Raw genomic sequence first — 72089 nt, 5'->3', positions numbered from 1 at the left:
GAATACTTCCCTTCCCAGAAAAGTATCTCAATACTTCTTGATGAGTATTCGAATACCAAGCAAGTATTCGAATACTCCATGAAAAGTATTCGAATACTTTTCAAACAGAACGCAGAAACTCGTGCAGTTTCTGCATAAACTCAATTTTAAGGGTCCCCAATGGTTCTGAGTCAAATGTCTCCACAAACATAAGTTTATTGCCACTTATCATGCATAGATTAACAACCCTTAACTTGAATAATCAAAGTTCCCTTTTTTAATGACTCAAACAAGCTATAATAATGAAATTTCAAGGGAAATGGTCAAAGGTTACCTTAAGGCTTGTGAAAACAGAAAAAATAGGTGTCTTGAATTTGTCCTCACCACCCTACAATTCTGACTCAACAAGGCCACAAATTTGGTCTACCAACAAGGTTCTTTCATCCACAAAATGGCCTCTTGAAGCATCAAAGTGAATGAAAATGGTCTTCACACTCTCCACTCAAGAAGTCAGCAGCTCCACACCTCCAAACAGACTTCACAACCTCACAAGAAGTGACTTTTCTCCCTCCCCAAGTTTGCTCTCAAGTGTTTACAAGGAATGATGATGGTTCAATGGCTTAAGAGTGAAGCAATGTGGGTAAACATGGATTCTTGGTCAAGTTCCATGCAAAAGCTCAAGTCTTGAGAAGAGGGGAAGGTGGCAGCAATGAGGGGAATCAGCCTTGGGAAAAGAAATGACCTAGGGTTGAGTGAAAAATTCTTATTTATAGTTCCACTTAATTAATCCACCGGTATTAGTTCTAATAGCTCCACTAATTATTTTAATCTCAAACTTGATATTCTGAACCTAGCCATTTTTCTAGGAATTATCATATTTTTCTTATAATTTTCGCAGCACTTTGCTGATACGCGTTTTATATGTAGCCGGTGTTAGTTCTGACATCAAAACTCATTATTCTTACTCCAAACTTGATATCCTTGAGCTAGATATTTTTCTAGGAATATTAATATTTTTATTATAATTTTTCGGGATACTTCACTGATATGCATTTATACCGTGAAGCAGAACCAGTATCTGCACTTTTTGTCAGAAAAGCGATTTAAGCATTATTTACCCTTTTCGATAATTATTCTAATCTCACTATATTTATCCAAGGTCAATTATTGAATTATTTCTTAAACTCATAATTAATTTATTTAAATTGCTAATTTATCGGTGTGGGTTCTTTTAACATGCACCAACTGAACTATCACCATTTGGTACTAGTATGAATAATATTATTTAATTTAATTTAAAATAAATAATATGATATTGGTTGGCCTATAGGCTTATAGGCCCGACATGTAAAAAAAGGCCTATCATCTACTTTTTAAATAGGCTTCTTTAAAAGCCCGAGCCTGTTCTATTTTACTATATGTAATAGGCCAAGTCCGGCCTGATATAGGCTAGGCCGTAAGCCAGCTCGGCCCACTTTCATCCCTACTTAGGAGTCTTCTTGAGAATATGATTTAAATTGTAAAAACAAATTTTTTTTAAAAAATATTTTTAGTTTTCAAGATTAACAACCAAGAACAAGAACACACATAAGAATAGAATAACAGCGAGTTGAAATCTAATATGCAAGAATGTAGCAAGAGATTCGATTTTCCCAATATTTCCCTAACAAGTCTATCTTTTCATGCAATCAATATTCAAGATTAAGTTATCGACGATTCTTTCCAAGATGATTAAATCCGTCAATCCCTTAGTGATTTAATCCTTCTAATTCCTTAGAAGTTTATCTTAGAGTAAGCATTAAAGCAAGAACCAATAAGTCGTAGAATTTGTAAGCCTATGTTTAGATCATACAAACTCTAGCAATTAATTAATCGGAATGAAGATACCAATATCCCCATTGATACACAAGACTCCATGTGTTTATATATGAGTGCACAAGTCATAAACAAAACTAATCATCAGTGAACAAATTAATTGCATAACTCAAATCATAAAATCAATTACAAGAAAGTATAAACAATGTTCAAGAATCCATTGGTTCTATCTCACCCTAACTACATAAAATAAATTAGCCTAGCATGTTCATGGAACAAAAACAATAGATGAAAAGTAAAGAGAGTTCATAATAAAGCTTGATTAAAGATGATTATAATATCCCTAACCTGATCAAATAGTAAATTACATTTAATTAAGTAATTTACCATGTGTAAGCGGGTTGAAATAAATAAAAGGCCTAATTAAATTAATTAAGATCACTTTCGAGGTAAAAAATGCAGTCAGTGAAAATTATGGGGTAAAAATTTGTGTAAGCAAAAGTACCTGAAATATAAAAGTAAAAGTAGAAATATTCCTAGAAAAATATTCCAGACCTTTGGGTAAAGTTTGAAAGAGAATGGAGTTAACTAGATAGCTAAATTTTTACCCGATTGAACTTAACTTAAGTAAGTTATGTCAAGAGATCACACAACTCCCTCATTTCTTTCTTCTTCTTCGACAGCCACCAAAGAGAGGGAGAGGAGAGAAGCTTTTCAAGCCCTAAGATCACAACTCTCTATTCTTAACCATTTTCATTGATTCCAAATCCTAAACCACTTCAAATCTTCCCCTCTTTCTTAACCCTAACTTAGCTTTGAGTGGGAACTGTAACACCCCGTATATATCCGGTTTGTTATCATGTCATCGTATTAAGCTGCGCTTAATTTAAAATGCGGAATGACTTTTTCTTTTCAATTATGACATCATTATCAATTACCAACTTGATTTACTTAATCATTTTCAAAACATTGCCTGTATGTAAATTGCAAAAGACAGCTAACTGAAATACCTCAATATATAGATAAGTGCGAGTATCTAAAATCACGGAACTACAACACTTAGCCCGTACATGATCCTGATACATTATTACAACTCAAATATAAACTAAGACATAGCCAATCAATGTGGCATGTACAATCCCCATGCTCACCAAATAAGGCAACAAAGCCATACATAGTCTCAACAACATCAACATAATAATAACAAGCTAATAGCATATCATCAGCAAATATAATCCAGCATCCAAACATATCATCATATAAACAGCAATATCAGCTAAGCTCCGGCCTCCCGCGCTAGAGGTCTCAACCCTCTGCATTACCTGAACCTGAAATATGTGCCCCAAACGTGGGGTGAGATCTCTAAACAGAAATATCAGTAAGACAAGGGGTCCTCAAGGATCTTCCACCCCAAACTCACTTACATGTGCAATATAAGTTCTAAAAGCAGTAATTCAATATCAGTTCCAAAATCAGTGCAATGCAGCAGATAATCATGTCATGCGTGTTGTAACAATTCTACTGATCAGAGAAATGCATGAATACGTCTATTACCCACATCAGTACATGCCCATGTTGTACCTGCCCACAGGATCACAACCTGTTTAGGCGAACACCACATACATATTATAAGGCATTTGCACTTAACAGCTCAATAGAATTTCAATAAAACAATACATGAAAACACATCATGCATATAACCATCCCCCCATGGGACATGGTGAAACCAACAATGGCTAAATCGAGGACACGAAGGCTTACCTTGCAAGCTAGCTATCCAAGCCAAGAGTCCACACAAGCTCAAAGCCTAAACACAGCAGGATCACAATCTGTTTGGACCAGCCATTATATCAATAATCATTCTCAACAAGTATACGATATAAAGACAACGTCTTTCCTTTACGTTTCATGTCTTTAGACTTCTCTCAAAGCCATAAACCCTTAATCACTTAGATTCTGACTTAGATTAATTATTACATAAATCTCACTTCATCAATCTAGGGTCCACAAACCCAAAACAACCTTCTGTATGAACAATGCAGCTACAGTTCTTCGAAAACCTAGAATATTCGGATATCACAGAGCCAATATCCGGATATCAATATCCGGATATTTCGCGACAGAATGTAGTTTCTGCATTTCCCGAGATATCACTTCCAAGGTTCCATTTTTAACACTTCTAAACGTTAAAACATGCTTTTTTACTCTCTTTTAAGTTCATATACTGATTGGTTACTTGTTTAACCCATTAACATGCCAAGACTCATCCTTTAAACCACTAAAATTCAAGATCAATGTAGGGAACATACCCAAAGCCTTAAAACAGAAGCTTGAAGTGCTCTTGGAGCTCTCCCTTCAGCCCCAAAGGTTCTGCCTTGCAAGTGTACGAAAATGGCACACCAATGAGGGTTCTTTCCCTTCAAAGATCACACCTTGAAGCACAAAATGCCATGACAATGGCTCCCTCAACCCACACAACAAATTCAGCACCAAGACTCTTGAAGAACAGAACCTCAACTCAGAAGAGAGGCCTCCCACTCATCCCCTATGATCTCTCTCACTCACACAAGGTATTTTGGTGAAGAGAATGGAAAAAATGTGGTTTCTTTGGTGAGAAATGGAGGAAGGAAGCCTTAGGACAAGTTGAAGAAGAAGGCAGCAACACACACACTCAGCACCCACGTATAGAGGCTGATTATGGCCTAGAGTTGTGTGTAAAATGAGTATATATAATGTTTTAAGTCTTAAACACACAGTATTAGCACTAATAGCTACGCTTAACATTTTAATCCCAAACTTAGGATTCTGAACCTACTCAATTTTCTAAGATTTGTCATACTTTTATTTTATTTTTCGTAGCACCTTTCCGGTACGCGCTTTTACATAGCCAGTATAAGTTCTGGCACCTGTTCTCATTATTTTGACCTGAAACTTGTTTTACAAGTCCTATATATTATTCTAGGAATATTCATGCACTTATTATAATTTTCTGGGATACTTCATCGATACACATTTATACCAAGTAGCAGAACCGATATCTGCACTTTTCGTCAGAAAAGCGACTTTCAGCGTTATTAATCACTTACCATAATTATTTAAGCCATCTCATAATTATTAGGGTTAATTATGGAATTATTTCCTAATTTCACACAATTAATTAATTAATTTCCTTAATTAACGGTACGGGTTCTTACAGGAACCATTGTGGAGTGAGATATTGCTTGTGGAAGGGGGGAAAATTTGACATTGGAGGAGCTTGAGGTGGAGTCTTCCATTCTTGTGGCTTGGAAGTCCTTCCTTGGACCATTGTAGTTGTGTTTGTGGTAAGAACTCTAAGTCATTTGGTTATTTTGAGTTTGAGCCATAGTTAGGGTTTAGTTTATGAAAATACATGAATAGTGGGGTATGTTGGAGAGAGATTGAGACTAAATCCCTTTGTAAAAGTTGTTAGGAATGATGATTAAACGGTGGAAATGAACTTTGATAGTCATTTGGTTATTGTTCAATATTTTGAAAAAAATCATGCTTGTAATGTTGAGTTTCTTGCATTGTTGGGTCATAGCTTGGATTGGTTGTTAATGGTGTCCATTGTGTTGGTAGGATTGAAGCAAGTGGACCATCCTTGATTGACCAACCATGGAGGAAACCATGGAGCTTGAGTAGCTCATTTGGATTGGTAAGTTCATGCCTTAATTGTGGTGTGAATTGGATTGTGTGGTTTTTGAGTGGGTTGTATGTATGTTAAATTGATGGATTTCATACTCTTGAATATGGTGTATTGGTGATGGGAAGGAATTACCAAGTTGAGATACCAAGAAAGGTTGGTTTAGAGAAGTGAGCTAGAAGAAAGCTTGCAAATGAGAGGAAACATCAAGAGGTAAATCTTCGGATCTTGGAGGTTGATCCCTCTTGTTGTTCCACCATTGCTTTTACGGAAGTAATGGTTAATGAATGGATGATTGAGTGGAAATGTTAGTATTATGGTATGTTTGCATTCATATAGTATTGTAGTGTCATTGGTGAAAAGGCCAATGGACAAGCACTAGGGGCAAGGTTGTATGCTTAGTGGAAAGAACTAAGATGCACTGAAGCTTGTGTGATAATTTGATTCTTTAATTCTTTGGCCATTTGAATGCATGAGTATGTTGTAGTTAAATAATTACTGTTATTGCCTCTAGATATATGATGTAGTTCATGCCATGTGTATACTAACCCTTCATGCAGGAAGTGAGCTCCGGGGTTGGAGGAATTCTCCAAGAACCCTGGGTTTATTGAGTTTTATCTCACCCCGTTTGGGGACTGCTATTTCAGGTGTTAGCAGAGATAATACTTGGCGAGGCAAAGGGCTAGAGTAGCTTGCATATGATAGATGATATTTGAGATATTTTGATGCATTAGTGATAAATGAATGCAAATAAGACTTAGAAGTTGATCATTGTTGTTGTATAGTCCTGGTGCACCTAATTTGGGACTTTGATCACTTGTTATTTCTAAGTATTTTGTATGTAATCATTTTGAAGCACCTTGATGTAATTTAGCCAATTTGGATATCATATAAGCCTTGAAATAGCAAAGATTTAGGTATTGGAGTTATGGTACAATGTCTATTAGGTGAAAGAAAACCTTTGGGATTGAGAATCAATGCAAATATAAGGATATTATGTCTTGTTGTCAATTTTTCATATCCTATATGATAGATTTGGACCCTTGGGCCTTAATGAAAGTTATAGATCTTTTTCTTAGCTTTCCAATGAGACCAAGATGGAGTCAATCAGATAAGTATAACTCAAGTTACGGATAAAATACCAATGTAGGGTGAAATCTTTAAACCGTGGTGCTACGAGCGCAAAAGTTGGCGCTGTCAGTGCGGGACGACGTGAGGAGGGCAATGTTCCCGCTCTACGAGCGCGGGTTTCATGCTACCAGCACGGGACCCATTGTGAAATTCAGCATATTTTCTTTAAAAATTCATAACTTGAGCTACGATGCTCCGATTTGAGCGCGGTTTGAACCTACGCGTAGCTAGTGAAGAAATCTATAACATAATAGAAAATGAAGACTATAAAAATAGTATAAAATTCCTTAAGTAAACTAAAAAGTGGAGGTGTTTAGTGTTGAATAACGATAAAAATGAGTTTTTATGCCTTGTTGGTCTAAGGGGACTACTTGGCACACTATAGTAGCAACGTATAGGCTAAATAAAATTACATTAGGTGTTACACATATAGTTTAAGTTATGATTACAGTTTTTGGAAATTGTTTTAATTACGGAATTGATTTTAAACAGAAACGTTTATAAATATAAAGGAAAAAGTTTATCCGTACTTTAATTCAATTGCTGTGATTGTAACTGCGCCTAATGTCATACGTAATGTCAACAAACCGGTTCTAGAACGGGGTGTTACAATGATCAATGGTGAAGCACTGAGTTGTTCTTCCTCCTTATCCTCTCAAAATCTCTTCCTCTTGCTTTCCCTATAAGTCTATGGCCTTAGATAATCATTGGAAAAACCCTAGGTCATCCTTTCAATAAAAAAGATCCATGGGCTTTTTTTCCGACGCTGCTCGCTCGTTCGAGCAAACTAGCGAGGTAAATTGACCATGGTGAAGCTTTAAGTAAGCAACTCCTTAACTGTTTGAAGTGTAGGGATGTCATTCCCTATTAGTAGTATGTCATCCACATAAAGCACCAAGAAAATAACATTGCTCCCACTAACCTTTTTTAAACACAAGACTCATCCTCGTTCTTGATGAAATCGTTACTCCTAACAACCTTATCAAAATGAATGTTCCAACTCCGTGATGCTTGTTTTAGCCCATATTTGAAGTTTGCATACCATATGCTCCTGGCCTTTGGATTCAAAACCTTTAGGCTGTGTCATATACACCTCATCCTTCAAGAACCCATTCAAGAAGACAGTTTTGACATCCATTTGCCAAATTTCATAATCATTATATGTTGCTATAGCTAGCATGATCCGAATAGATTGACCATGGCAACATGTGAGAAAGCCTCGTCATAGTCAACTCCTTGTCTTTGACGATATCCTTTTGCAACCAACCTAGCTTTATAGGTTTGAACATTGCTATATGCATTAGTCTTTTTCTTAAAGACCCATTTACATCCAATAGGAACCATTCCTTCTGGATGTGGAACCAAGGTCCATACCTGGTTTTGATGCATCGAGTCTATTTTAGACCTCATGGCTTCAAGTCATTTGGAGGAGTCAACATCCTTGACTGCCTCCTCATAGTTACAAGGTTCGTCATCCTTAACGGTTTGTTGATTCTCAATCACATAATCACACCTCTTAGGTGGTTGACTAACTCTAGTAGACCTACGAAGTTGTGTGTTTACTTCTCCATTGGAGAATGTCGCTTGCAGAGCAGACTTGGGTTCCTTAATCTGTTCTTGTGGGCTTTAAGCTCTTCAAGTTCACTTTTACTCCCACTAGTTCCTTGAGAAATAAGATCCTTCTCTAAGAACTCAATGTTCTTGAACACAAATACTTTGTGATCATCAAGTGAGTAAAAGTAGTATTCCTTAGTGCCTTTGGGATGCCCCACAAATAGACATTTAGTACTCTTAGCACTAAGCTTGTTTGATGTCAATGCTTTGACATATGCCGGAGATCCCCAAACCTTGAGGTAGCTCAAGTTTGGTCTCCTACCAGTCCATATATATTATGGAGTGGTCTAAACATATTTAGAAGGTATGCTGCAGTGCTTAAGGCATACCCCCAAAATGATTTTGGGAGTTCTGTCTCACTCATCATAGACCTAACCATATCCAATAAGGTTCGGTTCCTCTATTCGGATACACCATTATGGCGTGGCGTGTATGGCGCAGTAAGCTGTGAGAGAATTCCATTTCCTTTAGATAATCTTGAAACTCGTTGCTCAGATATTCTCCACCATGATCTGATCGTAATGTCTTAATCATCTTGCATCGTTATTTCTCTACTTCACTCCTATACTCCTTGAAATTTTCAAAGGCCTTAGATTTATGTCTCATCAGGTATACATACCCAAATCTTGACTTATCATCGGTAAAGATAATAAAGTAGGAAAATCCACCTCTAGCCTCGACAGACATTGGACCACATACAGTACATTGAATGAGTTCTAACAACTCACTAGCCCTATGACTCTCAAGCCTTTTGGGCTTGGTCCGAGTCATTTTCACAGCTAGACAAGACTCACAAGGTCCATAGGATTCTAAATCCATAGAATCTAGGTATCCATTTGCATGTAGCCTAGACAATCTTGTTTTGTTTATGTGTCATAGTCTACAATGCCAAAGATAAGATTGATTATCTATCCTAGGTCATTTCACATTCACATTGAGGACTTTATTTTTCATTTCTAGAACATATAAGCCATTTACCAAAGAAGCAGTAGCAAAAACAATATCATTCAAAATGATAGAAAATTCACCACTCTTAATAGTAAATATAAAACCTTCTCGTTCTAAACAAGAAATAGAAACAATGTTTCTAGAAATGTTAGGAAGATAAAGACAATTTTTCAAATGCAGCATAAGACCTGTACGCAAAATAAGGTCAACATCTCCAATAGTCAATGAGCAACTCTTGATCCATTCCCAAATTGAAGATCCACCTCGTTCTTGTCAAGCTTCCTCGAATTCCTTAGGACCTACATCATATTGCAAATGTTAGAACCACAACCGATATCCAATACCAATGAAGCCAGTTAGCACAAGAAAAATTAACCTCAATCATGTAAATACCTGAGGTAGAAGCATGACCATGCTTCTTTTCCATCACACCCTTGATGTAGTCAGGACAGTTCCTCTTCTAATGGCCTTTCTTGCCACAATGGAAGCACTCAACATCATATTTTTCTTTCCCTTACCTTTGGCCTTGCCCGTCTTCTTATTGGACTTTCCTTTGGGCTTGAGAGGATTGGGCTTCACAAGCTCTTTCTTTTTACCCTTATCCTTGGTCTTGGATGACCCACCAATAAGAAGAGCTCGTGTCTTATTCTTTTTGATAGACACCTCAATAGTAGTTAACATGCTTAACAACTGAGGCAGTGTAACATTCATCGAATGCATTTTATGGTTAATAATGAACCCACTGAAAGAAGGAGGAAGCGATGATATAATTAAGTCATTAATTAATTATGCGTCCATTATGAAGCCTAGACCCTCTAGCTTCTCAATGAGCATTATCATCTTTAGGACAGTTCCTCTTCCATAGGCGCAACAGGTAAAGCAAAAAATTTATGGCCCGCAGAACAATTATGATGTTCCGATACTAGTCCATGAAATTAGGACCAGTCAAATTGATCATTTTGAGAATAGTACGCAGAGACAGATGATCCGACATATTAAGCTGAAAAGGATGTAAAGATTAATACTGTTATAAATTAGACCATATTATTAAAGACTTCAAATAAATTGTCTTTCCCACTATTTTATCTAAGTCAATGACCCTTATCCTTATTGACGTAGGGCTATTCTTCTTAAGAATTCTTGTAGTGGATTAAGAGAACGACCGTTTCCTTTAATCCCCGTCTTAGACCACAAGATCAAATTAAGCGATGGATTTATCATTATCAACAGTATCTCATACCTTATCTTAACATCGGGTTAATAACTCCTTGTCACTTAGTCGTGCATCTCATGCAATCAACCTGGCACTATTGCCCCAAGTACATCAGCTTGGCTGAGCCTGCAACTTATGCACCCGGTCAAGCACAAACCACCATCCTAAGTGTCTCTACACTTCAAGCACTCATCTTACCCAACGAAACAGCGGGTCCCAACTGAGTTGTAGAGCACCACCATGTCGAAGGAATTTAATTTGTACCGACGATGGAAGGCAATCATGCACTTAATAATTTTTCCTTTTAAGGGTTCATTTTATTTTTATTAGGGATTTACCAAGTCTCATCAAACACGCATATTGTACTATCATGCTAGTTGTTGTCCTATGTCATACATCTACAACAAACTATACTAGCCGCTAAGGAAGCATGGACACTTGTAAAAACAGGAAGAGTCAGGTCCGACACGCTCCGACACGGCGACACGCTCCGACACGGTGTCGGACACGCGGTTGACTTTTTCCGACACGTTGACTATTCCGACACGCGAATTTGTCCGTGTCCGACACGGTCAAATGGCATTTTCGTAATTTTTTTTTATTTTATTTTTAAAATTTAGTTTTTTTAAAAGTTAAAATATATTAATAAAGCTTCCACCTGATCATATCAATTTTATCTTTTTGTCTTTTTTCCCCTTAAGTAGATAAGAGATCATCTCAGCATCATTGTTGTCAATTCTTATCACGCTCTTGTTGTATCTTCTTCTCTCTGATCTCTCTCTAATATGATTTGATCTCTCTATCTGATATTATATCTCTCTCTCTCATCCCAGTTCTTATTTTTTTTATTAAAGCTTCCATCTTTATAACGTGTTGATGGATATTATTAATTTAGTTTCATTTTTTTGTTAAATTATTAAATATTAAATGAAATATACACTATATAAAATAAAAATATTATTTAATATTAAAATGTGTCCCAACGTGTCGAAATCCATAATTTTTTAGGATTGACGTGTCGGAGTGTTGTGTCGTGTCACGTGTCGCGTGTCGTATCGGTGCTACATAGCTAGCCGCTTTTGGACATGCAAAATAGAAACATACATACGCTATTTTATGACATGCATACTAGTCGCTTTGACATATACACATACATTCATAGGCATAAAAAATCACATTTATTTTGGGTTAGTCACGATACTCATGCCATCTCCCATCATGCTCCTTAAGCCGCGGCTCCTCCGTGAACTCCTCCATGCCTAAAACGTCACTAGCCTAATTTCTAATTACATATTAATTCAAGAAACCCCAAGTTATATTTGGGGGGAGTAAGGTGAGAAAAGAATTTACATAAGAGTAAAAGAAAGACAAGACATACAAGCCTTATTTACCAAAATTAAATTGCAACGATTAAAATTTAATTTTGGGCACCATGACCATCCTCTTCCTTTATTTTCACCTAAAAAGTTAGTAACCAAACAAGCGCAAAAATATACAAAATATGTTCTATGCTTTTACATGGACATATTAACATTTAATATATCCAAAAATTCAAAATTTTATACAAAGATCATATTTTATACCGAATAAAAAATTAAAGATCAAATCTTTATTCGATCAAAATATCAAATATCATATCTTTAACCAACAAAATGCAAAGTTCACATTTTTAATTGATTAAAACGTCAAAGATCAAATCTTTAACCAATCAAAACATAAAGGTCACATTTTAACCGATTAAAACGTCAAAGATCAGATCTTTAACCAACCAAAACATAAATGTCACATTTTTAACCGATTAAAAAATCAAAGATCAAATCTTTAATGAACCAAAATGTAAAAATCGCTTTTTTAACCGAACAAAAGTACTCTAATTTGCCGATAATAAAGCAACAAGCTCTAATACCAATTGAAAATAGCCTTTTGTAGGCCATGAACATAAAAGAGGGAAAAATTAAAACTTTTATGCGGAAGAGGCAACCTTTGCCCACCCTCAATCATGTTCAACCCATGAATTATGCAATAGACATGTTAGAGGTTTAAAGTTGATACCTTTATTCGGATAACTATTTCTGATCAGATGTGTTCTTGATCAATTCTTCAGACTTGAAGAACATAAGTCCTCCGATGGAAATCCACACCACCTTGTTGTCTTGTAAGAGAAGAACGCTTCTTCGAATGCCCAATATCCTTCAATGAAGGTTGCTAGACTCAAGAGAAGAATATAGATTGGGTGGTGCTTTTGGTTATTCCAAGAGAGATAGCCGCCACACTGATGTGTGTGTTGGCTAAGGTTTCAATGGAGAAAATTAAAGATGAAGAGTTACATAAACTAAGGAAGAAGAAGGGCTATACATATGTGTGGCGCCTCATTAACCTAAAACTAGGTCAAATCAGCGCCCTCATCAAATTCTAATCTTATTAGGTAATTTTCTTAATTTTATCCAATCAATCCAATTGATTGGTTTCCTCAATTTCAGCTAATTAATTTAATTAATTGGTTTCCTTGACTTTATCCAATCAATCCAATTGATTGGTTTTCCAAATTTTAGCCAATTAATTTAATTAATTGATTTCCTTAATTTTGGTCAATCAATCTAATTGATTGGTTTCCAATTTGTCTAACTGATTGGTTTCCTTTATTTTCTCCATCTTCATTAAATCTAATTTAATGACTATATTTAAATTCAAATTTCAAATTTCAAATTCAAAATTAGAATTTAAATTAATTTTATTTAAATTTAAATTTCAAATTCGAAATTAGAATTCAAATTATTTTTATTTATTTAACATTTAAATTAATTAGGTTACATCATGAATCAAGTCCAACTTGACCCATCATGCCACATACTATCTCTTGGCCCAATATGTAGGCTTTTCCAACTTAGGCCCATTATGCCTTATTGGGCCCAAACCACACATGCTAGAATTCAAGACAACTTAAGGTGTTTGTGTGCGACCCATCAGACCCAACATAGTCACTGACATAAATGGATTTGGGCCCATTAGGCCCAATCCATCTAATGACAACACAGAGCACTAGCAATGCTTTTTTGTCCCAGAGCTAGTTGAGTTCATCGAATGATCAACCTATTATACCTATTTGGTTACCGTGTGAATTGTCCTTTCGCCTCGGTTATCCGTCCCATTGACCTAGGTCAAGGAAAACGTATCAACCCCTGCAGTCTAGGGTTAACTTTTATCGAAACAGGGAATCTTCATTTACGGACTCTAGAGAGCGGGTCGTCTCATGATTCCTTTACTATGCATAGATTCCGAGTCCCGTAAATGTCATTCCGGTTTCACCGGTCTACGAATAACTTAATCTCTCACAGAGATTAACGAATTCCTTCAGCTTGTCATTCTAGCCCTGAGTCCTTATGGCATGACCAGGAGTATACCTACGAGTCTCCATGTTTCAGGCAGACAAGGTATACAATCAAAGTAAGCCTTCCAGAGCACAGGTCTATATGACAACGTTAGGTCTAAGGAAAGACACACCCAAATAATAAGAGACATTACCTATTGATACTATATGTGGGGTTTCCTTGTAGTGTCTCTTTGTGGGTCAATTCAGTACGAGCTATTCTCCAATAGGTCCACCCACGAGTCAGCTAAGACATCTCCATGTCTGTAGCTCACGAGGACTCTACCTTGCATCTCTATGCAAGTAGTTGGGTCGTGCTAGTCTTACCCGAGATAACCTGTAACGTTTGGCAACTTGCAAGGATCAACGACTGTCCCCACACTCTAACACGAGACTTTTCAGCGTGCTTTGTCCTCACTCGCACACTTTCCGGGAAAACTTCCCAGGAGGTCACCCATCCAAGAATTGCTCTAAGTCAAGAACGCTTAACTATGGAGTTCTTCTGTTCTGGGCTACCGAAAAGTAGATGCATCTTGTTAGTATAGGTAGTACCAATTAATTCTTATAAGCTATTCCCAACTGTACCGTCCCATACCAGCACAATCTCTGGAATCCCTCTCTTTCGGGTGTTGATTCGATTCATTCATGTACCCCGTCCCTAGAAGCCTGCTAGGAGCCGCACCTTGTTTGTGCCCTTTCGCACCATGCCTTTTCACACCGGCACTCACTCCCCGCCCTCGTCAGCGCCCGAGATGTTACATACCCACCAGCTTCCGCCTGGTTCGTCTTCGAACCACATCGTAATGGAAGAGAAGCCCTGCTTTAATACCACTTGTAACGTCTGGCAACTTGCAAGGATCAACGACTATCCCCACACACTAACACAAGACTTTTCATCGTGCTTTGTCCTCACTCGCACACTTCCCGGGAAAACTTCCTAAGAGGTCACTCATCCCAGAATTGCTCCAAGTCAAGTAAGCTTAACTAAGGAGTTCTTCCGTTCTGGGCTACCGAAAAGTAGATGCATCTTGTTAGTATAGGTAGTACCAATTAATTCTTATAAGCTATTCCTAACTGTACCGTGCCATACCAGCACAATATCTGAAATCCCTCTCTTTTGGGTGTTGATTTGATTCATTTATGTACCCTCGTCCCTAAAATCCTGCCAGGAGCCGCTCCTTGTTTGTGCCCTTTCGCACCGGCGATCACTCCCTGCCCTCGTCAGCGCTCGGGATGTTACATAACCAATGCCCATTATCGATATCTCTAGACTAGGAACATATTTCTGGCAATGGACATGTGGTGTCATTGAGCCCTTATAATCGTGATCCATATCACAAATCCTCAATGTGACACTCGTCGTTCCATTCCAAGGGCTTATCCAGTTACTCATATTCAATATTTGAGACATGCAATATGAAACAAGATAAATAATTCTTTTATTCATAAAATTTATTGATAACAAATAAAGAAGTACATGGATCCATTTGACTCAGATTATCTCTAGGAAACCTATGTACTAACAACATAAGTATAAATGGAAGTGGTAGCAGAAGCCTGAGAACGTAACTGATCCTTATGTGTTGAAACTTGGAGAAAATAGAGTTTGCCATGTCTAACACTAGGGCTGGCAATATGGGCTGGCCCGCCCCGGCCCGCCATTGGCCTGCCGAAAATGGGTTGGCCCGCCCCGGCCCGTTTTGATAAAATGGACTGAATTGAGCAACCGACATGTTTTATGAGTGGGCTGACGGGCTACGGGCCAACCCGCCTAAAATAAAAAAATTCATAAAAATAAAATATAAAATATAAAATATAAAATTATGTATAAAAAATTCTTAAAAATATAAAAAAATTCATAAAATTTTTTTGCATAAAATCCTAACGTGCATATGAAAGTCCAAAAAAAAAAAATAGTATATATGAGAAAGTATATAATAAGCAAGACCCGTTACTTATAAGATTATGTCTCTTATAATTAAGTTCTCAAAAATATATTAAAAAATCTGGTCTTTAGCGAAGTACAATTTGCTTTTTATCATCAGTTGGAAACAATATAGAATTTGCTTTTTATTCATATATATTAACAAATAAATAAAAGAAATAAAAAATGTCGTAATTATATAGCATCTTCCAAGATTGAAATAAAGTAACGATTGTGGGCATAGAGACAAGACAAATACCCATCACATACATGAAAAAAACCCATAACATATTGTCAATTAACTCAATCATGATACCAAATTGAAAAAGGGGTGGCTAGAGAAAGAGAAGCTGAATAGATTATACCAAATTTAACTGGGTATCATCATGATATGTGAAGCAAGACTCCCACTGTTTTTTCTAAAAAATTATAAGAAGCAACCACTCAACTCAACCATTGAAAACGCGTCCTCACTTTGGATAATTTGATCTTATTTGATTTGGGTAATATAAAAAATAAAAAAAACGGGTTTGGCGGGCTAGCCAGTCCCGTGGCGGGCTGATGGGTTTGGCGGGGCGGGTTAGGCGGGCTGGTGGGTTGATAAACTCAACCCACTCCGCCCCGTTTGGCAGGCGGGGCGGGCCAGCCCGACGGGCTCAGCCCATTTTGCCAGCCCTATCTAACACCCTAACCGAGGATCACCTGTGTCTGGACGTTTTGAAAGAGACAAAATGTAGGCCAAAAAAAGATTGTGCAATTCAAATTGGAGGTAAGTTGACTAACAGAAAGTAAATTAAATTCAAGGGAAGGAACTACATGTATAGAAGAAGGTTTAGGGAAGGGGAAAGTTGAAGAGAACCTTGACCAGTGATTACGGCAGACCCATCATTTGGGGTAGTAATGGTTAATTTTGGGGAGGAAGTAAAGTTAGATAAAAGAGAGGAATTATGAATCATATGGTCAGAAACACCAGTATCAATTATCCATATATCATTCCCAAAATGAGTAGAGAGAGCAAAAGACTTACCAAGAATGCCTTCATAAATAACATTAGCCTGAGGGGAGGGAGGAAGAACATCATCAGCCGTGACATGAAGTGCTTTAAAGGCTAGGTTCCGGTAGGGCCTTTTGGTGAAGTCCCATCATTCTGGATAGCCAATGATCTCATAACACCAAGTTTTGGTATGACCCAAATCGCCATAATGGGTACAGATAAGCGTCTTGTTAGGAGGATCATTTTTTCGAGGCTTGGGAGGAAGAACTGCCGGAGAAGGACACGGTGCGTGAGTCAATAAGGCAGAGGAATCCGACGAAGATAGGGGACGATTCATGGAGATTCGTTGCTAGAATTCACGACGCACATATGCATACGTGCCCTCTAGGTCCACCTTTGGGTCTTTGCGAAGGATTTCCCCGAACCTGGTCAAAGTAAGGATCTAAGCCATTGAGGAAGATGTAAACCCGAAGACTAGTAAAGGCAAAGTGCGATTGGACGACCCCATCATCAGTGGTTGCTTGGGAGGACATGTGGTGATCGATTTCTTGAAAAATAGAGAGAAGTTCATTATAGTAGGTAGGGAGAGGCCGACCATTTTGCTTGGTGTTGAAGGACCTCTGATTCAATTCGAAGAGGCAAGATTCGTCCGAGCCATCGTAGAACGTGCGTCAAGCAGCCTCCCAGATGTCATGAGCAGATGAAGCGTTGCATCAACTTTGGAGTCATGGAGTCAATAAGCCAACTCTTGACTCGCTGATTTTCGGTGACCCACTCGGCATAGGTGGGATCAGTGGCCGATGGCTTTGCCGTCATGCCAGTGAGGTGACCAGAGTTATTTCGGGCACCGATACATATTTCCATCAATTGGGACCAAAGAGGGTAGTTGGATTCATCAAGAATGATGGTGATGGGAAAAGAGGAAGTGTCTTGGTGGATGACGATGTTGGAAGATGGGGCATTGGAAGAATTGGGAGGAGGGCCAGTGGAATTCAAGGGTGGGTCGGTAATGTCCATGGAAGGATTGGGAAATTAGGGATTTGAGAACAAATTAAGTGTGGGGTCCAGGAGGAAGGAAAAGTAAGAGGGAGGAAAAAAAGAAAAAAAGAAAGGGAAATTTTGATTTAGGATCGTAACGTAACTGATACCATATTAAAAGTAATAACTCTAATGATGAGAGTTACTTTCTTTTCATTCATATTGATTTCTTCTAATGAGGTACATTTATGCAGATGGAATAAACAAACAGTATAAGGAAAAATAGGTAACATCCTATCAGTCTGTTTGCAATTTTAAACTATCTAACAAACTTTGATCTTATATGCAGTAACATTTTAAATTCAAATTTCTTTTCAACAAGTAGATATATAGACATAAATTCAACAAAAAGGCATCGTTAATTAGTGAGTTTTAGGTACATATATGTTGAGAATCAAGGGGAATATGCAGGGTAAGTTGGCTCGGTGGCTATAATCTGACAAAGTAACAACAAGAAGAAATGATGAATAAGAGGTGTCCCTTCAACAAGCAATAGTAAATGAGAGGTATTTAAATAGTTGGAGAAAATTTCCAAAGAGTCATAATTAATGTTTCTGTCATCGTGAGCATTGCTAGGACATGCATACTTAGCTGGTGCATGAAGAGCCCGACACGCTTAAATGCACTTGTTTTACTTTAGGTAGTGTTTGTTTCAGGAGTTTTGTGGATATTCCCAGGGAAGTGATTCTGACTTTATCATTTCTCCACGTTTGGTTCACGATATCATGATTTTTGCCCATGAATATCAGGTGCATAGCAATCAATAATTGCACGTCAAAAAGGAAGAAAAGAACTGTTCAAGAATCCAACAAATCATGTGGAATTGCATCTAAAAATCGGATAAGTCAACACGGTACAAAATAGTGACAATACTACCCCTTAATGCAGTGGGACAATTGGTTGTATAAAGGGTTATTTTTAAAAGGATAATTTTGTAATTTCAATAAGTTTTTCCATCAATATTTTATATTCAACCAAATACACATTCAGGAATTTCACTTAATTTTCTTGGTAAAATTTTATCCAACCAAACAACTTTTTTAAAACTTTCCTATCTAACTCATTTTCCCTACAGATCCCTAGTAATTACATTTCAATAGTAAAAAATAATTTCACCTGAACCAAACACCCCCTTAGGGATGCATGTGTGTAACACTCAAATGGGTATAACAAGAAGATATTTCATATACAACTGTTGTGACTTAAAAGTTTTAAAAACAATTTTAAGTGCATGAATAATATAGTACCAAACCAATAAATTATATAAACACAATTTTTTTTATTAATTAAGAAAAAAATCAAAATTTATATATTTTTTAGATTAATATTTCTCTTGCAACAGGAGATAAATAAAGCGACATCATTTTGGGATTTTAAGGAAAAAATATAGAGTGTTTTAGTAAAATTTATGATACAAAGGAAAATAAAATTCTAAAAAAACCCTGCACTTTTTTTCCTAAACCCTAAAACAACGTTGTTTTGGAATTGTAGGAGGTAACTTTATTTCTTGTTGCAGGAAAAATAATTTCCCCCCTTTTTTATACTAGTTAATGGTAATTTGTCAATCATCAATCGTATTCTTGTATAGATATCACTAGGAGTGAAACTGGGCCGGACCGCTTACAGGGGCCTACGGCTCGGCCTACGTTAGGTCAGACCTGACCTAGTATATTTCGTAAACTAGGCCGAGTTTGGACCTTGAAAAAATTTGTTTAATAAAAAGGCTGTAGGCCCACTTTCACAAGGACTAGCCTATAAGCCTACAAGGCGGCTTATATTGTATTATTTATTTTAAATAAAATAAAATAGAGTAAGTATGTCTTGAAGAAAAAACAACAGATATAAATTTAATCAATTGCAATTATTTATAACTTAATTATATTTGATTATATTTTAATAGAATTCTGACTTTATTTCTTATATAGGAGGAACCAACATCTCAACATGTTAGATTGTGTATATGAATATATTAAAAAGTTTTTGGGAGAGGTTATACTTAGTACAAGCATCTTGATGTGTTTGTTGGATTCATGTAGTTATTTTAATTTACATCTTATGGATTTTTTTGTTGGATATGATGAAATATATGTTATTTAGTTTGAGCATTTTGCTTTTGAAAATGACTTAAATGCAGATTGTATGAGTTTTGTTGTGATTCATGATTCTGTTTGGATGTTAAAATTATGATTTTTGATTTAGCAACATAATTTGAGTATTTTATAAAGTTGATTTGAGTATTTTATAAAGTTGAATCATGGTTCTGCTTGGAAGTTAAAAATTAAAGGGCTAGGCCAGACTATTTTTTTTTTATAAACGGGCGAAATCAGGCTAACAGTTAGACTCGTACTAGGCTTGGACCAGACAAAATTGAAATTTTTTGGCGTAGACTTGGACTTTTCGGAGCAAAGTTTGGCGCAACCCAACTCACTTTCACCCCTAGATATCACAATTGATATCTAATTACTATAAGTACTTAAATAGCACAACGAATTTAAATCATGATCAAAATATGGTTGAAATTGTTTAAAAATTTCTTCATACTAAGTCATAGATAAAAAAACTAAATGTTAGATATCATAAAACTAGATATAATAAAAATTTAACACAGTCAATGAAACTATATTTTCTTCAAATAAGGCAAATAGTCAAAATGCTGATTCATTTCATTAAAATATCAATAATATTATTTATTGTAAGTTATCAATATATTAAATAATTATTTTATTTATAAACTCAATCTTTACTAGACCAATTTAATAGTTTTATATTAGACTTTTTTAACATACTTTTTCATACTAGAGTCTATTGAAATCGTAGAGCAAATAATGCAACAAATTTAACCTAATAATTTAAATTTATAAGTAATCGTCTGATTTTATATTACTTTTTTTGAAATAATCTTTAAAAATATACATAGATGCGTGGATTTTCTAATTACGTTGAAAGTTCACATGATTAGTTATTGGAATTATCAAGTATCATGTTATAGGATTTTTAGCTTCCTTCCAGCTGACCCTTCGATTAGTGTGAAGTTGTTGTTTCAGTTTTTATTTTATTAAAAAAATAATTGATCTTATAATTGATGTCTCTGTGACATGATGGACCGAGACACTAGTAAATCCCTTAGTTATTATGAAATATTTGTGTTTATCTCTCAGTAGGTGGAATCCAATTATAAGAAAAAATAGATACAAATTTCAGGTCAAATGAAATTTTAACAGAGAGAATCTATTCCCCACCGCACTATATCTCACGATGACGCATCGAATGACAAAAACTTCTTTGTATGGTTTGGCTTGGAGTTGTCAGGCGACAAGTCATGAAAAATATCTAAGGATGAACCTCACTGGGTGGGGACATCCAACGACAAAAGGAGACATCCAATGTCAAAAGCTTCCTTGTATGGTTTGGCTTGGACTTGTTTACACATGAGCCAATACGTAAGGATGAGCCACATTGCATCCAATATCAAAAGCTTCGCGACGTTTTGTTTGGAATTTAACTATGGAATGAAATTTGAGTAGGATACAACAAAATAAATGACATGCAATGAAATAATGTTGTTGTATAATTATTTGAATATTTTACATTAAAATGGAAGAAATTTTCTATTTTATTATTTGAAAAGTAAACGAAATAATAATAAATAGGTTCTATTTTTATTTTTAAATTGAAAAAAAGAATATTTATTAAAATGGGATAAAATAAATTTTATTATATTTTATTTCTTCAACTCATATTAAATTATACAGAAAAATATTTCTGCAGTTAATGCAGATAAGTTATCTGCATTTACTTCCAAAATGACGTCATTCTAGGATTGAAAGATTAGAAAATTATAATTATAAAGACTATAACAACTCTGAAATAAATTAAAATTACAAAAATACCATGATTTCTGTCCAAAAATAACGTTGTATTGGGTTTACTGCAGATAACTTATCTACAGTAATTACAGAAAAACGAACCCATTATTATATTTGTAATCCCTCTATTTTAGCCTTAAAATGCTTGTAAATTTATTATGTGTTTGTAAATGAATCTTAGTTGGACTTCTCTGTTATCCATGAATCAAATATAGATTTATTTGAGGATGTATCAATATAATAAATAATTATTGAGTCATATAATAGAGGTAAGTCTTATATATAATTGTGAATTGTTCTTTTTTTTAGTACATTTTGTGAAGTGTTCTTTACCCCATGCAAAATTAAATTGATCAATATAATTATCAAAGTACCCATAATTATCGTAATCATATTAATGTATAATCTGATTGACTTATTTTATATTAAAAATAAATTAAAATTAAAATTTTATTGAGAGTTGCTTAATTTTTTTTTTAAAATAAACCATATATAAGTATACTCCACATGTACAGGAGACAATTCGGGAATTTGACCTTGATTAAGTGGAATCAATAATGTACTACTTGAACCAACCCTTTGATAGTTGCTTAAAATTTTTAATTCAAGTCAAAGATACTCTTAACTAAAAACTGTATTATACACCCAAGTGTGGTGGCTCAGATGGTACCATGGGGACTGAGTGGTGGGAGAGGATCTCGGTTCGAATCCCACCATCTGGGGAGGGGCATAAGTACCGTAATCGTTGAACTCGCACCCGAACTCTGGATTAGTCCCATAGACGGCTCAAAGAGACGAACCTGTGAGGATACTGAGGGGTTATGATTCGCCTCAAAGAGGTAATTAGGATTAATTTCCAAAAAAAAAAAAAACTGTATTATACATTAACTAAGGAGGAAAGTTATATTTACAATTCATATATCATTTACAACCTCTTACAATTATATCTCATTAATTGACGGACTTAAATATAAGTCGTAAATATAACCTTGTTTCGTAACTAGAATATTTCAATGGAATACAAATTTTAAATTCTCGAAAACGACGCCGATAATGGACTTTTGTGGTCTCAAACGAGTAGCATCTTCATTTTCTGTATCACATTTGGAATTTAGATAGCTAGGAGTACGTAGGAGCATCCGTGACGGCGAGTACAATAATGAAATGTAGTAGTAGTACTACCGTAGTATTCCTTCTCATTGATGTTTGCCCTCTTGACCCAACTGCCGCTGTGCAGTGCACTATAGTTTCAATGAGTGAAGCCAAAGTCCAATCCATATTGTCGCTTATTTATTATAAAGTTAACGTTGTATATAAAATGTTTTATTTTAACTTGTTTTTGTTAAAATACTCGTAAGTGGAAGAGCCGTGAACGTTATTGGCGCCATAAAAATTCAACAACAGCATTTACCCGAACATGGGTCACGCCTTTTTGGAACACACTGGATACTGGATGGATGTTGACTTCCCCCGCCTTTGCTTGAATAATAAAAAGCGGGGATAGTTGAGGTAATACCTCACACATAGGATCGTCATTGATCGATGATCGATGGAACCAGAAACATATTCGAGCATTGCTCTCATTTTGATTCTCTTACTTGTGAACTTTGTTGTGGGAGTTCTGAGTGCTGATAAGTATAGCAGAGATGATTTTCCAAGTGATTTTGTTTTTGGTTCAGGCACCTCTGCTTATCAGGTTGGTCTTTCTTTCTTTCTTCCATTATAAATGAATCATTCTCTTTTATCCTAAAGCTATTATTTTACTTTAGCGGATTAGCAAATTTGGTGCAAAGATGAATTTATAATTGTTATATTATTTTTATTATATATTATTATTAATGAACAGGTGGAAGGAGCCGCTAACGAAGATGGAAGAACTCCTAGCATCTGGGATACCTTTGCCCATGCTGGTTCCTTCTTTTTCTCTTTTTTCTTCTTGTCATTTATCGATTTTGATAATTTTGGAAGCTTACTAAATTTCACGAAAGAAATGGGTCTTTAACATAGCATAGGCAGGGAGATTCTTAGGTGTTGATGCTATCTATAACTACTTACGTCATTATTATCTACACCAATGTCAGTAGACCCGAACCAATCATCGATTTAGTTGGAATATTGGATAAGTGACTCATTCGTTGAATATAAGGTTGGCAAAAATTAGCCATCCGGTTGATTTGTAATTCGTAAAAAATGAGTCAGATTCATTTGACAAAAATAAGTTGCCAACCCGATCCGAGCTAATTCAGAAAAGAGCGAGCCAACTTGTGGGTCAAACGGACTAACTTGCGGATTGAATTTTTTTTTATTATAAAAAAATACAAAATATAATATACAAAAATAGACAAAAACCTACACAGCTGTCATCGTCTTTCTTCCTTCTATATACTTAAGCCTCTAATCTTCTCACATCACTGTCATTTTTATATTGGTAGGTTGTGCTAGGATCTGGATCCTATAATGTGAAAATTCACATGACCATGTAATGTGGGGAATCATAACTATACAAAGGTGGATCAATGGTTAAAAAGGATGAGAGAGAAAAAATGATAAAATATGTAGTTACGAAATCATAACCGTTGATTTACCTTTGTATGGTTGTGATCTTCCCACATGACCATATCATATTTTTTTTGGCACATTAGAGGATCCATTTCCGGTTGTGTTAGCTCTGTTTGGTTCAAATATCTTACCCACTTGGTAGCAAGTGGTTCTGATTGTTTCTCGACGTTGGTGCAAATTTGTTACGAAGAAAATTTGAAACTAGAACATTTTGCTTTTACTTCTCATTCTGTAACTTTCTATTTTGCTCTTTTTATAAACTATTCTATAAGACAATTGTATTGTTTAAGCTGATGGAAGTCGCATAGCTGATGCATTAATACTACAGGTTCCTTAAAATAGGCTAAAAATGAGTCAACCCGCGAGCCATTTTTGAACCAACTCACAAGCCAATTTTTGAGCCAACCCGCGAGCCATTTTTTCGAGCCAACCCACGAGTCATATTTTTGAGTCAACCCGCGTATGAACCAACTCTAACCCGGCCCGGGTCGAGTGGGTTCAATTTTCTGGCTCATTTTTTTTTCGAGCCAACCCTAACCCGACTAGTTTTTTTCGAGTTGCATGCGGGTTGAGTCGGATTGGCCCGTTTTGCCAACCCTAGTTGAACCGCATGACCTAAATAAATGTGTAGAAATTTATATTTTCTTTTATGTTGTCTTGCAAAATACATATTTATGTTAATCCAAATTTATCCAAAATTACATCCGGCAACAAATGTAAGGATAGATTTACTAGACAAGGTCTTGATATGGAAAAGGATATTATCATTTTCAATTAGCCTCTTCCTAATATGATTAGTTTATTAGATGGAGGTTTTTTTGTTTTTCATAACTATAGAACTCTTGTATCTTTGTAATTTATTTTTTTTGGGCTTTAGCCCTCCTTAATTACATAAAAAAAAGAAGAATTATCTATAAGATTATTAGTAAAAAATAAAATTAATATCATTTTTCAAATTTTAAATTAGCTGTCCATGTGTCTTTTATACTTTCAAATTTCAATCCAACTTATATAGGGTTCATTTAAATTTCATTTTTCTTAACTTAAATATTTAATTGTGTTTTATTTTTTCTGTGATTGATATATGTATTTGTGATTCGAAAATAATCCATTGTAATTTAGAGATTTTGTATTTGGTCGTTGCTTTAAAATTAATGTTGTTTCACTTTATTTTTTTTAAAAAAAATATGCATAACCAAATCGAGTTAACAAAAATCGACAGGATCACTAGTTTTGACAAAAACCAACCGAGTCAAACTGGTTTTCATATGGTCAATTGCATGACCAGTCCGTTGGCTAACTTGAACCAGTTAAGTCATCGATTCACTAGTTTTCACCAGCTAACTCGAGCCAAAAATAATTTCTAGCAATTATATTCTATACAAATTTTCTGAAAATGAGAGTCAATTAATGATTTAAAACTGGGACTAACATGCAGAGTTTAATTATCCACTTTTGCTTTTTCATGATCATTCCCTCACAAGATGGCGGATTCTCATGCTAGCATTTTTTTAATAAACAGGTTATGTGCATGGAGAAAATGGAGATGTAGCCTGTGATGAGTACCACAAATATAAGGTGAATACATTATAACGCATTCCTTGTGATTCACCTATTTGTAGAAAGTTGCAAACGATTTAGGCATAAGATGGTCAAACAATACAAGCTGCAGTCACTGTTGTAATTGTTAATGTTCAAGTGTCAGTGTGGCACTGTTGAGAAGTACTATAACGAGTTTAATTGTTTTCCTTGAAAATATATAATGCAGGAAGATGTGCGGCTCATGGTGGAAACAGGCCTTGATGCCTATAGATTTTCCATTTCTTGGTCGAGACTTATACCAAGTATTTTACCGTTCTTAAACTCGTGCACATAACTCGAAGCATTGAATTTTAATGTTTTTTAATTCTTTCACCAATAAAGCCTTTCTGAATTCCTTTGAGAATGCTTTTCTTTCTCCACAGATGGTAGAGGACCCGTCAATCCCAAAGGGTTACAGTACTACAACAATCTCATCAATGAACTCATCAGCAATGGTTGTTAAACTTAATTACAAGTTGCTTTATTTGCAAAATAAACCATTGAAATTCAATCCAAAAGAACACCTTTAAACCAGTTCTGCTTTGTCAACTGATAAAGACAGCTATTTCCCTTGAGCAGGAATCCAACCACATGTCACGCTACACAACTTTGATCTTCCACAGGCACTTGAAGATGAATATGGAGGATGGGTCAGTCGTAACATCATGTATGTTCCTAATTTTTTGCACCATAATACTGTTGAAATTAATTCATGAAACTTCTATTTTTATGAATTATTATCCAAAATTAAGGTATTACACCCTTAAATCTAGGCACTAGATCCAAGTAAGAATGAATAAAGGCACTTGTTGTTAGAAAAAAACGAATTACATCCCTAAAATAAAGAACTTTTGTGAAATTTAGTCTAGCTATTGGTTCCTTGGTTAATATTTTTCAGGTACAACATGCATTCTGGAGAGTTACTAAGAACTAAATTCTAGTTTTATAGGTTGCAGATAACCAAAAGGCTTTCAGAAGATTAGAAGATCCTTTCAATCCTCTTGTTCTTTATTATTATTCTCATCTTGCTTCTTCATATGATCCTAGGCCTACCACACTTTCGTGTGGTTCAAAATTTTAGCTACTAATAAATGAGGGGGTAAATCGAAAAATGTTAATGAACAAATCACTTGGATGTGAATGCAGAAGAGATTTCACAGACTATGCAGAAGTGTGTTTCAGAGAGTTTGGTGACAGAGTATTGTATTGGACTACTGTGAACGAGCCCAATGTGTTCGCCATAGGCGGTTATGATCAAGGAAATTCCCCACCTCAAAGATGTTCTCCACCATTTTGTGTTACAAAAAGCACTAGGGGCAACTCAACAACTGAACCCTACTTGGCAGTTCATCATATTTTGTTATCGCATTCTTCAGCTGTGAGATTGTACAGAAGAAAGTACAGGGTATATCACCTAATCTTTTTTCTTTTTCTTTTCCGTATTATGTATTTCTCTCCTGTTTATTTTTGCATTACTACTTTCTCTATGTTTAAATGGCGAAAGCTTGAACTTATACTTAAAAAACCTTATCTGGTTCTCAATCATTTTATATCGGTTTTTAATCTTCTTTCTCATATGGGATACTTTGTTTGCAAAGAGTGTTCAAGATTTCATAGACACCTATGTTGCATTGCAGGAAAAACAACATGGATTTGTTGGTATCTCTGTCTACACATTTGGGTTCTTTCCTCAAACAAATACAGAAAAAGACAGGGCAGCATGTCAAAGAGTCCGTGATTTTGTTATTGGTTGGTAAGTTACAGACCCTACAATTAGTTGGTTATACTTCTTTCTTCCTCGTGTTCTGTATTTGTTCTCTTTACTTAAAGAGAGGCGAATATAAATAACTGAAGTTTTCATTTATGATAAAGATAAACCTTTGCTATTCTTGTTGGGAAATTCGTTCCCTCAAACTCCAATGTCAAGCGGGTCCAGGGGAAGCCCGTGGCGGGGAGCCACCACCAATGAGCTAAGGCTACACCAACCGTAGCAAATGGATCCGACACCATATCTCAACCCAAAACCTTAAGGCATTGGGTTCATGGGTCCTTTCACTTATATACTCTTCACTTAGCTCATTATCAACCAATGTGGGACTCATCACACTTGAATATCTCAACAATCTCCCCCTCAAGTGTGAAACCCACCATTGGTATGCTCCCCCTCAACCGAGTACCCGAAGCGCAAAGTACTCGACCCGTCTCCTACCCGTCTCCTAGCCAATCACCTAGCTCGAGCCCAATCCGGCTCTGATACCACTGTTGGGAAATTCGTTCCCTCAAACTCCAATGTCAAGCAGGTCTAGGGGAAGTCCGTGGCGGGAGCCACCACCAATGAGCTAAGGCTACACCAACCGTAGCAAGTGGATCCGACACCAGGTTTCAACCCAAAACCTTAAGGCATTGGGTTCATGGGTCCTTTCACTTATATACTCTTCACTTAGCTCATTATCAACCAATGTGGGACTCATCACACTTGAATATCTCAACAATTCTCACGTCAGTTACTTAATGGACTAAAACTTGTTTTCGTTCATTGGACATACTAATATTTTTCGGTTGATATGAACTCTGAGCCTATACTTCCATTTTCAGTAAGATATTAGTGTTTATACTTCAAGACCTTTACTGTCAAGTTTTGGTGGTGATATCCACGAAACGTTAATGGTGAAGAATATAGCAGTTTTATGTGTCTACTTTATTACAGGATTTTGGAACCCTTGATGCATGGAGACTATCCCATTTCCATGAAGACAACTGCAGGTGCAAGAATTCCAGCCTTCACAAGTCATGAATCGGAACAAGTTAAGGGTTCATGTGACTTTATAGGTGTCATTCACTACACCAATTCTAATGTCAGTGACTATTCTGACGCCCTGAAGAACAAACTAAGAGATTACAGCACAGATATGGCTGCAATTTTATGTAAGTGCTTCGAGAAGTTTAAGCATAGTAAATTTAGTAAAAGATTGAAGTTAGTCATATAAGCTTACTTCAGTAATTGCATTTTCCGCATCTTTTTCATTATCATTCTGAAATTTCCAACTAGGTGAACTTTCACAGCATTTAGCATCTAATACTTAAATAATTTCCATTAATGAGCTCAACCATGTGCATCACTCATTCCTGAGTAATTGGTGAAGCAAGGTGAATAACTTATCGCTTTCCTGGTTTTGGCAGATGGACCGGGTCTGTTTACAAATGAAGAGGTAACAGTAAAAATAAATAAAATGTTTCTCATAATTAATTGGTTTAATTCTTTAGATTTAACTGGCTTTACTGTATGACTAACTGGCTTTACTTGATTCAGTATCCTGTCACACCATGGGGTTTACGGGAAGAACTGAATAATTTCAAGCTCCATTATGGCAATCCTCCTATATTCATTCTTGAAAATGGTCTCTCTCTCTCTCTCTCTCTCTCTCTCTCCCCATGATAAAGTAACATTAATAACGAAAATGATTAGCAAAAGCTGAAGAAGATTACATATATTTTGAACGAATATTTTTGAGGAAAATCAGCTCTTGATGTTATAAGAGTTAAATATTAAACTGCGGGTGAAAGCTTTGTTGTAATAGACAAAGCAACTTGATAGCATCAGACATTGAATGTTTCAATCACGTTCATTCTTGCTCATATCTGTTTTCCTAATACATGTAGCCAAAAATGTCATTAGCTTATGGCATATTGTGATTATCCTGTATTTTCAGTTGCATGGAATTTAAAACTGAAGCTTCCTGGGATTTATAATTTATTTACTGAACAAATTTTGGCTTGCATTGTCTTGTCAGGTCAAAGGACAGCTAGCAATTCGTCGCTTCAAGATATGTCAAGGGTGAAATACATGCATGGATACATTGGTGGCGTGCTTGATGCCTTAAGGTATATATGCAGTTGCTGCTCCATTTTTTGCATGATGCCCAACAGATTATGAACTAACTTTTATTTATAACTCAATTTTTTTTTTTTTGGAAATATTCCATCGGACATTAGTCCGATTCGGGCCGAGTCCAGGATTAAGGTTTTAAACCCCTCCCAAAGGTAATACTGGGGAGGTTCGAACACATGCCCTCACCCCTCCTGCTCAGCTCCCATGCGCCAACTGAGCTACCACCATTTGGTTATAACTCAATTTTGAATTATGAATCCATTGAACTTTATTGTTATATTGGGTTATTAATTCATCTAATCATGTTGAGAGTAAGTTACTTTTCTAATGAGTCAAACATGTTCAAAACACACAGAGACACAAAATGAAACAGAACAGAAATAAGTCCTTCAAAATAGAAAGAATAAAAAGGTTATCATTTAACCTACTATAGCAGTTTCTTATTCTGAAAGTGCCCACAAAAACATTTAGAGTGTGTTCTTTAATTTTCTATATCATCTTAAATTTTCTCAGAAATGGATCAAATATAAAGGGGTATGTCGCGTGGTCTTTCCTGGATCTGTTCGAGTTGCTGGATGGATACAAATCAAGCTTTGGTCTATACTATGTTGATCGTGATGATCCAGAGTTAAAGAGATACCCAAAGCTCTCTGCAAAATGGTACAGCCGGTTTTTGAGGGGTAGAAGCACATCCATAGTTGAAGCTATTGAACTTGAGATAGATCCATCTCTTGTTTCTGTTGACCACTTATTTGAGTAGTTTCTCTAATATTGTTTTCATCCCTAAATAATTACATAGTGATGTTCCTAGCTATGCTTATTTTCCCACTTTTGTACATATATAAAATAAGAATTTATTTGGGGGAAGCCTATCTGCCTGGTAAAATTTCCACTGAGTTTTAGAGAAAGGAGAGAGCTGGTTGAACATATATTACAGTCTACAGATACGTTTATGTCATATCAAACGTATAAGAAAAATGAAATTTAAAATAAGAGTATATAAATTAATGCTGACGATATACATGTAAAAGTAAAACACATATTTGTCAATTGTCACGGTATTTCATTTACTAACTTCCCACTGCCGTAAACACCTTTTTTTGACACATTTTTTTAATATAACTTTTATCATTGAATACATTTTTACATAATTTTTGACACAATATAACTTTAGTAATATTTACATAAAAAAATATGCAATGATAAAAGTTATATTTAAAAAACTCTTATAATAAATTATTTTTTTAAAATGAAAAAAAAAGTCAAAAATTTATAGGAGATTTTATTTTTTAAATTGTATCAGCTTATTTTTAATTTGAAGATAAATTTTTTATATAATTATCAAATAATTTTTAACTTTATTTGTAAAGCTGTTTCTTTTAGCCGTAGCATAAAAAATAACTTTCAACTAAAAAAAAAATTGCTAAACGGGCTCGTAATTAAAACATATGGCCTATTCCTATAAGAGTGTAAGATGATTTGCTCTATTATTAAGTTAACGGCATATATAAAATAGTATATTTATAAAATTTATTTTGCTTTATATAAGAGGGCGTAGTGGTAAAACTGATACTGAGGTTATATTTGGTGTGATGTATAAGGTTTGATAATATAAACTTATATTATACGTTATGATATTTTTAGTTATTTGGTGTGACTATCGTATAGTATAAACTTATACACCAAGATCCCTTAATACATCAAAATGAAGTATAACTTAATTAGGCCTAAGGGCATGTTTGGTACTAGGGTTGGCAAAACGGGCCAACCCGGCCCGGCCCAGCTCAACCTGCATTCAACTCGAAAAAAACGAGCCGGGTTAGGGTTGGCTTGAAAAAAAAAAAACGAGGCAGAAAATCCAACCCAACCTGACCCGAGTCGGGTTAGGGTTGGCTCACGGGTTGGCTAAAAAATGTGGCTCGTGGGTTGGCCAGAAAAAATAGCTCACGAGTTGGCTAGAAAATTGCTCGCGGGTTGACTCGTTTTCAGCCTATTTAAATGACCATCGAGTATTAATATACCAGCTATGTGGCTTCCATTAGCTTAAACAAAGGGTTACAAAATGAGAAATAAAAGCAAAATATTTTAGTTTCAAATTTCTTCACAACAAATTTGCATCAACATCAAGAAACAATCAGAATCATTTGCTACCAAGTGAGGAAGATATTTGAACCAAACAAAACCAGCACAGCCTAACAATATAAAAATGGCAGAGATGTGAGAAGATTAGGGACATAGATTTAGAGAAGAAAGAAAAATGACGACAACATGTGTGGTTTTGTCCATTTTTGTATATAATATTTTGTATTTTGTATTTAAAAAAAAACCTGAACCCCCGAGCTGGCTCGTTTGACTCGCAGGTTGGCTAATTTTTTCACGAGCTGGTCGAGGCGGGTTGACAGCTCATTTTTACCAACCCAACCCGGTTCATTTTTGGCGGGTTACGATCATTTTTGCCAACCCTATTTGGTACATAGTATAAGATAAGGTCTGATAGTATAAGACCTGATAGTATAAGGCATGATTGTATAAGATTTGATTAAATTTTAATACTATCCAGCGTTTAATATGATATTGTATAAGATAATATATTATATAAGATAATATCATCTAATGTTTGGTAATACACTGTATAATACTATATAGATTAAAAATAAATATTTTTGTCAAAAATACCTTTTAATAATGAATTTACATAATTCTTCCAAATATATCAGATGATATTATTTTTTATAGAAATATGTTGATTAGTGTGTCCAAAAAATATTTTAATTTTTATAAAAATAAAAATCTCCAATATTTTAAAAAAATTATATATTGAAAAATTATTTTTATTTTAATATACTAATATTAAAATAATATATTAATTCTTGAGAATTGCATTGGTTAATACATCAACATTTTATCAGGCCTAATCCTATCCTCATAGGCCTGATTAAGTTATACATCATTTTGATGTATAAAGTGATCCTACTGTATAAGCTTATACTATACGACGGTTATACCAAACAACTAAAAATATTGTAACGTATAATATAAACTTATGCTATAATAACCCTCACATGTAGTGTGAATTTAATTATGAATTAATGATTTTAATCATGATATTGAAGAATATTTATAAGAAAAGTAGAAGAAAAAGAAATAAAGTCACATTTAGTGAAAAAAGTGTTAAAATGACAGTTAAAGGGTAGAAATGCGGGTAAATAAAGTTACCATAAAGTGAAAAGTAAAATTATAAATATTACTATAAAAATATTCTGGACTAGTGTGCAAAGTTAGAATGAGAGTTAAGTGAGCGGGGTAGATAAGTGTGTACACACATGATAAGTACATGTCACTTAGGTACAAAAAACCACCTTATTTCTCCTTCTCCTCGCGCTGTAACGAGACGACAGAAACGCTTTTTTTCTTTCTTTTCTTTTTCTTTTTTCCTTCAATCTTCATCCTTTGATGATGAAATCAATCCATTCCAAAGCCTAAAGTGTCTCAAATTTCATCCTCTACAAAACCCATAGCATAGTTTTAGTTGAGAGTCATTATATTGAGAGATTTCTACATCTCTAGGTCGCGGGTACTGTTCACAAGAGGAGAAAAATGATGTTTTTCTTGGCTTGAAGGCTTGGATTGTCTTCCTCTTAGTGATTTAAAGCTTCCAAGGTAAATGCCCTAACTCCCATCTTGTGTTTTAGGAGAAAATGCATGATATAAGATTGTATAAATTGAGATTAAATGGTATGAGTAGTTGGAGGGTGATTTGTAGGTGATTCCCTTTGTTAAACATGTTTGGGATTTGTTTCCGTAAAAGGAAAAATTATGAAATGGCCGTTTAGGACACTTTGATAAATTGGACTAAAAATCAAGTGTAGGTTTCTTGTATGTGTAGTCTTGAAAATTTTAACGTGATAGACTGGTATATAGGATTACTAATTGTCTTCACATCTTGGAACTAGGTTGTGGCTTTGTGAGAGATCGTGACTCTGTGGACACGAGAATTAGTGAAGGACACAGCTTGCCAGGTAAGCTTTCAGTCTTTGAGGTTAATCCCCTGTTTGTTCCACCAGACTCCGAGGGAGGATGGTACTTTTATATGGTATACAGATATGAACTGTTATATGTTGCATGTATATGTTGTATGTTTGTGTGCAACACAAGAAAGTGTTTCCTTGTGTGAGGCATAAGACAGTGTTTCCTTATACATAGTATGAGACAGTGTTTCCTCATACGGTATGTTGCAAGACGGTGTTTCCTTGCGTAATGCATACTTACTATATTCTCTGGCCAATAGGATTATATTATTGCACACTGCATTGTCATACATATATTCTGATGCATGGATGGATTTTTATACTATGTTTATACCAGAAGTGATCTTAGGGGTGGAGGCGCCCTCCAAGGGTCCCTAGCTTACTGAGGTAATTATATTATCTCACCTCGCGTTATGGGGATTACCATTTTAGGTACAGGAGTTGATGGTGCTGAGGCATCACGTGGCAAGAGGCCAGATGAGAGATACTACTTGACATGATTGTCAGGGCCTTACAGATATTTAGATTTGTACCTGACATACTTTATTTTGGGTTGTATGTGCCATGTATTTTTTTGAGAGCATAGGAGATGTCTATGCCAAGCTGATAGTCTGTATATGTTGTTAGTGATGCATGCTCAGGTCTATGTTACTTATTTAATTGCATATCTTTTGTTTATTTGATGTAATTATTTAAGTAACATCATAGACATTATTTTGAGACAACATGATTATGAGATAGCCCATGTCATGATGGTTGGGCAATATGTTTTATCTATGCTGTGGTATGCCTGAACTATATTAAACTGTCAATCAGGTTGAAATTATCATAGTGGGAATTATCCCGAGTGGTCCAAAATACAGAAGAAATGTTGTCCGTTTTATTTTGGCCATGGAAGTGAAAAGGTTTGCAATACATAAGGAAAAAGAGAAAATTTATTTAGTTAGCTTCCGCATTAATTAAGTTGAGCATGCTGCGCTTACTATCATAAGAATGTTAATTAATCGACTGCAGACGGGGCGTTATATATACTATCAGGCCTTATACATCACACCAAACATGCCCTAAATGAGTGGATTAGGCCTAATAAGGGGTTAATGTATTAACATCGCTGATCAGTGCAATTCTCAAGAATTGATATATTATTTTAATTTTAATACATTAAAATAAAATAAATTTTCAATATAGTAATTTTAAATTATTGGAGATTTTTATTTTTGTAAAAAATAATATATTTTTGGACACACTGATCAATAGTTTTTTATAAAAATTAATATCATGATATATTTGGAAAAATATATTTTTTTTTATTAAAGAGTACTTTTATAAAAAAATATTTATTTTTATCCTATCTAGTATTTTACAGTGCATTACCAAATATTACATAATAATATCTTATAAAATATATTATCATATATAATAGGGTTTATTTTTTCTGCAGTCAATGTAGATAACTTATCTACATTGACCATAAAATGATGTTGTTTTGCGGCAAAAATCAAGGTATTTTTGTATTTATAATTTATTTAAGGATTATAATAGTCTTTCTACTTATATTTTTTAATCTTTTAATCCAAAACGACATCATTTTAAGAGTAAATATAAATAACTTATTTACGTTCAGTAACGTTAAACCCTATATAATATCATACCAAATGTTAAATAGTGTTAGAATTATACTTATGCAGCAAATATGCTCTGAAAGCAACATAAAAAGGTAACTTCATCAATTACATCTACTAAGAAATGGAAAGACAAATTGGTGGCCCAACCCCGTTTTGTGAAATGGATAGTTGGATACTGGTTGTTCACTTCCTCTGTCTCTCCATGTATAATGACTATTAAAGGGATGGATAAGGTGCCCTCTGCATCACAAACTGTAACATTGATGATGGAACCGGAAACATCTTTGAGCCATGCTTTCATGCTCACTCTCTTACTTCTGAACTTCGCTCTCGGAGTTCTGAGTGCTGATAATTATAGCAGAGATGACTTCCCACTTGATTTTGTCTTTGGCGCAGGAACCTCTGCTTATCAGGTTTGTCTTTCTTCAGTCTCATTTATCATTCTCATTATCAGCATCATCATCATCATTATTATTATTATTATTTTATTTATGAACAGGTGGAAGGAGCCGCTAGCAAAGATGGAAGAACTCCTAGCATCTGGGATACCTTTGCGCATGCCGGTTCCTTCTTTTGCTCTCTCTCTCTCTCTCTCTCTCTCTCTCTCTTTTCTTCTTCTTATACTGGTCTTTAACGTACTATATGTAGAGAGATTCTCAGGTGTTGATGCTATCCACCACCACTAACGACGCATTTGCTATCCGACTTATTTCTGAAATCACGGGAAAACATGGTTGGGATAAAAAGTATGCAACGTTTGCTAGCTATAATCGCAAAACTTCGCAGGCCAAATTTGTTTCCGGGAAAATATTTTTGTGTGATAACTTTTGTTAAGTCTGATAAATGAGAGTTCCATAAAATAGGTGAAAATGTTCACCTGGGAAGCAAAAATTAAAACATGAAAACGTGGACAACCTTACATTCTCATTAATATTTTATTTTGATAAAAGTGAGGTTATTTTGATAAAATAACCTTACATTCTCACTAATATTTCATAATCAATCAAATATAAATTCAGTAAAATTAACTTAATTTTTTCAGAAAAAATATGGGTCTACCAAATAACTTTTTAGTAATATTCCAATAAAATATATTTTTCACTATATTCCGATAATAATTATTTTTCGGATAAAAAAAAAATTTCCTCTACAAAATGTAGCCTAAGTTCATTGCTCATTATTGTCTCTAGCTAGAACCAAAACCAGTGATATACACTAAGAAATTTTTCTTGTTCCGTTCACACTTCACACCAAATAATTTCTTACACACACACATATATATATATAAAGTTTAAAATATATTTGTCTTCAATATAAAATTTATCGTGATCTTAATTTACTAAATCATTTGAAAATGAATATATTTTTATTTACGTACTTTAAAATTACATTTACTTTAAAGAAGTTTTTTCAATAATATAATACTAATTCTGATAATAACGTATTTTTAATGAGTATTGAAATTAAATTGTCAGATATTTGGTTAATTATATTAAGTCGACTTTTAAACATTTAGTTTGAATTAGTGCTATAAAATCACATTGAAATATATATTACCTCAGCTAAAGTATAACATTGAAAATGTAGTTAAAATGATATTATATTTATCTACATATATGAGGTGGTACATATTTAATAACATATTGTTGTAAATAATAATTATTTAGTTATTATTTAGTTATTATTTAGTCATTTATTTGTTGTATTGGGCCAAGCCCATTAGGTTAAAATTAGGTCAAGTATTCTCTATAAATAGAGAACCCTTTGTACAGATCAAGTTGGTATCAGAGCTCTCGATCTGAGGGCTTTGCTTCCGCACATATTATCTTCTTTTTTAACAAAACCCTAATTTCTTTGCCTCTTGCCGCCATCAGCCGCCACCAGAAAATTTTTCCGGGGACCTTTTGGACCAAGGGGACCATTGTTGACCTTATTTTTCCTCCGATCTATCATTCTACGCACTGTTCCTCCGCCACAAACGACCGAAACACCTCTCACCGCCTCCAATCAGATCTGTCTTCACCGTTTGGACCACTTTCCGGCGACTTTTCAACCGCGACCACCCACAGACAGGTGCGCGCTCACCGAACGACCACACCAGAAAAATCTCAGCTGGCGAAGCCCCTCCACGCGCTCTCACGCGCCGCCCCTTTCCCGGCGAGTGAATCCCACGCGCAGCTCCTTTCTCCGGCGAGTGGAGGCGCGTGCGGCCGTGTTTTTGGACCGGACCACCACCATTCTTCTCGTCTTCTGTCTGGATCTGTAATTATTTTTCTGATCAGAGGTCATTTGATATTCTGTTTGGTTGATTTTATCGCTGGTTGTTAACTTTTTTTGTTAAAGAATGGCCGAGCATGATAGTTCTTCGATCTTATCTGGTAAGAGCACACGTTCTATATCTCTTCTTGCTTCTTGCACTGATTTTAAAACCTCATGGATTTTGGATTCTGGTGCAACTGATCATATGGCTTGTCGTACTGAGTTGTTTTGTTTTTATCATCCTACTGTGGGTAGTCATACTATATCCGTAGCTGATGGATCCCATAAATCAGTTATTGGTTCTGGTAACATTCAAATTCAACCTTCCTTGTTTCTTAAAAATGTTCTTTATGTTCCTCAGCTTTCTACTAATCTTATCTCCACTCAAAAACTTACAACTGATTTGAATTGTTCTATCACATTTTTTCCTTCTCATTGTCTTATTCAGGATCTTACCACGAAGAAGACAATTGGAGTTGCTAATGAACATGATGGGTTGTATCATCTCCTTCCAGACCATGCTAGCAAAAATCAGTTATTAATGACACATCATCCTTCTACTGCAGAGTCTATGATTTGGCTCCATCACAAGCGTCTGGGGCATCCACCATTTAGTCTTTTGAAGTCTATGTTCCCCTCTCTGTTTCTCAATAAGTCGGTTGAGACCTTTCATTGTGATGTTTGTGAATTTGCAAAACATCATCGAGTGTCATTTCCTTCTAGCACTATTAAAAGCAGGGAACCTTTTTCTCTTATCCATTCTGATGTTTGGGGCCCTTCTAAAGTGCACAGTGTTTCAGGTGCAAGGTGATTTGTTTCTTTTATTGACGATTGTACTCGGATAACATGGATATACTTGATAAAAGACAAGTCTGAAGTACCAGAGATATTTATTCGGTTTCATCACATGGTTGAGACTCAGTTTGGTAAGGGTATTAAAAGACTCAGATCTGATAATGGTAATGAGTACGTCAATCAATGCCTGTCACAATTCATTTCAGACATAGGTATGATTCATGAGCTCACATGTGTTGATACCCCTCAACAAAACGGGGTTGCTGAAAGGAAAAATCGTCACCTTCTTGAAGTTGCTAGAGCACTACTTTTCCAGACATCTGTTCCTAGTTCTTATTGGGGAGAAGCAGTATTAACTGCAACTTTTTTGATCAACCGTTTACCTTCACGGGTCCTAACAATATCAGTCTTATTCATTCCATGACTTCCTTCTTTCCTTCTGTTCCCATATTGCAGAGCCTTCCACCAAGAGTGTTTGGATGTGTTGCCTTTGTCCGTGTTCATAAACAACATCGGAGTAAGTTGGATCCTAGGGCTCTTAAGTGTGTCTTCCTTGGTTATAACCCTTATAAAAAAGGGTACAAGTGTTATCATCCACCAAGTCGGAAATTTTTTGTTTCTATGGATGTCACCTTTCAAGAATCTGAATCTTATTTCCTTGGTCCTCATCGTCAGGGGGAGAATAGTTCTTCAGAAGACTCGTCCCCTTCCTTCTTTGAGCCTGGATCAATCTTCTCTCTTCCTAGTGTGTCTGCTCCTGGTGTGTCAGAATCTTCAAATACACCTGAGATACAACCCATACTGTCTCACCAGCAACCTCAATCGTCTGAACCACTGGTAAGTCCTGAATCTCCTATTTCTTCTGAGTCTCTTGAATCTCCTGTTTCTGATTCTAATATTATTTCCTCTCATGATTTGTCTATTTCTTCTGATATCTCTAATGACTTACCAATTGCTTCTACTTCTGATGACTTACCTATTGCTCTTAGAAAAGGAAAAAGATCTTGTCACAAGAAAACTTGTTCCTCCTGTCCCTCTTGTACTCAATACCCTATCTCCCACTTTGTTTCCTCTGCTAATCTTTCTGTGCAGCACAAAAACTTTGTTTCAGCACTAGATTCTATTGCAATCCCAAAATCAGTACATGAAGCCTTGAAAGATAGGAATTGGGCTCAAGCCATGCAAGAGGAGATGAATGCTTTGAAGAAAAATAAAACATGGGAGGTTATTGATAGACCCAACGGAAAGAAAGCAGTAGGGTGCAGATGGGTTTATGCCCTGAAATATAATTCTGATGGCACTCTTGAGAGATATAAGGCTCGATTAGTGGCCAAAGGTTAGACCCAAACCTATGGCATTGATTATGAAGAAACCTTTGCTCCAGTTGCAAAGATGAATACAGTGAGAATCTTGTTATCCCTTGCTGCCCATTACAATTGGGATATAAATCAATTTGATGTGAAAAATGTTTTCCTCAATGGTGAGTTAGAAGAAGAAGTCTACATGGAAATCCCGCCTGGTTTTGATTCTGTGAAGGGGAAAATAAAGTTTGTAGATTAAAAAAGGCCTTGTATGGATTGAAGCAGTCACCTCGTGCTTGGTTTGGGAGATTTACTAAGGTTATGATGACCTTAGGATACAGACAGAGCCAAGGAGATCACACTCTTTTCTTCAAGCACTCCCAAAATGGGAAGCTTACTGTGCTCCTTGTATATGTTGATGATATTATTATCACAAGTGATGATTTTATGGAGAGACAGATTCTGCAAACACGGCTTGCCTCTGAGTTTGAAATCAAAGACCTTGGGAAACTGAGATATTTCCTAGGGATAGAAGTAGCTCATTCAAGCAAAGGAATTTTTATTAGCCAGAGGAAATATGTTCTTGATCTTCTCAAAGAAGCAGGAAAGCTCGGGTGTAAACCCTCTAATACTCCTATTGAGCAGAATAACAAGATGGGCTATGAAGAAGAGAGTCCTCCAGTTGATAAAGGACAATATCAACGGCTAGTTGGGAAATTGATATATCTGGCCCATACTAGACCAGACCTAGCTTATGCTGTTAGTGTTGTCAGTCAGTTTATGCACGATCCAAAAGAAAAACACATGCAGGCAGTAGAGAGAATTCTTCAATATCTTAAAGGTACTCCTGGTAAAGGATTGTTATTCCGACGTGATGGAAATCTATCTTTAGAAGTCTACACAGATGCTGATTATGCTGGATTTGTGACTGATCGTCGTTCTACCACTGGTTATTGCATGTTTCTTTGCGGTAACTTGGTGACATGGAGAAGTAAGAAACAAGATGTGGTTGCCAGATTAAGTGCAGAAGTTGAATTTCGAGCTATGGCTCAAGGCATTTGTGAGTTACTGTGGCTGAAAATTGTACTTGATGATCTCAAAATAAAATGTGAGGGACCTATGAAGCTGCTATGTGATAATAAGTCCGCTATTTGTATAGCTCATAATCCAGTCCAACATGATCGGACTAAACATATTGAGGTTGACCGCCATTTCATTAAAGAGAAACTTGATAGCGGGTTGATTACCACTCCATACATTCCCACTGGGCGTCAATTAGCTGATCTATTAACAAAGGGGCTTCCTTCAGACAGATTTCAAGAACTTACTAGCAAGCTGGGAATGATAAATATCTATTCCTCAGCTTGAGGGGGAGTGTTGTAAATAATAATTATTTAGTTATTATTTAGTCATTTATTTGTTGTATTGGGCCAAGCCCATTAGGTTAAAATTAGGTCAAGTATTCTCTATAAATAGAGAACCCTTTGTACAGATTATTTACAATTCTATAATATATTAGAATACCCTTTTTCAAGTCATATATTACAAAATTCTCTTGCTCATAAAAGGAGACTATCAATTGTATTCTATACAAATTTTCTGAAATGAGAATCAATTAATGATTGAAAACTGGACTAACATACACAATTTAATTATCCACTTTTGCTCTTTCATGATCATTCCCTCACATAATGGCGCATTCTCATGCTAGCATTTTTTTAATAAACAGGTTATATCCATGGAGAAAATGGAGATGTAGCCTGTGATGAGTACCACAAATATAAGGTGAATACACTAGGCCTCAATTTTTTCCTTTGCCCGTAAATGCTTTCCTTGTGGTTTACCCATTAATTGTGGAATTTTTTTTTAAAAAAAAAAAAAAGATTCAGGCATAAGCTGGTCAAACAATTCAAGCTGCAGTCACTTATGTAACTGTTAATGTTTTATTGTTTTCCTTGAAAATATATAATGCAGGAAGATGTGCGGCTCATGGTGGAAACAGGCCTTGATGCCTACAGATTTTCCATTTCTTGGTCGAGACTGATACCAAGTATTTTACTGTTCTTAAACTTGTGCACATAACTAGAGTCTAGAAGCATTGAATTTTAATGTTTTTTAATTCTTTCACCAATAAAGCCTTTCTGAATTCCTTTGAGAATGCTTTTCTTTCTCCACAGATGGTAGAGGACCCGTCAATCCCAAAGGGTTACAGTACTACAACAATCTCATCAATGAACTCATCAGCAATGGTTGTTAAACTTAATTACCAGTTGCTTTATTTGTAAAATAAACCAAGCTTTGAAATTCAATCCAAAAAGAACCCTCGAAACCAATTCAACCCAAAATCTTAAAGTTTTGGGTGAAAGCCTTTTTAATGGTTATATTATTCTCTAACACTTAAACTGATATAGTCTGCTATTTCCCCTGAGCAGGAATCCAACCACATGTCACGCTACACAACTTTGATTTTCCACAGGCACTTGAAGATGAATATGGAGGATGGGTCAGTCGTGACATCATGTATGTTCCTGAATTCATGCACCGCAATACTGTTGAAATTAATTCATGAAACTTCTATTTGCATGAATTATTATCCAAAAAATAAGGCACTACACCTTTAAATCTAGGCACTAGATCCAAATATGAATGAATAAAGGCACTTGGTGTTATAAAAAACGAATTACATCCCTAAAACAAGGCACTTAGTAATATTTTGTCTAGCCATCGGTTCTTTATTCTGTAGAGTTACTAAGAACTATATTCTAGTTTTTTATGTTGCAAAGTAACAAAAAGGCTTTCAGAAGATTAGAAGATTTTACGATCCGTTCAATCCTCGTGTTCATTATTATTATTACTACTCTCATCTTGCTTCTTCATATGATCCTAGGCCTACAACACTTTCGTTTTGTTCAAAATTCTAGCTATTGTAACGAATGATTATGTGCGTGTTTACATGTGCTTAGGATACAGTCTCCTTAAAGTAAACCGTGCACAGAATAGAGAAATATTAATGACAAATTACTTGGATGTGAATGCAGAAGAGACTTCACAGACTATGCGGATGTGTGTTTTAGAGAGTTTGGTGACAGAGTGTTGTATTGGACTAGTGTGAACGAGCCCAATGTGTTCGCCTTAGGTGGTTATGATCAGGGAACTGCCCCACCTCATCGATGTTCTCCCCCATTTTGTGCTACAAACAGCACTAGGGGCAATTCAACATCTGAGCCTTACTTGGTAGTTCATCATGTTTTGTTAGCGCATTCTTCAGCTGCAAGATTGTATAGGAGAAAGTATAGGGTATATCACCTAATCTCTCTCTCTCTCTCTCGTTTCATATTATGCATTTTACTTCTTGACTTATTTTTTGTTTATTTAATTTTTTTTTTTTGCATTACTACTTTCTATAGGATTAAATGAAAAAGCTTCAACTTATATACTCAACATAAAACCTAAAAACTTTATATGGTTCTCAATCTTTTTATATTGCTTTTTAATCTTCTCATCTCCCATATGGGAAACTTTGTTGGCAAAGAATGTCCATGATTCCATAGACACTTGGGTGACATTGCAGGACAAACAACATGGATTTGTTGGTATATCTGTCTTCACATTTGGGATCTTTCCTGTAACAAATACAGAAAAAGACAGGGTAGCATCTCAGAGATTCCATGATTTTCTTGTTGGTTGGTAAGTTACAGCCCCTACAATTGGTTGGTTTTACTTCTTTCTTCCCCTTTGTGTTCTCTTTACTTAAGTAAGGTGAATATATATAGCTAAAGTTTTCATTTATGCTAAACCTTTTGCGATTCTCACTTCAGTTCCATATAAGCCTAAACTTGCTTTCTTTATATATATAATTCCATTTTCAATAAGATATTTAGTTTTTATATTTCGGGATCTTTCCTATCTAGAATCGGTTATAGCTATGATACATATGAAGAATATGACAGTTTATGTGCCTACTTTATTGCAGGATTGTGGAACCCTTGGTGCATGGAGACTATCCCACCTCCATGAAAACAAATGCAGGTGCAAGGATTCCAGCCTTCACAAATCATGAATCCAAACAAGTTAAGGGTTCATGTGACTTTATAGGCGTAATTCACTACACCAATGTTAATGTCACAGACAACTCTGACGCCCTGAAGAACAAACTCAGAGATTACAATGCAGACATGGCTATAAATTATTGTAAGTACTTCATTAAGTTTATGGATAGTGACTATAGTAAAACGTTAAAGTTTGGCACATAAGCTTACTGTAGTAATTGCATTCCCCTCATCTTTCTCATTATCATTCTGAAATTTTCCAACTCGGTGTACTTTCACATCTGTTGGCATCTAAATCCAATAATTTTCATTAATAAGCTCAACCATGTGCATCACTCATTCCTGAGTAATTGGTGAAGCAAGGTGAATAACTTATCGCTTTCCTGGTTTTGGCAGATGGACCGGGTCTGTTTACAAATGAAGAGGTAACAGTAAAAAAAATAAAATGTTTCGCATAATTAATTGGTTCAATTCTTTAGATTACTTCACTGTATGACCAACTGGCTTTACTTGATTCAGTACCTTGTCACACCATGGGGTTTACAAGAAGAACTGAGTACAATCAAGCTCCTTTATGGCAATCCTCCTATATTCATTCTTGAAAATGGTCTCTCTCTCTCTCTCTCTCTCTCTCTCTCCCTCCATGATAAACTAGTTAATAACGAAAATGATTAACAGGAGCTGAAGAAGATTAAATATAATTGAAATGAATAATTTTGAGTAAAATCATCTCTTGATGTTATAAGTGTTAAATACTAAACTGTGGGTGAAAGCATCTTGATAGCATCAGACATTTAACGTTTCAATCGTGTTCATTCTTGCTCATTTCTGTTTTCCCACTTTATTAATACATGTAGCCAACAACGTTATTAGTTTATGGCATATTGTTTGTGATTATTCAAGATTTGGTATGTGTTCAATGGTAAATTAGGAAGTCCTGTTGATGATACCTAGGCTTCTCGAGTGGCCCAAGATGAGTTCCAACGGGTTGATTTTCTGATCAAATTTTGGCTTGCGTTGTCTTGTTAGGTCAACGGACCCCAAACAATTCATCACTGCAAGATGTGTCGAGGGTGCAATACTTGAGTGCATATATTGGTGGTGTGCTTGATGCATTGAGGTATGCAGTTGCTGCTCTAATTCACATAGATCACAAAAATCTTTTTGATCACTTTCAACAAGAAGTCCCACAGTTAATGAATAGCTTTTAATTATGATTTTGGAATGAAAATTATGGATTAAGAATCCAATTGCATTGGATCATTAATTCATCTAAGCATATTCAGAGCAATTTACAAACATGTCCAGAACACACACAAAAATAAGTCCTTGAAATAGAAAGAATAAAGAGGTTACCATTTGAGCCCATTACAGCGGTTTCTTTTTTGGAAGTGTCAATTAAACACTTCTGATGTGTTCTCTAATTTTCTATGTCATCCTAAATTTTCTCAGAGATGGATCAAATGTAAAGGGGTATTTTGCATGGTCTTTCATGGATGTGTTCGAGTTGTTGGGTGGATACGAGTCGAGTTTTGGTTTATATTATGTTGATCGGGATGATCCAGAGTTGAAGAGATACCCAAAGCTCTCTGCAAAATGGTACAGCCAGTTTTTGAAGGGTAAAAGCACCTCTATAGTTGAAGCCATTGAACTTGAGAAGGATCCATCATATTGACCACATATTTGAGTAGTTTCTTTAATTTTGTTTGCATCTCAGCATCATTGCATAATGGTGTTCCTAGCTATGCTTAACTTCCCTTTTGTGTATATATATTATTTGGAGAAAGCCTAGCTGCACGGGCAAATTTCCACTCGGAGAAAGAAGTGGCTGGTAGGTAGAGCCACTGAAGGAATGTATAATGGAAACAAGACTATGTCGTATGATATGTATAAGAAATAAAGAAATTTAAGACGAGTATATAATTATGGGTAATGTTAGAGCAAAACAAAGAGTACTCGTAATTTTCTATCTTTATCTTTCACTTTCCTGCCTTTTTAGTACGTCGAATGGCTGATTTTGCTTTTGGGAAGAATCTGTCTACTAAATATCTATACGGGCAATGCTTTTGTATAATTTCTATTCAAGGTATTACAATACGTCAGGCCTATAAACCAAGTCTTTAATAGGCTAATAGATTAATGTAAATTCTAAATATTTTACGTAGATTTGGCCTATTAGGAAATGTTTGGTAGATGATAAAAAAATTTATGTCCGGGAATCATGATTCGCAAGAATATGGTGGGAAAGTACATTTTCTGGAATGTTACTAAAAAACTGTTTGGTAAATCAAAATATTACAGGGAATATTAGCTTAAGATTACTGATTTTATGTTTGGTTGATTGTCAAATATTACTGACAATACTGAGTGATCTTACAAAATTAAGCTTACAATTAACATTCGGCCAATGTTTTTTACAATCCATTATCATTGAATAACAATCCAGAAAACAAGTGAAACTTCTGTTCCAGATACAGCCAAAGAATCCAAATTAGACATAGTGGTGCTACGACTGGGAAAGGCCTTCACATGTGTATGCAATTTTTGGGAGTTTGCCCGAAAACCAGCAGCAAACATGACAATATTTCTTTTCAATAAGGACTTCATGAAAGGAGAAAGATTAAACCTCTTAGGGAATTCAATATCCCTTTGCAAACTCTTCTTTGCGCCATAAGAGAATAATCCAGTCATCAAAGAATCTATAATGACCCTCACATTTATTATGGATTTAATATTGAAGGATAATTATAAAGTAAAAGAAATAAAGTCACTTTGGGTGAAAAAGGAGTTAAAATGTCAGTTAATGGGTAAAAATGCGGGTAAATAAAGTTATCCAAAAAGTAAAAGTAAAAATAGAAACATGACTAGAAAAATATTATAGTCCATTGGGAAAAATAAGCTTTTAGGTGCTAAGAGGAGTAATGAGTGTTCTAAAGGCCTTTTAGGACAATCCTAAGACTAAGTGAATATGTGAAATTGTGGGGATTTGTTGAACAAAGAACCACCCACTCATGACTTAATATGATTAAGTAAAAAGAAAATAAACAATAAAGTGTGTGTCTTGTATATTTACATGGCATTATATCATTTTATTGAGTTTTGTGTTGAATTCCTTCTCTAGGTGTGCCTAGGGACTGTGAACGTTTGGATTCTCGTGGAGCAAGATAAGTAGCTTGTTTTTCAAGTAAGCAAATTGTAAAGCTCCAAGAGGTAAGCTCTATGTTTATGGGGTTCGATCCTACTTTATGTTCCACCTTAGTGTACGGACTGTGGTCAGGTTGCATGATATGTATGAGATATATGATATAGATGCATTCATATAAAGCTATATGATGATGTGATATGATATGTTTTGATATGTTTAATTTGATATGTTTTGATGTGTTTACTTTGATATGTTTCTGTAATGATTTCTGTAATGATTTCTGGACATTGATTTGTTTATGCACTGATGTCCGCTTGGGGTCCTCCCTTGGGACTGACTGTGTATATATCTGTTATATGTTGAGTTCCGCTTGGGGTCCTCCCTTGGGATTGATTGTGTACACTCTGTTATGTGATGATCTTTGGCCATTGATCCTATATATAATGACCCTAAATGGTAAATCTTAATTAGAGTTTTAATTTAAGGATTTAAATGCCATAATTAGATTTAGTGAGTGATTCCGAGTATTTTGACTGTAATCATGACTATGTTATGAACAGTGCGTTCTGCCGGAGAATTTACAGTTTTGTGAATTAACCGGTAGAGCTTAAAAAGAGAAAAATAATTTTAGAGACATAATTTGATAATTCTGACGACAAATATGAGTTCAGAACGAAAAATTGTGTAGTCTGGCACTTTCCGTGAAAATCTCGTGAATAGTGTTTCTACCGGGTATTTTGTACTGCTGTTTAAGCAACCGGTAGAGTCCAGAAATAAATAATTGATGAAATAAGAATAAGAAAGTCCAATATATGTCAAGCAAGTCAATATAGGCCCAAGAAAATGATAAGTTTATAAGTGTTAAGTTTCAAAAGTAAATAAAGTACAGTTAGTTATTCACAGTGCATTTCGTCAAAAACGGTGCAGAAACCATACTGTGAATTATGAATATTGTTTTGTAACAGATAAAAATTTATGTAAATGATTTTAGAAAAATAAAAATATGTTCGTAGCTTGAAGTTATTTCCGGGTCAATTTAAGTTAAAATACGCGATAGAAAAAACATCTGATGAAAGGGGCCACATGTGCCTATATAGCCTTGTCACTTAAATGAAACACTATTCATTTCAGATTTTCTTCTTCTCTCTCATGCATGGCCGAGCTGCACTTGGAGGAGAAGGGGCTAGGGTTCCAAATTTCCTTTCTTTGATTTCTTAATCATCCATTCTCCAAATTCAAAGACCCACCACATGAAATTGATTGGAAACCACTCAATGAATCCATTCCACCAATCAATTTGAGCTATAGTTGAGTGTGTGAGGAGTTTTTCCTTCCCCCATTTTCGAGCTACTATTCATCAAGGAGGAGAAATGACATTTTTGGTGGAGCTTTGCTTGGTGAAGGCCTTCTAGGCTTTGGGTAGTTCATTGGAGGTAACAAAACTCTAACCTTATGGCGTTATTAGTGTGAATAATGTTTTGAAAGTCATGAGCATGGTTGGGTAGGAAATAAAGTAGTATAGAATGTGAAAATTATGATGGATTATTGTTATTTAGGAAGTTATAGTGTTGAGTAAGTATCCACATGTGATAAAATAATTGAAAAGCCCTATTGTATTTTCCCCCTAGGTTTCGGCCTTCATGGGTTATATAGGGTTCATTATGCAAATTTTTATTGTATGTTTGAAAAGGTAAAATATGTTGGAATGTAGTGTAAATGGATGAATTGGTGGAAATGCCAAAGTTAGAAAAAAATCCTACAAATACTTGCTCTATGTTTCGAACTATAGGATGTTTAGGGGTATATATGTATATATTGGTTACATTTTATTCTAATAAAATGTGTTGCATTTTAATATACCAATGGATGAGCTAAGAAGTGAAATGCTTTGACAAATGGTTGAAAAATACCTTGAGTCCCTAAGGGTATGCCCGCGACTTTTAAAGAAAAATTGCATGATTTATGTGAAAAATTCTTAAGTAAATGCTTGGTTAAATTAAAGAACGCCAACGGGTGTATAGAGGTCTAGACTTGTGTATTGGCATAGAATTGGCAAAAATATAAAGAAAGGAAAATAAGCGATAAAATGTATGCTTATGAAATAATCATGGTATTGCATCATTTTATTGATGCATTGTAAATTATTCTCTAGGTGTGCCTAGGGATTGAGAAGGATCGGAAATCTCTTGAAGCGATAAAAGTAACTTGTTCCACAAGTAAGCGTATTGGTAAAGCTTCAAGAGGTAAGCTCTATGTTTAAGGAGTCTTTTCCTGCTTGAGTGCTCCACCATGGTTAGTGAACTATGGTTGGACTGTATGACTGTGATTTAGATGCTTTGTATAGATGCATTCATATAGAGTTATTTGATAACATGATATGTTTTGCTCTGATATGACTTCTGTAATATGATTTCTGTAACAATCTCTGGCCATTGATTGTATAGTACCCGGACGTCCGCTTTGGGGTCCTCCCTCGGGACTGATGGTGTACGCCTCTGATATGTCTGGTTCCGCTTTGGGGTCCTCCCTCGGGAACACGTGCGTTGATTTCCGCTTGGGGTCCTCCCTTGGGAATGACGGCGCACATCTCTGATATGATATGGATATATGCTCTGTTCTGTTATGATATCTGTTATATGTTGTATTTGTATACTCCGTATCTGACTTTCATGCAGGAGTGAGCCAGGGGTATGGAGAATTCTCTATAAACCTGGAGCTTATTGAGATTTGTAATCTCACCCCTCTTTGGGGACATATTTTCAGGTGCCCAGATTCCCGGTGAGTCCTCACTAGGCAGGGTCACGACACGTGGCTGAGGCAGTTGACAGATCGGATTTTGAGTGGCTGTAGGCTACTACCTTTTGGAGTGTTTGATGTCTTTTAGTATTTCCGCATTTGATGGATCACGATATTGATCCTTTATTTTGTATATGGCCTGTATATGTTTTGTACATATCTGTCACTTGGATGCATGTACATTTGGGTATTCAGGCACGTCATATGATGATGTATTATTCAGTTTATGATTTCGTATTGGATTGCATGTTGATTAGGATAGGGGCACGGAGCCATATTTTGCATGCGCCCATGGATGGGTATCTGATTGTATCTGCATGACTGGTACTTCTGGATTACTATGCTCTATAAACTGTTTATCAGGAAATGCTTCTGAGAGGGATTGGAAAATCCCCGGTTGTCCGATTTATAGAGGAAACTCTGCCCGATTTTCGTTTACCCCAAGTAAGAATTAAAGTAGAAAAAGAAAAAGTTAACTCGTATCTTCGTAAGTTAAGTCTTCCGCTGTTTTCTGTTTTATCATATGTATGTTAATTGAACCGGCTCGAGACGGGGATGTTACACTATATGCACTGATGTCTGCTTGGGGTCATCCCTCTGGACTGATAGTGTACATCTCTGATATGTTTTTGGTTCCGCTTGGGGTCCTCCCTTGGGAACATGTACACGTTGATTTCTGCTTGGGGTCATCCCTTGGGAATGACTACGTACATCTCTGATATGATATGCTTTGTTCTGATGTGATTATTATGATGATTTTTGTATATGATATTTGTTACGTGCGTTGATTTCCGCTTGGGGTCATCCCTTGGGAATGACTGCGTACGTCTCTGATAAGATTTGTGTATATGCTTTGTTTAGTTATGATATTTGATTATATAATATGTTATACGAGATATGTTCAGTATAGTATGATATATGATGTTTTGTATATTATGTATCTGACTGTCATGCAGGAAGTGAGCCCAGGGTATGGAGAGTTCTCTATAAACCTGGAGCTTACTAGAGATTCGTCTCTAACCCCGTTTGGGGATATGATTTCAGGAACATAGTTAATTGAAGAGCCCTTATGGGACAAGTACACTACCGTGGCTAGAGGTACTAGTATGAGGATATGGAGTTCTGGGTAGCTGGAGGCTACTATTTATTATAGATGTTATTTTTGGAGAACATGTATTGTTGTATAGTGTTATATTCATTTGGTGATCATGATGTCTGATCCTTTATTTTGTATATGGCCTGTATATGTTTTGTACATGTCTTTCAGTTGGATGCATGTACATTTGAGTATTCAGGCATGTTGATATGATGACGTAGTATTCAGTTTATGTTTATGTGTTGGATTGCATGTTGTTAGACATAGTGGCACGAAGCCAAGTTATGCATGCGCCCATGGATGGGTATATGATCCTATATGGATATCTGGTATGTCTGAAAGTATATACTGTATAAATCGTCTATCAGGGTACCTTGAGAGTGGGATTTGCAAATCCCCAGTTGTAATGTGATATGTCATGTGAAAAAGAAGAAGTATGCAATGTGATATGTCATGTGAAAAAGGATTAAAGAAAAAGAAAAAGTTAGCTCATATTTTCGTAAGTTAAGTCTTCCGTTGTTTCTGTTTGTATCATATGTATGTTAATTGAACCGGCTCGAGACGAGGATGTTACAGAATCCAAGTCTCCCTCATTTCTATATCCCCAACCCCCATGAAACCTACACAAAGATGGATATGGTATCCCCGTCACACGAATCCGAATCCATTTTCGCCGATCGAGACCTTCGATTATCTTTGATGTGCTTTTCCCTCATTGTGCAACCCATTTATTTTATTTATTTTTGGGTTTGATATGATTTTGTTGATTTTTATGGGGAGATGAATAAAGGGGTAGAGAATAGAGAAGTTAGAAATCGAAAAAAGAAGATCAAAATTGAAACTTGATGGAAGGAAGCAAAGAAAGAATACTTACAGAGGGTGGATGAGGATCGAATCAAATATTGAGACCAACGAACGAACCAGAGAAGAGAGAGAGAGAGGACATAGCTTTTTTGTCAGAAAACCAGGGTATTTTGGTTGAAATCCAAGAATACCATTCCCTGATAGTATTCTTGGATGGCATTTTAGCATACAAATGGTTCACAAAACAAAATCCTAGGCAAGTTAAATTCTCAGACAAATTTTCAGAAAGCTTATAAATGTGGATAAATAAGATTCCCAATATCAGTTTACCGAGAATTTTAAAAAAAATCTCTATCAAATGTGTAATGTCCGGCCGCTTCAAGAATCAATGACTATCCCCACATACTAACACGAGACTTTTCAATGTACTTTTTCCTCACTCGCACACTTCCTGGGAAAACTTCCCAAGAGGTCACCCATCTCAGAATTGCTCCAAGTCAAGCACGTTTAACTCTGGAGTTCTTCCGTTCCGGGCTACCGAAAAGAAGATGCATCTTGTTAGTATAGGTAGTACCAATTAATTCTTATAAGCTCTCCCAAACTGTGTAGTCTCACCCCTGCACAATCTTTGGAATCCCCCTCTTTCGGGTGCCGATTCGATTCATTCATGCATATAACCCCCCACTGGAAGCCTGTAAGGAGCCGCTCCTTGTCCGTGCCTCTTTGCATCGACGATCACTCTCCGCCATCGTCAGCGCTCAGGATGTTACATGCCCACCAGCTTCCGCCATGTTCGTCCTCGAACCACACCATACTGGAAGAGAGGCCTGCTCTGATACCACTTGTAACGCTCGGCCGCTTCAAGAATCAATTACTATCCCCACATACTAACACGAGACTTTTCAGTGTGTTTTTTCCTCACTCGCACACTTCGTGCGAAAACTTCCCAGGAGGTCATCCATCCCAGAATTGCTCCAAGTCAAGCACGCTTGACTATGGAGTTCTTCCGTTTATTTATCATCTACAACAACTTTTACAAAGGGCTTAAGCTTAAATCAAACCCAAACTTATATCACTCACAAGGACACTATTCATCATCTTCCTCCATCATACAAACTCCATGAAAACAAAGTTTAAGGAGTGGAAACTTACCACAAATGATTGCACAACCATGGAATGAGTGCTCCCTAAGTTCCCAAGAAGTGAAATGCTCCCAAACCCTTTCAATCTTCAAAGGGGGCGAAATTTTGGGAAGAGAAATCTCTCACCACAATGCTCTCCACTCAAAACCAAGCTAGGATTAAGGATAAGAGGAAGATTCTAAGTGGTTTTGACTTTTGAATCGCTAAAAATGGTTGAGAATCAAGGAACCTAGGGTTTCTCACTTTCTCCCCTCCTCTCTTTCTCTCTCGGGCTCGTTGCTGGAAGAAGAAGAAAACTGCAGCTTCTTTTGGCTTATTTCCACTTAACTTGGTTAAGTTTTCTTAAATGGGTAAAAGCCCATCTATCTATTTAACTCCGTTCTCTTTCAAACTTTATCCAATGGTCTAGAATATTTTTCTAGGAATATTTCTAATTTTACTTTTATATTTTGGGTACTTTTGCCTACACTCATTTTTACCCCATAATTTTCACTGACGACACTTTTTACCTCAAGAGTGACCCTAATTCATTTAATTAGGCCCTATACTTAATTTTACTCACTAATACATGCTTAATTACTTAATTACATGTAATTTACTAATTAATTAGGCTAGGGCTATTATAGTTACCCCACCTTTTAGCGATTTTGTCCGCAAAATCAAGAACATACCTGTCCTTAAACTCAGGATATTGCCAGAGAAGCTTGTCCTCCTGCTCCCAAGTGAACTCCTCAGACGTCCTTCCTTCCCACTGGACTTTCACCATAGGAATGGATTTATTTCTCAACCTCTTCTCATCTCTTCTCAAGCCTATCAGGAGTCGCTCCTTGTTCGTGCCTCTTTGCACCGGCGATCACTCCCCTCCATTGTCAGCGCTCGGGATGTTACAAAATACCCCCTTAAAGTCAAAGCTTGACCTAACCTACCCATTTACACCCCTAAATTTATGGGGAAGGGTAAACTGTATAAAAGGCATTATCTTAGGGTTGAAATCGCATATTCCACAAAATTTATTCAAATATTATTATGGGGCAGGTTATATTTACAATTTTTTTTGTTTACAAACTACACTATCTTCTCTCGGGAGAACACTGGGTTTCACTAAGTTCTCCCGGGAGAATAGTGTAATTTGTAAAAATTTGTCAAAATATTTGTAAACGGATCATTCCCCTATTATTATTATTAGAACTTGAAAGATTAAAATAAATTTTTTAAATATATAAAAAATAATATTTTGAATATGTTTTAGTAATATATATTTATATGGGCAAAATGATTTCTGCAACCGTTGTTCCTACAGCAAGCCAGGATCCGCTTCCGGATCCTGTATTTTTTATTTTTTTTAAAGCTGTGGGGCCCACTTTTCTGTGTCAGCTGCAGATAACACTGTCTACGGCGGCGACAGAAAGGATAATCTCATTTATATGATGTATTATTAAAAAAATAATATTTTTGTAATCCCACGTTCTTCACGCAAGGCAAAAACAAATCACCCTCCACGTGAGCTTCACTGTATCCTATAAGACCTATAACGAATGCAATGATGGTTGACTTGTAAAACATAAACATTGATGATGGAACCAGAAACATCTTTGAGCCTCGCTTTCATTCTCACTCTCTTACTTGTGAACTTCGCTCTCGGAGTTCTGGGTGCTGATAAGTATAGCAGAGATGACTTCCCACTTGATTTTGTTTTTGGTTCAGGCACCTCTGCTTATCAGGTAGCGGTCTTTCTTCATTCTGACTCTTTCTCTTTTATTTCAAAGCATTTTAGTTTTGCAAATTAGCAAGCGTGGCGCAAAATTGAACGTATAATTAATTAGCTATAATGCTATATTATTATCATACATGTTGTGATTATGAGCAGGTGGAAGGAGCTACTGACATAGATGGAAGAACTCCTAGCATCTGGGATACCTTTGCCCATGCTGGTTCCTTCTTTTTCTCTTTTTTTCTTCTTGTCATTTATCTTATTAATTATCTATCTTGATCATTTTGGAAGCTTGCTTAGTTTAGAAAGAAGTTAGTCTTTAACTTATTCTATGTATTATTATCTTAACAGAAACACCACTGGCACACATGGACACTAACGATAAATGAAGTTTTCATACATGATGATGAAAGTCTAATAGAAGCACCTTCTTGATTAGATGGACACACTCTACACGTGGTACCTTCTGTTATTCATACGCATGAAAAAAATAGTTGGTTTAACTGTAACACATATTAGTTAGTAGTTATCTTTCAGTTGGATAGTTTTCAACTAGGTACAACAATTTGAGTTTCTTGTAGCTTTATCTCTCACTATATATATGTGTGTGTGTCGAGTATCTCTTCGAATAAAACTACATTTGTTATATATAAAATCATATAAAGTTTTTATCTAATAATATAAGATTTGAGATAATTGGTAATATTAAAATAGTATGTACAGTTTGACTAGCCGTTTTTGCTCTTTCATCCATGGCTATTACTTTTTTAAATGTTATGCATTAAACAAAAGACAGACTCATGCTATCATTTCTTTTTTTAAACAGGGTATGCGCATGGAGATAATGGAGATGTAGCCTGTGATGGGTACAACAAATATAAGGTAAAGAATGCACTAAGCTTCAATCTTTTTACTTCATTCTTTGTGATTTGCCCGGTAATTTGAGGTAAAGCTAGTTAAGACAATGCAAGCAGTAGTGATTCACTGTTTCTGCTGAAAAATCTGTAATGCAGGAAGATGTTCGACTCATGGTGGAAACAGGTCTTGATGCCTATAGATTTTCCATTTCTTGGTCGAGACTTATACCAAGTATTTTACTCTACTTAAACCTCTGTAAATACCGATAAACATTGAATTTCAATGTTCTTTGTTTCTTTCTCCAATAAAGCCTTTCTGAATACCTTTGAAAATGCTTTTCTTCCATCATAGATGGTAGAGGACCCGTCAACCCCAAGGGATTGGAGTACTACAACAATCTCATCAATGAACTCATTAGCAAAGGTTCATTGCGAGTTTCTTAATTTGCAAGATAATGCTTGCCTTGAAATTCTCTCCAAAAAAAAAAAAAGCCCCTTGAAATCAATTCTGTTTCTTCAACTAATGTATGCTATACTGTACCTTGAGCAGGAATCCAACCACATGTCACACTACACAACTTTGATCTTCCACAGGCACTTGAGGATGAATATGGAGGATGGGTTAGTCGTGATATCATGTATGTTCCCATGCTCTCGCAGTTGCACCAAAATGTTGTTCAAATTAATTCATGAAACACCTAGTGAATGAATTGCATTGCATAAAATAAGGAACTACGTCCTTAATTCTAGGTACTAGATCCATATTAAAAAGGCACCAAGGCAATTGCTGCTTGAAATAAGACTCTAGTCATTAGAGAGTTTGTTTGTATTACTCTCTAATTAATAATATTACTCTCTAGTTCTCCTTTTATTATTCTCCTCTCGTTTGTTTGTATGATCATGATACAATGTCCTTATATTACAGTCTTAGACACAATTGGGAAATATGATTAAAAATAATTATTTGATGTCAATGCAGAAGAGACTTCACAAACTATGCGGATGTGTGTTTTAGAGAGTTTGGTGACAGAGTCAAGTATTGGACTTCTGTGAACGAGCCCAATGCCTTCGCCCCAGGTGGTTATGATCAGGGATTTACCCCACCTCATCGATGTTCTCCCCCATTTTGCACTACAAAGAGCACTAGGGGCAACTCAACATCTGAACCCTACTTGGCTGTTCATCATATTTTGTTATCGCATTCTTCAGCTGTGACATTGTACAGAAGAAAATATAGGGTATATAACTTAATCATATTTCGTACTGTGTATTTTACTTCATGGATTATTATTATGGGGTAGGATATTGTAACAACCAATTAGTGTTACTACCAATCTTACTACCAATCAATTTCACCGTTAGATCGATTATGTTGATCCAACGATTATATTTATTTCCACATTTGTATGATCATGATTAAATATAAGGAATCATGACCATACAAAAGTGAAAATAAGTATAAAGTATTAAATGAGGAATCATACAAAAATAAGTATTTTCACTTTTGTATGGTCATGATTCCTTATATTTAATCATGATCATACAAAAATAGAAATAAATATAACCGTTGGATCAACATAATCGATCTAACGGTGAAATTGATCGGTAATAACACTAATTGGTTGTTACAATATCCTTTCCCTATTATTATTACTTTCTAGTGGTGTAGATGGCAAAAGCTTCAAATTTATTACTTACGCAAAAACAAAAATCCATATTGAGTTCCTACTCATTTTACATTGGATTTAATATTCTGGCACATAAGAAAAACTTTGTTGGCAAAAAATGTTCATGATTCCATGAGACAAAGTTACATTGCAGGCCGAACAACATGGATTTGTTGGTATCTCTGTCTATACATTCGGGTTTCTTCCTCTGACAAATACAGAGAAAGACAGGGAAGCAACTCAAAGAGTCCGCGATTTTGTAGTTGGTTGGTGAGTTACTGACCCTATGATTGGTTGTTTTACATCTCTCTTCCCCTTATGTTCTTTGTTTTTGCTCTGTACTTATGACAGGTCAATGAATACGACCAAGTTTTCATTTATGTTGTTAAACTTTTAAAATACTCTCCCTTACTTACTTCCTTATAGGCCTAAAACTTCTGGCTTCTAATATTTTTCTTATCATGAGATGGATATGGCAGTTTTATGTGTGCGTGCTTTATTGCAGGATTATGGAGCCCTTATTCCACGGAGACTATCCCAATTCCATGAAGGCTAATGCAGGTGCAAGGATTCCAGCATTCACAAATCGTGAATCCAAACAAGTTAAGGGTTCATATGACTTCATAGGTGTCATTCACTACAACAATGTTAATGTCACAGACAATACTGACGCCCTGAAGACAAAATTGAGAGATTACTCGGCAGACATGGCAGCACGGATACTCTGTACGAATTTTGTTATGTTTGAGCATAGTTCATTTAAAAGATTGAAGTTGATCACATGAGAATTCTGTATTAATTGCATTCACTGCATATTGATTGTTATCATTCTGAAATTTTCAACTAGTTGAATTTTAACTTCATTTAGCATATGATTCTCCAATAATTTTCATTAACGCACACAATCATGTCAATCACTCATTTTTGAATAATTGGTGGAGCAAGTTTAATCATTCACCTGCTTTTGCAGTTGGACAGGATCTAATTTCAGATGAAGAGGTAACGGTTACAAAAAAACAAATAATAGTTATTCTCTTAGTTGATTGGTTCAATATTTTAGATTACTTCACTGTTTAACTATTTTGGCTTTACTTGACTCAGTACCCTGTCACACCATGGAGCTTAGTGGAAGAGTTGGATAGATTCAAGCTCCATTATGGCAATCCTCCTATATTCATTTATGAAAATGGTCTCTCTATCTATCTTTCGTTCATGAAGATTACTTACAGTTCCATTGAATCTCTTTTAGGAAAATCATCTCTAGATGTTGATTGAGGTTGAATAATAAACTGTGGGCCAAAGCTTTTTTGTTGTGACAGACAAAGCAACTAAATAGCGTTAGACGTTTGGCGTTTCAATCATGGCGATTCTTGCTTATTAGCCCCTTCCCAATTTGTTAATACATGTAGCCAACAATATCAGTAGGTTGTTATTGCACATTGCGATTATCAAGTCTTCCCAATAATAGCATGGAATTGTAAACTTAAACCTCGAGGGATTTATTCAAGATTTGTGAACCACATTTATAATACATGTTGTCAATGTTATACTAATGTCGTACAAGGTGAGTTCAAAGGGGCTGAATTATTGATTGATGAAAATGTGACTTGTCTTGTTAGGTCAAAGGACAGCAAGCAATTCGTCGCTGCAAGACGTGTCAAGGGTGAAATACTTGCATGGATACATTGGTGGCGTGCTTGATGCCTTGAGGTATGCATTTGCTGCTCCATTTTATGAATCTATTGAACTATATAACTATATTATTGGCTATTAATTCATCTTGGGAGCAAGTTACTTATCAGGTGAATGCAACAGTGTCCAAAACATGGGAACATGCAGGCTAACACAACAACTGAAATAGTACCTGAAATAAACACTTGAGATTTTAACGTGTCCTCTAATTTTCTATGTCATCCTGGATTTTCTCAGAAATGGATCAAATATAAGGGGCTATTTTGAATGGTCTTTCCTGGATTTATTCGAGTTGCTGGACGGATACGGAACGAGCTTCGGCATATACTATGTTGATCGGAATGATCCAGAATTGAGGAGATATCCAAAGCTCTCTGCAAAATGGTACAGCCGATTTTTGAGAGGGGGAAGCACCTCTATAGTTGGAGCTATTGAACTCGAGAAGGATACATCACTTGTTTCTGTTGGCCATTTATTTCACTAGGCTCTATAATTTGCTTACATTATAGTATTGTTACATAATCATAATGATGTTTAAGCTATGCTTAACTTTCCCATCAATATTGAATAAGTAGATTCCCAACTTAATATTTACGTTATACTATGGTAAACATTTAAATTGTTCTTCACTTATAGTTTAGTTCCTAAATTTGATCATTATATATGAATAAATCTTCAATTAATAAAATTTATATCAGGTTAACTTTTTATAAACTATAGTGAGATTTAAAAAAAAGTTTATTTAACTCGTGTACAATATTAAATTTAGGTACTATAAAATGCAAAATGATAATAATAACTTTTTTGGGCACTGAAATTCTCAAATAAGTGTCAGGGAGGAAATATTTGTTGAGTTTTGCTCTTTCACTAAAGCCTAATCGAGTCTGTGTGTAAGAAGAGTCCAAGAAACCTAGAACTCATCCAGCTTAGCGCTAGGGTTTCTTGAAAGCCATATATATTTTACACTTATAATCATCAGCTGTAACATCCTCGTCTCGAGCCGGTTCAATTAACATGCATATGATACAAACAGAAACAGCGGAAGACTTAACTTACGAAAATACAAACTAACTTTTTCTTTTTCTAGTTTAATTCTTATTTGACGGAGACGAAAATCGGGCAGAGTAACCTCTGTATAATCATTAACGTTCATGCAGAAGTACCAGACGAAAAACAGCTCAATCTCACTCTCACGAGTTCCTGATAGACAGTTTATACAGCATATACTTTCAGAAGTACCAGACATCCATATAAAATCATATACCCATCCAAGGGCGCATACATAACTTGGCTCCGTGCCACTATATCTAACAGCATGCAATCCATCAAGTAAACATAACTGAATACTACATCGTCATATCAACATACCTGAATACCCAAATGTATATGCATCAAACTGACAGACATGTACAAAACATATACAAGCCATATACAAAATAAAGGATCAAATATCATGATCCACAAAATACTGAAATGCTAAATAACATCACTATACTCCAAAATAGCAGTAGCCTACAGCTACTCAAAATCTGGTCCGTCTAAACGCCTCAACCACGGGTCGCGTCCCTGCCTAGTGAGGGCTCACCGGGGATCTGAGAACCTGAAATGATGTCCCCAAAGAGGGGTGAGATAATAAATCTCAATAAGCTCCAGGTTTATAGAGAATTCTCCATACCCCTGGCTCACTCCTGCATGAAAGTCAGATACAGAGTATACCAATGCAACATATAACAAATATCATAACAGAACAAAGCACATATACATATCTTATCAGAGGTGTACGCAGTCATTCTCAAGGGAGGACCCCAAGCGAAAACCAACGCACGTGTTTCCAAAGGAGGACCCCAAGCCGAACCAGAACATATCAGAGGCGTACACCGTCAGTCCCGAGGGAGGACCCCGAGCAGACATCAGTGTACTATATAATTATTGGCCAAAGATCAATACAGAAACCAAATCAGAGCAAATCATATCATGTTATCAAATAGCTCTATATGAATGCATCTATACAAAGCATCAAAACAGTCATACAATCCAACCATAGTTCACTAACCATGGTGGAGCACTCAAGCAGAAAAAGACTCATTAAACATAGAGCTTACCTCTTGAAGCTTTTCTAATTCGCTTACTTGTCGCACAAGTTACTTATTTAGCTCCAATGGAATTTCAACCCTATCAGTCCCTAGGAACACATAGAGGAGGAATCAAGACAAAAATCAATAAAATATTACAATGCCATGAAATTTACACAAGGCATACATCTTATTGTTCACTTTCGTTCCCTCACATTATGCCAATCCTATGCCAATTTACAAGTCAAGACCATGCCTTTACAAATTTCCTTTCATTTACCATTTCATAATCATTAACGTTCCTTAATATACTAAGTATCCACTTGAGAATTTTCAACATAATTCATGCCATTTTTCTTCATAAGGCCGTGGGTACTCATAAAGGGAACCAAGGTTTCTCTCAACAATTTTCAAGTCATTTCCCTCCTCCAACTCATCAATTTCATACATTGGAAAACTTTATATTTTATTAAAATAAAATGTAACTAAATCTATCCCTAAATCACCTTATAGGTCAAAATCTATAAGGGACCTCAAAGGATTCCCTTCTTTTTACAATTTATTTCTTTCACTAAATTTGCAACTTACACATACATGTATATATATTCACTATGTTCAATTAAATTTTGAATATCAACTTCTCTATGGTACATTATGGCCGAAACATAGAGACATAATACAGAGGATTATTTCCACTTTGGCATTCTCACTAATTCACCAAATTTCCACTTACTCCAACATATTAAACATTCCCAATACATAAATAAAATTTTGCACATCCTATTCTAATTACTCTATCGAGGCCGAAACATAGGGGAGGGAGGAGCAATGAGATTTTTCAATTTTTAAACACATGACAATGCTTAATTCATACTATAACTTCCTAAACATCCATAATCCATCATCAATTCAAATTTTAAACTCAAGGTTTTCCCACCCAAAACATATTCTAAATTTTCAAAACTTAAATCATGAAAAACAAACCATAGAAATAGAGATTTATTACCTCTAATCCCTTATACAAAGCCTAGAGGACAACCTCCAAGCAAAGCTCCATCAAAAGCTCCATTTTCCACACTTGATGAATAGTAAAGCGAAAAGGGGAAAGGGAATAACTCCTCACACAAGCAATTATAGCCCAAACCAAGTAGTGGAATGGATTCCTTCCGTGATTTCCTATGAATTTCGTGTAATAGACTTTGTGATTTGGTTGAAGATTGAAGGAGAAATCAAAGAAAAACAAAAAACTAAACCCTAGCCCCTTCCATGGATGAAGCTCGGCCAAGAGGAGAGAGAAGAGAGGATTTCTTCTGTGAATAGTGATCCACTTAAGTGACTTGGACTTATAGGCACATGTGGCCTTTTACTGGATTTTTTTCTTTCGTGTATTGTCACTTAAACTGACCCGGAACTAACTTAAAGCTACGTACATATTTTTATTTTTCTAAACTCATTTACATTAATTTTTATTTCCTTAGGAACAATATTCATAATTCACAGTATGGTTTCTGAATCGTTTTTGACGAAATGCACTGTGAATCACTAATTGTACTTCGTTTGCTTACGAAACTTAAAACTTATAAACTTATCATTTTTGGGCCTATTTTGACTTGCTTGGCATATATTGGACTTTCTTATTCTTCTTTCATCAATTATTTGTTTCTTGACTCTATCGGTTGCTTTGACAGCAGTACAAAATACCCGGTAAAAAATACTATTCACGAGATTTTCACGGAAAGTGCCAGACTATACAATTTTTCGTTCTGAACTCATATTTGGCGTCATAATTGTCAAATTATGTCTCTAAAATCATTTTGCTCATTTAAGCTCTACCGTTTAATTCACAAGAATGCAGATTATCCGGCAGAACACATTGTTCATGACCTAGTCATGATTTCAGTCAAAACACTCGAAATCACGCTCTGAATCTAATTATGGCATTTAAATCCTTAAATTAAACCTCTATTTAAGATTTACCAGTTAGGGTCATTATATTCACCCCACCTTTTAAGAATTTTGCCCACAAAATCAAACATAAAATATAACACATACCTGACGTCAAACTCAGGATACTACTGGAGAATTTCATTCTCCCGCTCCCAAGTAGAGTCCTCAGGAGTCAAACCTTCCCATTGTACCTTGATCATGGGAATCGTTCTGTTCCTCAACACTTTCTCATCACGAGCTAGAACCTTCAATGGTCCCTAAACAAACTTCAAATCTTTCTTCACCTCAACATCGTCCCGCTGGACAATGTGGGGTGCATCAGGTAAGTATTTGCGGAGCTGACTAATGTGAAAACACTATGCAGATTTGACAGATGTGGAGGTAAGGCAAGCTGGTATGCCACAGGTCCGACCCTCTTTATAATCTGGTAGGGTCCAATGAACTTAGGACTCAACTTCCTCACTCCTAGAGCACGCCCAACACCCGTAGTCGGAGACAAACGGATAAACACATGATCCCCTTCAGAAAATTCAAGGGATCGATGCTTTGCATCATAATAACTCTTTTGGCGGCTCTGTGCTTTCTTCAATTGATCCTTAATCATCATAATCTGATTCGTAGTCTCTTGGACCATACCAGCCCCAAATAACTGTCTCTCACCAATTTCCGACCAACAAGTAGGTGCCCTGCACCTACGGCCATACAAGTATTTTGAAACGGTATTTCAAATTTGAATTATGAAATTCGTTGGCATTCATTCCGAATTTATGATTGTTCAATTCCAGTTTTATTACCCTTCAAAGTTGTAATCCTATATATATATATATATATATATATATATATATATATATATATATATATATATATATATATATATATATATATATATATATATATATATATATATATATATATATATATATATATATATATATATATATATATATATATATATATATATATATATATATATATATATATATATATATATATATATATATATATATATATATATATATATATATATATATATATATATATATATATATATATATATATATATATATATATATATATATATATATATATATATATATATATATATATATATATATATATATATATATATATATATATATATATATATATATATATATATATATATATATATATATATATATATATATATATATATATATATATATATATATATATATATATATATATATATATATATATATATATATATATATATATATATATATATATATATATATATATATATATATATATATATATATATATATATATATATATATATATATATATATATATATATATATATATATATATATATATATATATGGGTGAGATAGGCTTTTTTCTGAACACATTTCTCATTTTCTCTTGAATTTCTCCCTAACTTGCTCTCTAATTTCTACTTATTTTTCTCTCATATGAATTCCCTTAATCTGATATCTCTTAGTTCATAACATTTATTATAATTTCTGTTGATTTTTCGATTAAGGATTATAAATCTGCGAACGTTGCATATCACTTTTAAATCTCAAACTTCCCCATTAATTTATTTTAATTTTATCAGATATATATGTTTAACAAATAATTGAATAACATCACATTCAATTCCCACAACTAATTTTTAAATAATTACATAATTAAATTTATTTGACAATTAATTAAATGCAAGTCAGTGAAATTCTGTGCATAAACCCTCATTATAAGGATAGGAGATGAACTATTTATTAACTACTTATCCCACCTTTATATTGTATGAGTTGTTTAAATTAAGTATCTGTAATTATAATTTTTTATTTAATGCATAAATATTTAGTCTATATTTAAATTAATTTTGTTTTACTTTAAGAAAATCATTATTTACTATATTTTTGTGAAAATTCTAACACACGCTAATATTATTAGTAAGAAAAAACAAAATATATCGTTAATAAAATACACATTAATTACATAAAATTACAATGTTATTTAAATATCATTAGGCTAAATTACAATTTAACACACTGTACTTGGACCATCTTCAAAAAAACCACCATCTACTTTGAATTGAAACAATTAATCTCCTCAAACTATATTATTAAACCAATTAAACATATCTGTTTCTACACCAAAAAAAAAAAAAAAAAAAAAAACATATCTGTTTAGAAATATTCAACTCTGTTGATCACTCCCTCACGTGATTTTGTCCAATTCTCTCTCTTTTTCCCCCAAAAATTAGAAAATGTTTTGCTTCTATTTCTTCATCGCCGTACGATTCTTTTGTTCATTTGCACTCAGCATTTAATTTTCCCTCTCAAAAAAAGCATCATTCTTTATTCTGATTATCTTCTTCCTTTATGTTGTGACTCCTCATGGCTTGTGATGGAGTGTGCTACAGTTGGAGAAGTATCATTGAGCATATTCTCAATCCACACCTTAACTTTTTGTCATCACAACCTTCCGCATGCATCTCTCTCAATTAGGTGTTTGCACAATATTGTCCATTGAAATTGAATCTTTAAATTATGCATTTTAAATGAGTTTTGTTGCAAGTTTAATTTTAGCAATATTAATAGAGGAAGGATCCGTTTACAATTTTTTTTTACAAATTACACTAAGTATGACCGACCATACACTCTTGATTGAAATATGACCGGTCATACTTAATACAATTTGTAAGAATTTCTAAATAAAAAATCTGTAAATATAATCTTCTTCGTATTAATAAGTTTGATGGACATGATAAGCCACAACATAGAAATGTTTTGATTTAAAAATGCCAGAGATTAAAATTAAAAAATTTATAAACATATAACAAAATAATATATTGCATATGTTTTAGCAATATATATTCATATGATGAAGTTTTTTTAATTTATTAAAAACCAATACACCGTTATTTTCATTTTAAAGTCGCTGACTTTTCCATCTATATTTTTTTCAAGTGTTATTAAAATTGGCCTGATCTGACCAATCTGACCTATTGAATTATTAACCGGACCAATATAATCGATCTACTCCAATTAAGTAATCAATTATGTATGTCACCCGGTTAAAAATTTATGAACCGATTTTCTCGTTAAATTGGTTCTTGAAAATTAAAATATTAATCACTAAGTCATATTAGCCAAATCGATTAAGTGCGGTGACTGAACTGAAAAATCGATAACTGAATTAATCGAAAACCAAAAAAATCAAAAATAAAAATAAAAAAACCTCGCATATTTTAATTGGATGAGATTGGTTTTTGATTTGATTGGTGAAAATCGATCCAATCCAAACTAATCTAATGTATTATGTATTTATTATTTTCAAAAGATAATAACTTGAAATCTTAGATGTTATTGATAGTAAATTATCTTGTTTTGTTTTTTATTGTCTATTGATCCATTTTAACTCTTTATGAATCTTAAGACTTGTTTTAGTTTGAAGATTTAATTTTTTTAGTGGTTTATAACTTTGAATGACTTGACTTTATTTTGATATAGCTAGTAATTTGTATAACTGAAACTTTAAACATTTTAAAAAACTGAAAATCGATTCAATCCAAATCGAATAAAATAGGATTAGATTATATCGAAGTTTTAAAAAATGTTCAAATTGAATGGATGATTAAATGACAAATTGAAAAAATTGAATCAAATAATTTTTGTTTCAAAACCGATCCAAACCAAACCAAACCAGTACGTCCTAATATTATTTTGTATGACAAAGTATATACATTTATTACATATCTTTATTTAATTAAATTAAATTTAACAGATTTAATCGGTAATTTATTGATTGACCAAATATATTGACCGAATGACCGGTCGTGATTTAATAAGATTTTTGTTACGAAATAAATCATTATTTTTATGTCTCTGGACACTCCACGTGAGCTTCGCTGTATCCTATAAGACCTATAACGAATGCAATGATGGTTGACTTGTAAAACATAAACATTGATGATGGAACCAGAAACATCTTTGAGCCTTGCTTTTATGCTCACTCTCTTACTACTTGTGAACTTTGTTGTGGGAGTTCTAAGTGCTGATAAGTATAGCAGAGATGATTTTCCAAGTGATTTTGTTTTTGGTTCAGGCACCTCTGCTTATCAGGTAGCGATCTTTCTTTCTTCCATTATATATGAATCATTCTCTTTTATCCTAAAGCTATTATATTTTACTTTAGCGGATTAGCAAGTTTGGTGCAAAGATGAATTTAATTTATAATTGTTTTATTATTATTATTATATATTATTATTTATGAACAGGTGGAAGGAGCCGCTAACGAAGATGGAAGAACTCCTAGCATCTGGGATACCTTTGCCCATGATGGTTCCTTCTTTTTCTCTTTTTTTCTTCTTGTCGTTTATCTTATTAATTATTTATCTTGTTCATTTTGGAAGCTTTCTTAGTTTAGAAAGAAGTTGGTCTTTAACTTATTATTTGTATTATTATATCTTACCAGAAACACCACACGCACGCACACAAGGACACTAACGATAAATGAAGTTTTCATACATGAAGATGAAAGTCTCATAGAAGCAACTTCTTGATTAGATATTGGACACACTCTACACGTGGCACCTTCAGTTATTCATGCGCATGAAAAAAATATTTGGTTAAACTGTAACACATAGATTAGTTGGTAGTTATCTTTCAGTTGGATAGTTTCCAGCTAGGTACAACAATTTGAGTTTCTTGTAGCTTTGTCTCTCACTATATATATGTGTGTGTGTCGAGTATCTCTACGAATAAAACTACATTTGTTAAATATAAAATCATATGAAGTTTTTATCTAATAATATAACATTTGAGATAACTGATTCATGATAAGACATGAGAACTTCTATGACAATATGAGTTTGATCTTTATTATTCTCATTTTGCTAAATAGAAGCTCAACTTTAACAGTAGTAGACAAAAAGGATCCTTTAAAATGTTAAAATAATAAAGCCGTCCTTTAGTGAGCCTTCACTCAGTTTCAGCTTTTGGATAGATTGTTCATTGACAAGGTTCTCATTTTTAAAGCAACACATTCAAATATATTAAGTCGCGCACACAGACATATATGCACAAATTAGATGGTCTTCCCAGATTTTAGCCACTAGTAATTGGAGGAACAAAAAATCCAAAAGCTTATTATCAAATATTGGGCATTATTGTACCAATTTTTATGAAGTGAGAATCAGTGATGAGTAATTGGGAACATTAAAATAGTATGTACAGTTTAACTAGCCGATTTTGCTTTTTCATCCATGGCTATTAATTTTTTAAAGGTTATGCATTCAACAAAAGACAGATTCTCATGCTATCATTTTTTTTTAAAACAGGGTATGTGCATGGAGATAATGGAGATGTAGCCTGTGATGGGTACAACAGATATAAGGTAAAGAATGCACTAAGCTTCAATCTTTTTACTTTTTGCCCATCTATGCATTCTTTGTGGAAGTTTAAATAGATTGAGGCATAAGCTGGTAAAGACAATGTTGTTGGATATGGCTCATACAATGCGGAGGTCCGGGGGCAGTGCTCCCAGGCCCGTAGAGGCTAGGTACTGTTGTGGGCCTCTGTTTTATTGTAATTTTCTTAGCAGTTTAAACTTGGGCCCATGAACAGCGTCTCTGTTTTATTGTAATTTTCTTAGCAGTTTGGGCTTGGGCCCATGAACAGCTGTTGTTAGGGTTTTCTAATCCTATTTATATTTTCCTTGTAAACCGAGTGATTTGTAAACTTGTAAACCGAGTGATTTGTAAGTGGCGATGAGGTGAATATAGTAAATCGTTGTGTCTATTTTCTCTCTCTTTTATTCTTTTTCGTTTTCGATTTGTGTGATTGTCGATTTCCAACAAATGCAAGCAATGGTTCACTGTTTCCGCTGAAAAATCTGTAATGCAGGAAGATGTGCGACTCATGGTGGAAACAGGCCTTGATGCCTATAGATTTTCCATTTCTTGGTCGAGACTTATACCAAGTATTTTACTCTACTTAAACTTGTGTACATAACGAGAAACATTGAATTTTATTGTTCTTTATTTCTTTCTCCAATAAAAGCCTTTCTGAATACCTTTTGAAAATGCTTTTCTTCCACCATAGATGGCAGAGGACCCGTCAACCCCAAGGGATTGGAGTACTACAACAATCTCATCAATGAACTCATTAGCAAAGGTTCATAGCGAATTGGCAAAATAAAACACGCCTTGAAATTCACTCCCAAAAAAAAAAAAAAAACCCGTGAAATCAGTTACGTGTTTTCAACTAATGCAGTCTTTACTTTCCCTTGAGCAGGAATCCAACCACATGCCACGCTACACAACTTTGATCTTCCACAGGCACTTGAAGATGAATATGGAGGATGGGTCAGTCGTAACATAATGTATGTTCCTAATTTTTTGCAACATAATGCTGTTGAAATTAATTCATGAAACTTCTATTTTTATGAAAATGATTATCCAAAATTAAGGTATTACACCCTTAAATCTAGGCACTAGATCCAAATAAGAATGAATAAAGGCACTTGTTGTTAGAAAAAAAACAAATTACATCCCTAAAATAAGGCACTTTTGTAAAATTTAGTCTAGATATTGGTTCCTTGATTAATATTTTTCAGGTACAATATGCATTCTGGAGAGTTACTAAGAACTAAATTCTAGTTTTATAGGTTGCAGATAACCAAAAGGATTTCAGAAGATTTTACAATCCTCCTGTTCTTATTATTATTACTATTATTATTCTCATCTTGCTTCTTCATATGATCCTAGGCCTATCACACGTTAGTGTGGTTCAAAATTCTAGCTACTAACAAATGAGCGGGTAGTTGTGCTTAGGATACAACCTCCGTAGAGTAAATCATGCACAAAATCCAGAAATGTTAATGATTAAATCACTTGGATGTGAATGCAGAAGAGATTTCACAGACTATGCAGAAGTGTGTTTCAGAGAGTTTGGTGACAGAGTGTTGTATTGGACCACTGTGAACGAGCCCAATGTGTTCGCCTTAGGCGGTTATGATCAAGGAAATTCCCCACCTCAAAGATGTTCTCTTCCATTTTGCACTACAAATAGCACTAGGGGCAACTCAACATCTGAACCCTACTTGGCTGTTCATCATATTTTGTTATCGCATTCTTCAGCTGTGAGGTTGTACAGAAGAAAGTATAGGGTATATCACCTAATCATATGTCATATCGTGTATTTTTTACTTTATGGATTTTTATTATTATTATTATTACTTTCTTGGTGCGTAGATGGAAAAGGCTTCAAATTTGTTACTTATGCAAAAACAAAATCCATATTGGATTCCCAAACTTTTTACATTGGATTTTAATATTCTCGCACATATGAAAAACTTTGTTGGCAAAGAATGTACATGATTCCATAGAGACAAAGTTACATTGCAGGCCGAACAACATGGATTTGTTGGTATCTCTGTCTATGTATTTGGGTTTCTTCCTCTAACAAATAGAGAGAAAGACATGGAAGCAACTCAAAGAGCCCGCGATTTTCAGGTTGGTTGGTAAGTTACAGACCTTACAATTGGTTGTTTTACTTCTCTTTTCTCCTTATGTTCTTTGGTTTTGCTCTGTACTTAAGACAGGTGAATGTATACCACTAATTAAGTTTTCATTTTTGTTGTTAAACCTTTAAAGTACTCTCACTTCCCTACTTCCTTATAGGCCTAAAACTTCTGGCTTCTAATATTTTTGTTATCATGTGATGGATATGGCAGTTTTATGTGTGCGTGCTTTATTGCAGGATTATGGAGCCCTTGTTCCACGGAGATTATCCGAATTCCATGAAGGCTAATGCAGGTGCAAGAATTCCAGCATTCACAAATCGTGAATCCAAACAAGTTAAGGGTTCATATGACTTCATAGGTGTCATTCACTACAACAATATTAATGTCACAGACAATACCGACGCCCTGAAGACTAAACTGAGAGATTACTCTGCAGACATGGCTGCACAGCTAATCTGTATGAATTTTGTTATGTTTAAGCATAATTGCTTTAAGAGATTGAAGTTTATCATATGAGAATTCTGTACTAATTGCATTCACCGCATCATAATTGTTATCATTCTGAAATTTTCAACTAGTTGAATTTTAACATCATTTAGCATATGATTCTCCAATAATTTTCATTAACGGGCACAACCATGTCAATCACTCATTCCTGAATAATTGATGGAGCAAGTTTAATCATTCACCTGCTTTTGCAGTTGGACAGGATCTATTTTCAGATGAAGAGGTAATGGTTAAAAAAACAAATAATAGCTAATCTTTTAATTGATTGGTTCAATTTTTTAGATTACTTCACTGTTTAACTATCTTGGCTTTACTTGACTCAGTACCCTGTCACACCATGGAGCTTAGTGGAAGAGCTGGATAGATTCAAGCTCCATTATGGCAATCCTCCTATATTCATTTATGAAAATGGTCTCTCTATCTATCTCTCGTTCAAGAAGATTACATACAGTTCCATTGAATCTCTTTTAGGAAAATCATCTCTAGATGTTGATTGAGGTTGAATAATAAACTGCGGACCAAAGTTTTTTTGTTGTGATAGACAAAGCAACTAAATAGCATTAGACATTTGGCGTTTCAATCATAGAGATTCTTGCTTATTAGCCCCTTCCCGCTTTTTTAATACATGCAGCCAACAATATCACTAGGTTGTTATTGCATATTGCCCAATATATGGCCATCTTCAATACTATGGAATTGTAAACTTAAACCTCGAGGGATTTATTCAAGATTTGTGAACCACATTTATAATACATGTTGTCAATGTTATACTAATGTCGTACAAGGTGAGTTCAAATGGGTTGAATTATTGATTGATGAAAAGTTGACTTGTCTTGTTAGGTCAAAGGACAGCAAGCAATTCGTCGCTGCAAGACGTGTCAAGGGTGAAATACTTGCATGGATACATTGGTGGCGTGCTTGATGCCTTGAGGTGTGCATTTGATGCTCCATTTTATGAATCTATTGAACTATATAACTATATTGGCTATTAATTCATCTTGAGAGCAAGTTACTTATCAGGTGAATGCAACAATGTCAAAACATGGGAACATGCAGGCTAACACAACAACTGAAATAGTACCTGAAATAAACACTTGAGATTTTAATGTGTTCTCTAATTTTCTATGCCATCCTGAATTTTCTCAGAAATGGATCAAATATAAGGGGCTATTTTCAATGGTCTTTTCTGGATTTATTCGAGTTGCTGGATGGATACGGAACGAGCTTCGGCATATACTATGTTGATCGGAATGATCCAGAATTGAAGAGATATCCAAAGCTCTCTGCAAAATGGTACAGCCGATTTCTGAGGGGGGGAAGCACCTCTATAGTTGGAGCTATTGAACTCGAGAAGGATACATCACTTGTTTCTGTTGGCCATTTATTTCACTAGGCTCTATAATTTGCTTACATTATAGTATTGTTACATAATGATGTTCGACGAGCTATGCTTAATTTTACCTTCAATATTGAATAAGTAGATTCCCAACTTAATA

General features: G+C 35.0%; 4 protein-coding genes and 1 long non-coding RNA gene across 15 annotated transcripts in view; all 5 read left to right on the top strand.

Annotated features, from left to right (window-relative positions):
* The first annotated feature begins 23129 nt into the window (after window positions 1-23129).
* LOC133292884 (hydroxyisourate hydrolase-like) lies at window positions 23130-30455 on the top strand. 2 transcript variants are annotated; one of them, XM_061491372.1, is made up of 12 exons: window positions 23130-23249; window positions 23400-23463; window positions 25635-25690; window positions 25881-25956; window positions 26077-26148; window positions 26273-26360; window positions 26840-27098; window positions 27331-27446; window positions 28401-28611; window positions 28965-29091; window positions 29485-29575; window positions 30096-30455. In XM_061491372.1, the coding sequence occupies exons 4-12, from the start codon at window positions 25896-25898 to the stop codon at window positions 30340-30342; spliced, it is 1272 nt and encodes a 423-aa protein (XP_061347356.1). In that variant the 5' UTR covers window positions 23130-23249; window positions 23400-23463; window positions 25635-25690; window positions 25881-25895; the 3' UTR covers window positions 30343-30455. The 2 variants fall into 2 exon arrangements, with proteins under 2 accessions (XP_061347356.1, XP_061347357.1); XM_061491373.1 differs by lacking the exon at window positions 28965-29091 and having other exon boundaries at window positions 28401-28618.
* A 2529-nt stretch (window positions 30456-32984) lies between these two features.
* LOC133292813 (uncharacterized) lies at window positions 32985-34246 on the top strand. Its single transcript, XR_009748977.1, has 3 exons — window positions 32985-33242; window positions 33536-33601; window positions 34043-34246. It is a non-coding gene; the product is annotated as an uncharacterized LOC133292813 (long non-coding RNA).
* A 1137-nt stretch (window positions 34247-35383) lies between these two features.
* On the top strand, window positions 35384-45575 carry LOC133292882 (hydroxyisourate hydrolase-like). Of its 7 annotated transcripts, XM_061491366.1 has the most exons (13): window positions 35384-35648; window positions 35735-35798; window positions 41320-41375; window positions 41565-41640; window positions 41768-41839; window positions 42023-42110; window positions 42629-42887; window positions 43162-43277; window positions 43564-43781; window positions 44036-44064; window positions 44159-44246; window positions 44669-44759; window positions 45092-45575. In XM_061491366.1, the coding sequence occupies exons 1-13, from the start codon at window positions 35445-35447 to the stop codon at window positions 45312-45314; spliced, it is 1584 nt and encodes a 527-aa protein (XP_061347350.1). In that variant the 5' UTR covers window positions 35384-35444; the 3' UTR covers window positions 45315-45575. The 7 variants fall into 7 exon arrangements, with proteins under 7 accessions (XP_061347350.1, XP_061347354.1, XP_061347351.1 ...); XM_061491370.1 differs by lacking the exon at window positions 44036-44064 and having other exon boundaries at window positions 43252-43277; window positions 43564-43821; window positions 44167-44246; XM_061491367.1 differs by lacking the exon at window positions 44036-44064 and having other exon boundaries at window positions 43564-43785; window positions 44119-44246.
* An 8621-nt stretch (window positions 45576-54196) lies between these two features.
* On the top strand, window positions 54197-59126 carry LOC133292885 (hydroxyisourate hydrolase-like). Of its 2 annotated transcripts, XM_061491376.1 has the most exons (13): window positions 54197-54343; window positions 54490-54553; window positions 55160-55215; window positions 55347-55422; window positions 55543-55614; window positions 55741-55828; window positions 56170-56428; window positions 57012-57127; window positions 57363-57583; window positions 57828-57856; window positions 57959-58046; window positions 58477-58567; window positions 58787-59126. In XM_061491376.1, the coding sequence occupies exons 1-13, from the start codon at window positions 54197-54199 to the stop codon at window positions 59031-59033; spliced, it is 1554 nt and encodes a 517-aa protein (XP_061347360.1). In that variant the 3' UTR covers window positions 59034-59126. The 2 variants fall into 2 exon arrangements, with proteins under 2 accessions (XP_061347360.1, XP_061347359.1); XM_061491375.1 differs by lacking the exon at window positions 57828-57856 and having other exon boundaries at window positions 57363-57594.
* A 7393-nt stretch (window positions 59127-66519) lies between these two features.
* Window positions 66520-72089, top strand: part of LOC133292869 (hydroxyisourate hydrolase-like) — a 5590-nt gene continuing 20 nt past the window's right edge. The window contains exons 1-13 of one of the 3 annotated variants that reach the window (XM_061491353.1): window positions 66520-66683; window positions 66839-66902; window positions 67901-67956; window positions 68466-68541; window positions 68664-68735; window positions 68856-68943; window positions 69471-69729; window positions 69968-70083; window positions 70323-70543; window positions 70788-70816; window positions 70917-71004; window positions 71434-71524; window positions 71740-72089. The exon at window positions 71740-72089 is cut by the window's right edge and continues 20 nt beyond it. In XM_061491353.1, the coding sequence (XP_061347337.1) occupies window positions 66531-66683; window positions 66839-66902; window positions 67901-67956; window positions 68466-68541; window positions 68664-68735; window positions 68856-68943; window positions 69471-69729; window positions 69968-70083; window positions 70323-70543; window positions 70788-70816; window positions 70917-71004; window positions 71434-71524; window positions 71740-71986 (1560 nt within the window). In that variant the 5' untranslated portion in view covers window positions 66520-66530 and the 3' untranslated portion in view covers window positions 71987-72089. Of the gene's footprint in view, window positions 66684-66838; window positions 66903-67900; window positions 67957-68465; window positions 68542-68663; window positions 68736-68855; window positions 68944-69470; window positions 69730-69967; window positions 70084-70322; window positions 70584-70787; window positions 70817-70912; window positions 71005-71433; window positions 71525-71739 lie in introns of all 3 variants that reach the window. The other 2 variants (XM_061491355.1, XM_061491354.1) reach the window with 2 other exon arrangements.

This window comes from Gastrolobium bilobum, unplaced genomic scaffold, assembly GCF_033153095.1.
Source record: "Gastrolobium bilobum isolate Gb01-03AN ecotype WA unplaced genomic scaffold, APGP_CSIRO_Gbil_v1 utg2530, whole genome shotgun sequence".
Taxonomy (NCBI): Eukaryota; Viridiplantae; Streptophyta; class Magnoliopsida; order Fabales; family Fabaceae; genus Gastrolobium; species Gastrolobium bilobum.
Note: the sequence above shows the minus strand (reverse complement) of the source record. Positions and strands in the feature narration are given on the sequence as shown.

Bases quoted from the DNA above. Each gene is read 5' to 3' on its own strand.
- LOC133292884 (XM_061491372.1), top strand. From the start codon at position 25,896: ATGGTGGAAACAGGCCTTGATGCCTATAGATTTTCCATTTCTTGGTCG. The intron at 26,149-26,272 runs GTTGTTAAACTT...TCCCTTGAGCAG, and splicing joins CAATGAACTCATCAGCAATG to GAATCCAACCACATGTCACG. The intron at 27,447-28,400 runs GTAAGTTACAGA...ACTTTATTACAG, and splicing joins CGTGATTTTGTTATTGGTTG to GATTTTGGAACCCTTGATGC.
- LOC133292882 (XM_061491365.1), top strand. From the start codon at position 35,445: ATGACTATTAAAGGGATGGATAAGGTGCCCTCTGCATCACAAACTGTA. The intron at 35,799-41,319 runs GTTCCTTCTTTT...TTTAATAAACAG, and splicing joins GGATACCTTTGCGCATGCCG to GTTATATCCATGGAGAAAAT. The intron at 43,822-44,166 runs AACGTTAAAGTT...TCAGTACCTTGT, and splicing joins ATGGATAGTGACTATAGTAA to CACACCATGGGGTTTACAAG.
- LOC133292885 (XM_061491376.1), top strand. From the start codon at position 54,197: ATGGAACCAGAAACATCTTTGAGCCTCGCTTTCATTCTCACTCTCTTA. The intron at 55,216-55,346 runs GTAAAGAATGCA...TCTGTAATGCAG, and splicing joins ATGGGTACAACAAATATAAG to GAAGATGTTCGACTCATGGT. The intron at 57,584-57,827 runs GTACGAATTTTG...CTGCTTTTGCAG, and splicing joins CATGGCAGCACGGATACTCT to TTGGACAGGATCTAATTTCA.